At 51.6% G+C, this 60000-nt stretch overlaps 2 protein-coding genes and 1 non-coding gene across 3 annotated transcripts; all 3 read right to left on the reverse strand.

The window, feature by feature from the left end:
• Window positions 1–9850: 9850 nt before the first annotated feature.
• Trnat-agu (transfer RNA threonine (anticodon AGU)) lies at window positions 9851–9922 on the reverse strand. The gene has a single exon. It is a non-coding gene; the product is annotated as a tRNA-Thr (tRNA).
• A 7965-nt stretch (window positions 9923–17887) lies between these two features.
• Window positions 17888–37874, reverse strand: Ceacam16 (CEA cell adhesion molecule 16, tectorial membrane component). Its single transcript, XM_052760299.1, has 6 exons — window positions 37863–37874; window positions 37499–37655; window positions 23441–23788; window positions 22585–22860; window positions 20382–20660; window positions 17888–18229 (listed from the first exon to the last, which is right to left on the reverse strand). Exons 1-6 carry the CDS (start codon window positions 37872–37874, stop codon window positions 17895–17897), a joined length of 1407 nt encoding a protein of 468 aa, XP_052616259.1. The 3' UTR covers window positions 17888–17894.
• A 5123-nt stretch (window positions 37875–42997) lies between these two features.
• Ceacam19 (CEA cell adhesion molecule 19) lies at window positions 42998–50869 on the reverse strand. The gene is given in 9 exon segments (XM_052714262.1): window positions 42998–43051; window positions 43719–43772; window positions 45693–45835; window positions 46139–46186; window positions 46281–46300; window positions 46661–46811; window positions 49626–49881; window positions 49883–49995; window positions 50815–50869. Coding segments are annotated over 9 exon segments (894 nt in total).
• Window positions 50870–60000: the final 9131 nt, after the last annotated feature.

Raw genomic sequence — 60000 nt, forward strand, 5'->3', positions numbered from 1 at the left:
TTTAAACCAGACAAAAGCCCAGCCTTGAGAAGGCGATGTGGACACCAAATCCCACCTCTGTTTGATTCCTGCTGGGAGAGGGAAGATCAGTTTTCTCCAATGGACTGTCACTGGGTATATCAACCATATTTCAGGCGAGCTCCATGCCCAGGAGTAGTTGGTTAATACAAAGGGACTCCATTTTTCTTTGTGGGTTTTTTGTTTTATTTTTCACTTTTTTGTCTCATTGGGTTTTTGTTGTTGTTGTTTTGCGAGAAAGAGAAGATGAAGCTGGGTGGGCAGGGAGGAGGGGTGTCTGAGAGGGGCTGGGAAAGGGAAAATAATGTGACCTAAACATAGTATATGAAAACAAATTTTTAAATAAAAAATATTTTAGTAGCCAGGCAGTGGTGGTGCACACCTTTAATCCCAGCACTCGGGAGGCAGAAGCGGGCAGATCTCTGAGTTTGAGGTCAGCCTGGGCTACAGAGTGAGTTCCAGGACAGCCAGGGCTACACAGAGAAACCCTGTGTCGAAACAACAAAGCCTCCAAATTATTAAAGTAGACAAATATTTTTAATGCAACATAACCACTTCACAAAATACGATAAGGACAATCAGTTTAGAATCGGGGTTGCCTACTTTGGTGAGGCCCCACAGTCCCCCTCCAAGCCCCAAGCTCCCTCCTCACCAGGCAACCTGTCTTCTGCTCCTAACCACTGGGCCACCTCTGCAGCCCCCAGGTTCCTCATTTTCTGTCATTGGTTAATGAATCCTTTTTCACTGCAGGGGAGCATCCTTACACAGACATACTGATATCCATTAGTCATTTTTTTTTTTTTTTTTTGCTGGTAGCTTTATGGTTTGATTCTAGTCCCTGGCGTTTGACCAGGGCGGTGTTTGTTTCCTGGAGTCCACACAGTTTTGAAAGGATATTTTTTCATTTGTGCATACCGGTGTGTCTGTGGGCTAGTGTGGTCTGCGGCCCTCATATGGAGGTCGGAAGACACTGTGTGGGAGCTGGCCTCTTCCCCCACCCTGTGGGTCCTGGAGACTGCACTCGGGTCGTCACTGGTACCGGTGAACGCGCTGAGTGCCACGCTGTCCAGCGGCTGACTGATCTGCCAGTGTTCTCATGGGGTGGAGACAGTCCCTCCTTTGATCTCCAGCATCTGCCGGGACTTCTCATTGCTTCACGTCCTTGCTAGCTCTGGCTCCTTCAGATAGGCCTGTGAGTCATCTTAGTATTGGTGTATGAGTGTGTGTGTCAGAATTTTCCCACAGGTATAAGGAGCGTTTCCTAGATCACTGAGGGCACTGACACCTTTTCCAGTATGTCCAGTTAAACCAAAGCCAACAGGAAGCTGGGCAATAGGAAGTGAATTTAGAGCCTTGGGAATAGTAGGCAGGGGCTCTATCACTGAGCCACACCCCCAGTCCCTCACTAGGGGATTCTAGGCAGGGGCTCTACCACTGAGCCACACCCCCAGCCCCTCACTGGGGGATTCTAGGCAGGGGCTCTACCACTGAGCTACACCCCAGCCCCTCACTGGGGGATTCTAGGCAGGGACTCTACCACTGAGCCACGCCCCAGCCCCTCACTAGGGGATTCTAGGCAGGGGCTCTATCACTGAGCCACACCCCCAGTCCCTCACTGGGGGATTCTAGGCAGGGGCTCTATCACTGAGCCACACCCCCAGTCCCTCACTGGGGGATTCTAGGCAGGGGCTCTACCACTGAGCCACACCCTCAGTCCCTCACTAGGGGATTCTAGGCAGGGGCTCTACCACTGAGCCACATCCCACTCCTTCACTGGGGGATTCTAGGCAGGGGCTCTACCACTGAGCCACACTCCCAGCCCCTCACTGGGGGATTCTAGGCAGGGGCTCTACCACTGAGCCACACCCTCAGTCCCTCACTAGGGGATTCTAGGCAGGGGCTCTACCACTGAGTCACGCCCCCAGTCCCTCACTAGGGGATTCTAGGCAGGGGCTCTACCACTGAGCCACGCCCCCCAGCCCCTCACTGGGGGATTCTAGGCAGGGGCTCTACCACTGAACCACACCCCCAGCCCCTCACTGGGGGATTCTAGGCAGGGGCTCTACCACTGAGCCACACCCCCAGTCCCTCACTAGGGGATTCTAGGCAGGGGCTCTACCACTGAGCCACACCCCCAGCCCCTCACTGGGGGATTCTAGGCAGGGGCTCTACCACTGAGCCACACCCCCAGCCCCTCACTGGGGGATTCTAGACAAGGGCTCTACCACTGAGCCACACTCCAGCCCCTCACTGGGGGATTCTAGGCAGGGGCTCAACCACTGAGCCATGCTTCCCATCTGCACCATGACTCCCCGAGCAATCACAGCTTTCTATGAACCCTACATTCTGGAATCCATTCATTTGTCCTGATCCTGTTTTGTTCTGAGTAGTAAGTGCAGTGGAGAGCAAAACCCTGGCTTGGAGGGAACCATGGTGCAGAGGGTTCTCCATACCACCACTCCTACTCTGAGTCCCTATCTAAGTATCTGAGGCTAGCCCTTAACACCTGAAAGAAAGCAGAGACACAGGATGCTGGAATCCATGTAACCAGAAGTCTGGGAATCTGGAATTCTTTGTCTTAAGAATGTCTTATGCAGGGCTGGAGAAATGGCTCATTGGTTAAGAGTGAGGATGGCTCTTGCATAGAACCAGAGCTGGATTTCCAGCACCGACTTAGGCAGTTCACATCTGTAACTCCAGCTCCAGGGGATGCAATGCCCTCTTCTGGCCTTTTTGACACTCGGCTTACACGTGCCAATCCACACACAGAGATACAAGTACACACACTAAATCTTTTTTTTTTCTGTTTTGTTTTTGTTTTGTTTTTTCGAGACAGGGTTTCTCTGTGTAGCTTTGCGCCTGTCCTGGAACTCACTTGGTAGCCCAGGCTGGCCTCGAACTCACAGAGATCCGCCTGGCTCTGCCTCCCCAGGGCTGGGATTAAAGGCGTGCGCCACCACCGCCCAGCTTTTTCTGTTTTTTTGAGACAGGGTTTCTCTGTGTAGCTTTGGAGCCTGTCCTGGAACTTGCTCTGTAGACCAGACTGGCCTCGAACTCACACACATACTAAATCTTATTTAAAAAAAAAAATATTAGGCTTGGCCAGGTGCAGAGGTACAGGTCTGCTATCCCAGTGACCCCAAAGGCTGAGTATCAAAATGATCAAGGTCTGCCTGGGCTACAGAGTAAGATCCTATTCTAAATTAGAATTAATGAAGAGAGCCCCTGCCTAGAATCCCCCAGTGAGGGGCTGGGGTGTGGCTCAGTGGTAGAGCATCTGTCTAGAATCCCCCAGTGAGGGGTTGGGGGGCGTGGCTCAGTGGTAGAGCCCCTGCCTAGAATCCCCCAGTGAGGGGCTGGGGGTGTGACTCAGTGGTAGAGCCGCTGCCTAGAATCCCCCAGTGAGGGGCCGGGGGTGTGGCTCAGTGGTAGAGCCCCTTCCTAGAATCCCCCAGTGAGGGGCTGGGGGTGTGGCTCAGTGGTAGAACCCCTGCCTAGCATCCCCCAGTGAGGGGCTGGGGTGTGGCTCAGTGGTAGAGCCCCTGCCTAGAATCTCCCAGAGACTGGGGTATGGCTTCATGCTTAGTGTAATGGAGGCCCTGAGTTTCTTCCCTAGCATTGAAAAATGAGAAAAAAAAAAATCCCAAATAGGAAGGAATGATCCAGGTTCCTTGTGTGTGAGCATCAGGCTCACCATGATCTTGAACCTGAGAAGCAAGGAAACTGCGTAGGTCTGGTCTCCTAGGTGGACATGGGGCCTGAGACGTGATGGGGCAGGCTGGACTTCTGGTCTACCTTCCTCCTGTGCTGTAACTACTAGTGCTTCCACTCCCCTTGCAGAGTCCTTCCCATTCCTGGCCTCACCCTCCTGGCCCTTGCCTGCCTCAACTTCCCTGCCCACATGGATAAATTCCATGGTAACTACTCCGGCCTGGACAGGCAGCAGGAGAATGTGGAGGCTTCCATCAGCAGTGAAGCACCGGGCACCTCCTCCCTCTGCGTGGTCCCCATTGCCCACCCACTCACACCCATTCACCTCAGCTTTAAAACCACAGGCGAGTGTGTGGCTCAGTCTGTAGTGTGGGCCTAACATGTACAAAGCCCTGGATCCTGCCCCCAGCACCCCATGAACCAGGTGTGGCAGTGCTAGCCTATAATCCCAGCTCTTGAGGTAACTGGAGGATCAGGAGTTCAAGGTCATCCTTGGCTACATAGGTAGTTTGAAACCAGCCTGGGCTATATTAGACCCTATCTCAAACAAAGCAAACAATGCTGGGTGGTGGCTGCCTTTGATCCCAGCACTAGGGAGGCAGAGGCAGGAGGATATCTGAGTTAGAGGCCAGCCTGGTCTATAGAGTGAGTTCCAGGACAGCCAGGGTTACCCTATCTTGAATCACCTCCCCACCACAAACAAAACAAAACAAAACAAAAACCCAAACAGAAGCCGGGCGGTGGTGGCACATGCCTTTAATCCCAGCACTTGGGAGGCAGAGCCAGGCGGATCTCTGTGAGTTCGAGGCCAGCCTGGTCTCCAAAGCGAGTTCCAGGAAAGGTGCAAAGCTACACAGAGAAACCCTGTCTCGAAAAACAAAAAAAAAAAAAAACAAAAAAAAAAACCCAAACAGAAAAACAAAACAGCAGAGACGTAGACTGTGGCTGTCCGACGATTAAAGAAACCTTTCTAAGTGCCGTTAACTAGGCCTGTGAGGTGGCCCGGTGGGTAAAGACGCTGGCCACCAAGGCTAAGGGTCTGAGTTTGAGAATGGATTCCCTCCAGCTATCTTCTGACCTCTTCCACCCATTAAATAAATGTTTTTAAAAACTTCCCCAAGCAACAGCACACAATAATTCTTTTTTTGTTTGTTTTTTAGAGACAGGGTTTCTCTGTGTAGCCCTGGCCATCCTGGAACTCACTCTGTAGACCAGGCTGGTCTTGAACTCACAGAGATCAGCCTGCCTCTGCCTCCTGAATGCTGGGATTTTTTTTTTTTTTTGAGACAGGGTCTTATCGTGCAGCTCTGACTGGGCTGCCCTGGGACTCACTATACAGCAGGCTGACCTTGAATTCCCAGAGATCCACCTGTCTCTGAACAGTTGCTAGGATTAAAGGCATGTGCCATCGTGTTTGGCTTACAAAGGAGTACTCGTAAGTGTGGCCTGTAGACACCCCGTGTGACCCAGGGATGGCTCTGCTCAATTTCCCCAGGTCACCAAAGGAGTATCGGGTTGAAAGGAAACAGTTGGGGCCTGGTAGTGCCGGGCCGGGTGCAGGCCCCACCCCCTGCAACAGGCATCGTTGGCAGCTACTCTGGGCTTTGTGGCCAGTTCCACCCTAAAAGCTCACAAGGCTCCTCTGTTTGGTTTGGACATATGTCCTGGGCAGATCTGCAGGGACACTCCAGGTGTCAGTATTACCCTCCCTCATTGGCCAAGGTTCAGAGAGCTAAAGATGTATTGAAAGGTCACACAGTCCCGATGGGAGGAGATTTGACATATCAACTCCCTCCGGGGCTGGGGCTCGGTGTAGCGTGGTTGTGTGACGCTCCGGACTCCAGACCCTGTGAATGAAAATGTAATAAAAGTTGATCAGGAGAAATAAATAGAAGTAAACTTGAGCTGGACACAGTGAGGCACGGCAGTGATCCCAGAAGTGGAGAAACTAGCCTTGGCTACAGAGTGAGTTTGAGTTCAGAAAGCCCCACACAGGGCTGGGATGTGGTTCATAGGTAGAGTGCTCACCCTGACATGTAACACGTGGGATTTAATCCCCAGCACCCCAAGAAACAACGTGGTGGTGCACACTTCCAGTGCCAACACTTGAGAAGCAGGAGGGTCATGGGTTCAAGGTTACCCTTGACAATGTAGCAAGTTTGAGGCCAGCATGGACTACATGAGACTCTGTGTCTAAAAATAAAATTAATAATAATAATAATAATAATAATAATAATAATAATAATAATAAACTAAACTAAAACAATAGCAACAAACTGAAATTCAGTGGCACATGCCTTTAATCCCAGCACTTGGGAGGCAGAGGCAAGTGGATCACTATGAAATACCCCCCCCAAAAAAAGAGGAAGATTAAAAAGAGAAGGCTAAAGGGCCATGGGAAGAGAAAGAAAGAAGCCCCTCATGTCCCCTCATGTCTTTGAACTTGGTTCTTATTTCTCTCTAGCATCAGCTGTCCCGGAACTTGCTATGTAGACCAGGCTGACCTGGAACTCACAGAGATTCACTAGCCTGCTCCTCCTGAGTGCTGGGATCAAAGGCTTCTGCCAGCACTCCTGGCTTCCACCTTGTATTTTGAGACTCTTGCTAAATCTGGAGTCGTTTTGGGCAGACTGGCTGGCCAGTCAGCCCCCTGTGTCTACCCCAGCACTATAATATATTTACATGCATACACTGCCATGTCCTGCTTTTCTGTAGGCGCTGGGGATCCAATCTCGAGTCTGACTGTATAGAACGTACTTTACCCACTGACTCATCTCCACAGTGCTCACTGTTTATTTTGTGACTGGCTCCCCAGTTTACCCTGGCTGGCCTTGATATGCCCTCTTCCTGCCTCAGTCTCCTAAAGATCTCGGATATTGGACTAGGGGATGGACGGGAGGGCAGTTCGGTGGTATAGGGCTTTTCTAGAATCCACCAATGAGGGGTTGAATACTAGAGTCCTTGCGGAAGTAAGCTGGAGGCCCTGGAATCAAGCCCTAGTACTGCAACAGAACCTATTCTGAAGGCAGAGGCAGGGGGATCTCTGTGAGTTCCAGTCCCGCCAGGGCTACGCAGTGAGACACTCTCACAGAACAAAACAACAACAAAACAAATAAACACAACAAAGGGGCAATGGGCTAGCTGCTTCTGTATCCCACACAGACTCATACGTCCCTAAGGGTCTTAATCTCCTGCACCCTGGAGTTCGTTGTGGGAGGGAACTGAGGCTGGAGGACAGGGAGGGGTAGAGGGCTAGGTTAAGGCCACAGAACCAGTAACAGGAAAAGAATTCACAGGAGGAGCCGGTGCTGTCTCTCAAGGATGGGTGTGAGCCCTCTGGTAGCAGGGGAGTCCCCGCAGGACATGGGGGCTCGTCTCCCTCCATATCCGCCGGGAGCCCCGGGCTGGGCTCTGGACTTTAACCCCGGGCTGGGGCTGGCGCCGGGAAGGGCAGGCGAGTGGCCCAGAGGCCGGCGGGGCAGAAATTCCCCTGGTCCTCGTGCCAGGGGAGTTACCCAGGGCGTGGGGGTTGGGGGGCAGGTGCAGACTGGGGGCCAAGTGGCCACAGAGGCGCCTGCGGCTTCATCTGCAGCTCCGTGGAGTGGTAGGGCTTCTCTGTCCCGTGCCTCAGTTTCCCTCTCTGTAATAAAACAGGCATGCTCCCTACCCTGGCTGTGAGAAGAGACAGTGCCCGCCCCCGCCCCCATCCTACCCCACACAGACAACCCCAGCCCTGGACAGTTTCATAAGAGTTGTGGGGGAGGTCTGGTGGTGACACCATGGGCTTCCTATGGTCTGGTGGGGGAGAAGGGTGCCCCAGGAAGAAGGGAACGATCAGGAATCAACTCCGGGGTCCTCTAACTGGAGTCAGGGAGCATGGGTTGGCGACAGGGGGACCTCAGTGTCCTGCTCAGGCCCCACCCACCTTTGCTGCTGGAGAGGCTCAGCGGGCGGCTCACCGGCGCCACCTGGAGGCTGCTACGAGCCAACTCTCATCCACAGCCAGGGAACCGAGAAAGGCCCAGAGAGGGACAGGTCTCTGCACTCACTCCCTGGAACCCGGGGGGAAATTCTAACCACCCCTGCTGCTGTGGTTCTGCGGCTTTGCCGTGTTCATCCCCCGGGGGCATCGAGGAGGCTTACTTCCGAAGCACAAGCCCACTCTTTTCTCCTGTGTTCGCTATTCTATGGCTCGCAATGAAAAGTTCCCAATGGGCCACCGGGATGGCCTCTCTGAGCATCCCCAAGCTTCAGAGGAACCAGAGCAGATGGCAAAAACGTGTCACTCTGAGAAACGACCTCCTTTGCATAGGCTGTTCCCTCTGCTTGGAACATCCTTCCTGCTTCTTCCCCTCTGTTCCTTCAGCGAGTCTCCTTGTGCGACCACGGTAGTCCCCGCTGTGTCCAGTGCGACCATGGTAGTCCCCGCTGTGTCCAGTGCGACCATGGTAGTCGCCGGTGTGTCTCCACGCATGTCCACACTCCGGGGAGTGTTTATTGAATGAATGAATGCATATATGTTGTGCTGAACTGTGTACTGAGGCATACTGTTTAGCCCGGAGAGAGCAATGGACCTATTTACAAGGCCTCGGGCTTCCGGTGAGCCCTGCACCTTTGATACTGTTTCTTCTCTAGGGTCTATTTGGGCCGATCCTCCCCATACATTCTCTACTCCTCAGGGAGCTGTTCCACTCCTGCAGGAAGCCCTCCCAGACCCTTCTCAGCTCCTACAGCCTCCTGGACTCTCCTATCTGCTGGGGATGCTGGTTTATCCTCGCCACAGAAGTGAGAGGTTCTGGCCGGCTTCTGCCCATCTGTCTCCTTCGCCTCTAAGCGTACAGTAAAGCCATCCTTCGAAGACTCGGGTTTGAATCCAGACCCCCTCTCTTGCAGAACCCCCCCTCTCCAGACGCGTTCCTCACATGAAATACAGTCTCTTGGGGTGTTGGGCGGGGGACAGTAGGGAGATGAAGTCCCGATGTCCCAAGCTGACCACATGCTGGGTGACTGCGGGTGACCTCCTTCCTCTTTTGGAGACTCATCTGGCTGGATGAATGGGTAACAGAAGGTACCAGCAGTTTCATCCTTCTGGGACATTCTGGGAGGCCGCACGGGGCTTCCCGAGGTGGGAGGGTCGGGCTAGGCAGAGGGAAGAGGTGTCTGCTGGGTTAGGGGAAATCCAGTCTTTCCCATCATAAACGAGTGATGCAGGAACAAACAGGACAGCTTTGTGGGGTGGGAGGGGAAGTCGGAGAGAGGACGAGGCTCCTTCGCAGATGGGTGAAAAACCACAGCCCGCACTTGTCACCCACTTCCCCCCCGGGAGCCCCTGTGTCCCAGGGTCCCGGCAGGGCTGGCCCAAAGGACGGATGTCTCACTGTATTCTCTGCACCCCCCCCTCACCTGTCTTCCTGCTTTGGCTGGCAGCTGCTGGACCCCAAAGCTTGGCATGCCCCTGCCTTTTCTTCCCTTACAGTGAGGCCTGTTTTCATGGGCAGCTGGATGGGTGCTGGTGGCAACCAAGCCAGAGCCTGAGCGTCCTCTGCCCAGAACTCTCCGCAGTTCCGGCCTTCGTCAGGCGATTGGCCAAATGTCCTGACCCCCCCCCCCCCCATCTCACCTCCTTGATATTCCTCTTGTTTTCTCCCCCTGCGTGCCCCCTAGCCTTTGCACATGCCATGGCCTCTGTCGGGAACGCGCTTCCTTGCTATATTACCTCTCTCTGACCTTAGAGGCCCCAGGTCTGAGGATCCCCAGTAGCCTCCCGGAATGGGGTGAGAGGAAGGATCAATCCTCTGGAGTCTCCAGAGGATACCCCTACTAACATGGTAACACCTTCATTTTAGCTTTAGGAGACTTATTTTATTTAAGCCGCCAAGTTTGTGGTTATACGGTACGGCAGAAAACTCATGCACACCTCATTTTATTTGTGTGTGTGTGTTGCTTTGTATGCCAAAACACCCATATGGAGGTCAGAGGAAAACATTCAGGATTCAGTTCTCTTTCAATTCTCACCTTCTACCAGGTAGGTTCCAGGGATTGAACTCAGGTCCTTTGGCTTTTGCTTACCTTTATCAGCTAAGCCATTTTGCTAGTTCTTTTTAAAAATATATTCATGGTATGGAAGTGCTGGAGATTGAACCCAGGTCCTCATGAATACTAGGCAGGGGCTCTACCACTGAGCCACACCCCCAGCCCCTCACTGGGGGATTCTAGGCAGGGGCTCTACCACTGAGCCACACCCCCAGCCCCTCACTGGGGGATTCTAGGCAGGGGGCTCCACCACTGAGCCACACTCCAGCCCCTCACTGGGGGATACTAGGCCTGTGCTCCACCGCTGAGCCACCCCACCAAAATGTATATTTTGAATGTCCCCCTCTGGGAGGCTGCTTCTCGTCTTCTATCTAAATTCCATACCCTTGTGTTTGTTTGTTTGTTTCCGGCTTCCAGGACACCACTTTAATGACTCGTCTGTAGACTTTTCCTATTCTCTGCTTCCTGTCTGGGCTGCTGAAGTGGAGGCCCTGTTGCTTTCAGTACACACCCCTAAACTTTACCTGGCTCCTATGCAGACTGCATGGCCAGCAGAGCAAAGTCCAAGGTCCTCGCTCACTCATTCACTGGCCCATTTATCAAGTGTCTGTTAAGTACCAGTTGTTTGCCCAGCACGGTCCTTGAAGCTGGGAGATATGGTGGGAAAAACATCCACTTCTCACCACCATGTGCCAAAACTCTAACTCCTTAAAGAAACTGTACTTAGAGACAGAGCCTGAAAGGCATCGTCAAGTGGGGTCATAAAAGTGGGGTTCTGTCTGCATTGTGGTGCATGCCTTTAATCCCAGCACTCGGGAGGCAGAGGGAGGTGGATCTCTGAGTTCAAAGTCAACCTGATCTATAGAGTGAGTTCCAGGACAGCCAGGGCTACACAGAGAAACCCTGTCTTGAAGACCCAAAAACAAATAAATAAATAAATACTAGACAAATAATCAAACTGAATAAAAATGGGGCCCTGACTCAGTGGGATTGGTATCTTTTTCAGAGAGTTTGGGCTCTTGTCCATCTTCTTCAGCCTCTCTGTGAGGTTCAGAAAAGAGACCCCTGGGAGGCCAAATCATGATGGCTGCCCACAAGCCCAGACAGGAGTCCTCACCATGTGACCTCCCTCATCGGCCCTTGGTCTTGGACTTCTGGCATCCTGGACCCAGCCATGCAGTTCAGTGCCTTGAAGCGCCCCAAGTCAGCCATCTTTGGCTGTGCACATTCAAATGGTCAAAGACCTGCCTCCAGCCCTCTCGGCCACTCTCTTGAGTCTTGCTTTTTGGAGGTAGGGTCTTTGATAGCCCAGGCTGGCCTCAAACTTGCTTTGTAGGAGACGATGGACTTTGAATTTATGGGTCTCCTGCTTCATCCCTGGAGTGCTGGGATTACAGGTGTGCACCATGACACCCAGCCAGAGAGACTGGTTCTTTTGTTTCAGGGGAGTCACTCTGTAGCCCAGGTTGGCCTGGAACTTACTTGGAACCTCCTGCCTCTGCCTTCCTGCCCGGGACAACAGCTGTGCACCACCCTGTCTGTTTTATGTGGTGCTGGCTTTGTGTGTACGAGGCAGGCATTCTCCGAGCTGAGCTGTACCCGCAGCTCAGTTCTTGAATTTTATTTATTTATTTTGTGTGTGTGTGTGTGTGTGTGTGTGTGTGTGTGTGTGTGCATGCACGTGTATGTCACCACATGTGGAAGACAGAGGACAACTTTGTGAGCCAGTTCTCACCTTCCACCATGTGGACCCCAGGGATGGAAGTCAGGACATCAGCCTTGACAGCTGTGCATTTACCCATGAGCCATCTGGCTGCCCCCGCCCCCAACCCAATTCTAGTATATATGTATTTATTTTACTCCTCTGGGGTTCTGGAACATAGAGGAGGGCGTGGGATGAGAGGAAATGGAGTATGAACAGTGGGGAAGCATTTACGCCTTGGGAAGAATTCTGCAGCTGGGTGCGGCTGGGTGCGGCTGGGTGCCCCTGTCCTGCCAGCATTCAGGAGACGGAGAAGGGAGGACCTCGGCTTCCAGGTCAGCCTGGGCTGTGTAGCCAAACCCTGCCCCCAAAGCCCAAAACAAACCAACTGAAACCCAAAGCCTCAGGCTGTCAATTGAAGAGAGAAGAAACCTTACCTCCAGGGGCTTTGATCTCCTCCTGTGAGGAAAGGGCAGGCGGCCCCTGCTCCTGCCTCTAAAACATGCTGTGTGTGTGTGTGTGTGTGTGTGTGTGTGTGTGTGTGTGTGTGTGTGGTGGGGGGCACTGAGCGTTCCCACCAGTGACTGGCAACTGCTGCTGTGCAACCCCCTAAGGCTAGGACTCCCTCTCTGGGCAAGTGTGTCAGAATGAGATGATTTCTTTGGTTCTGAAAGGTGGAAAGCAGCAGCCTGATGCCAGGCACTGTCTGCCTCCCACCCCAGACCTCCTCCTCACCCTATCTCTCCCCACATTGGCATTCCAACCCATAGAGAAATAATGGGGTCAGGCAGACTTCCTTCCTTTTCTTGGCCAGGCTCCACAGGCCGCTGGGCCATTGTGTGCGTGGCCTCGAGGTCATTCCCTGTCCGGCCCAAGTCCATCTCTGGCAGCTGCTTCAGAAAAGGCATCTGGGATGGGGCTGAAGGAGGTAGAGGTGTCTTGGAGGTGATTTCCACCTCTCCTTCTGGGCTGGTGGAATCTGAGGCCTCCAAGGGCCACCCGGTCTTGGTGGCTTCGGTGGTGGGGGGAACCGCTGACCTCTCTGGGCAGAGGCTTCAGCCTGAGCTGTGTGAGCCCACTCCTCTCTGGGCTAAAATCAGGACAATCTCCTCTCTGTCTCTCTGTCTCTCTCTCTCTGCTTTGGTTTCTTTGTTTTGCTTTCTTGGTTTGGTTTGCCTTAATTTAGGCAGAATCTCATTGTGTAGCCCAGGCTGGCCTGGAACTCATCTGAGTAGACCAGGCTAGCATTGAACTCACAGAGATCCTCTTGCCCCTGCCTTCCAGTTTCTGAGATTAAAGGCCAACAAACACAGATTCTTCTGTCCCTCAGGCTGACTTGGATCTTGTATATAGCTGACGACCTTGAACTTCTGACCCTCTTGCGTTCACCTCCAGAGTGTGTGTCCCTTCGCTGGGTTTATAAGGTGCTGGGGATCGAACCCAGGGCTTCATGCCTGGTAGTCAAGCATTCCACCACCACAGTACACTCCCCTTTTCTTGTTTCTCTGATACAGTTCTTGCTGTGTATCAAATCTGGCTAGCCTCAAACTTAGAGCAATCCCGCTGCCTCAGCATTTTGAGGGTTGGGCTTACCCCATCACGTCTCGCTATGATGTGTGTATTTTTAAAATGTTTTTATTTATTTATTTTTATTCTATGTGCATTGGTGTTTTGCCTGCATGCATGTCTGTGTGAGGCTGTCGGGTCTTAGAGTTACAGACAGTTGTGAGCCGCCATGTGGGTGTTGGGAATTGAACCCGGGTCCTCTGAATGAGCAGCCAGTGCTCTTCATCAAGACCACAGGTCCTAGAAGCTGTTGGGGCTAACATTGTGCTTCCAAGAGCTCACGGTAATTCAGGGTTGTTATTGTCTGGGGAGGCAGAATGAGTGGTTTTCACAAGTCTATTAAGTACTACACAAAATGGGGCAGACTTACATATGTGGGAAGCTGCGTGGCAGAAACACATATTATTATTGTTGTTTTCTCCCCCTCTACTGGGGATGGAACCCATGGACTCATACTGGGCAAGGTGCTCTACCACTGAGCCACACCACAGCCCCTCACTGGGGGATTCCAGGCAGGGGCTCTACCACTGACCCACACCCCAGCCCCTCACTGGGGGATTCTAGGCAGGGGCTCTACCACTGAGTCATACCCCCAGCCCCTCACTGGGGGATTCTAGGCAGGGGCTCTACCACTGAGCCACACCCCCGGTCCCTCACTGGGGGATTCTAGGCAGGGGCTCTACCACTGAGCCACACCCCCAGTCCCTCACTGGGGGATTCTAGGCAGGGCTCTACCACTAGCAGCTATACCCTCAGCCTTAGACAAATGTGTTTGCTTGTGGCTAACACATTTATTCTGGGTCATGAACGTTATTGACAGTACTCTGGGAAGGTTTCTTTTTGTACATTTATAGCTTCTTCGGTCTTAGGAGGTAAGTGCTATTTTATGGATGCAAAAAGCCTATTTCCTCAGCAGAGCTGAGTTTCGGTGTTTATCTGTCTACTTCATTGCCCTGCACTGCCTCAGGAGGGACTGGAAACACTGACCTGCGCCCCTGCTGGGAGCTGTGGGAACTACAAAAGCTGGCGCAAGTTTACCATACTTCCAGCCCTGGGTTTCCTCACTGTGAGACAGAATTGACAGCAACCACGCATAAGGGATGTTATAGGAGCTGGTGAGGTAAAAGGACACCCTGGCCAGGTGGCACAAAAAAGCCAGAATCCCAGAACTTGGGAGATTAAGGTGGCAGGGTCAAAAGTCCTATACCATCTTGGTCTATATGGTAAGAACCTGCCTCAAGAAAAACAAATGAAATGGTGGGCTGGGGGTATGGCTCAGTGGTAGAACCCTGGCCTAGAATCCCCCAGTGAGGGGCTGGGGTGTGGCTCAGTGGTAGAGCCCCTGCCTAGAATCCCCCAGTGAGGGGCTGGGGGTATGGCTCAGTGGTAGAGCCCCTGCCTAGAATCCCCCAGTGAGGGGCTGGGGGTATGGCTCAGTGGTAGAGCCCCTGCCTAGAATCCCCCAGTGAGGGGCTGGGGTGTGGCTCAGGGGTAGAGCCTCTGCCTAGAATCCCCCAGTGAGGGACTGGGGTTATGGCTCAGTGGTAGAACCCCTGCCTAGAATCCCCAGTGAGGGGCTGGGGTGTGGTTCAGTGGTAGAGCCCCTGCCTAGAATCCTCCAATGAGGGGCTGGGGGCGTGACTCAGTGTTAGAGCATCTGCCTAGAATCCTCCAGTGAGGGGCTGGGGGTGTGACTCAGTGGTAGAGCCCCTGCCTAGAACCCCCCAGTGAGGGGCTGGGGTGTGGCTCAGTGGTAGAGCCCCTGCCTAGAATCCCCCAGTGAGGGGCTGGGGGTGTGGATCAGTGGTAGAGAGCTTGTCTAGTCTTCACAAGGTCTTAGGTTCATTCCTCAACAATGAAAAATAAAACTAACCACATTATTCTCATTATTATTCTTTTGCGGGTTTGGAATCCAGAGCGAAGTACCCTTCACCACAAAACCTATCTCATGGTGATTGTCGTTTATTTCGTGGACTGTAAATGAAGGACTCTGTACTGATTTGAGATGGCGCCTAGAGATGCCTAGAGGGATGTGTGACTTGGTCATGGGGACACCTGAGCCTCCTTGTACCAGGGATACAGAATCTAGCTTGACCTAGAAACTTTAGAGGTCTCCCTCTCCCTCTCTCCTTCCCTCCCTCTACCCCTCCTGCTGGCCTAATTAGGCATCCACCCCTCACACAATGCCCAGTCCACCCAGCCTCAGCAGGCATCCCTGGTTCCCCAGGCTTTCTGGGTCCTGGTAATTGGCTGAGCTTCTTACCCTCTTGGCTGTAGGTGAAAGAGGCCGTTTTGTCCAGCTGGGGAGGCAGAATTTTCAACCCAGCAAAGCAGAGGCTGCCAGCTTCCCACCTGACCAGTGATGACATCATTTGGAGGCATCAACACACCCAAGGGAAAGACTACACTTCCCAGAATCCCTTGCAACCAAGAAGCCTACAGCCATTTGGGCCCTTGAGATGACTGAGAAATTGGAAGTCTTAAGCTAAGGAAGATGAAGCAGGAAGGTAGAAAGTTCTGTCGCTGATGACTGTGTGGAGATTCCACTCAACAGTGTACTTCTGAGAATTTTTAAAAATACGTGAGACAAGTAATTCTATATCCATGTAACGTACTCCTAAAATATCGGCCCTCTTTTTTTTTTTTTTTTTTTTTTTTTTAATCTCTCTGTCCTTTTTTAAAAATTTTGAGATTATAGTCTCGTGTAAGCCAGGCATAGATATGGTCTCGTTGCATAGACTGGCCTGTTCCTTGAACTCCTGATCCTCCTGCCTCCAGCTCTGCTGGCATTACGGGCATGCACCACCACGATCATTGCGTTCTTGATGTAATGGCTGAGGTCTAGAAAGTGCAGGACAGCCGCTTGAGACATACTGTTCTCTAAGGGGAAGCAGGCCTGCCTTAGGGCAAGGGTGAGGGTAGGATTTAGTTACCCAGGGAAGAGGGTCTTCCCCTACTCCACACTTTTTGACTTTTTTTGTACCCAGAGAGGTCTGGCCCTTGTCCCCCCTGGGGAGCAGGACACCCCTCCATGTGACCTGCAGACTGTGCAAAAGCCCCAGGCCCTGCCCTGGAACAGAGAGGGCATGGGCCTAAGGTGCACATGCTCCCATCCTGGGCATGCTCTGGGGGTGGGAACCAAAGCAAGGGGCGGGAGCTGCACTTGACCCGGCTAGCGGCGGTGGAAGGAGAGGCCGACAACCATGTGCGATCATCCAGACGTTTATGGACTGGGCAGCTCTCCCACAGCTCGGCGCTAAATCTAGATGGAGGCAGGATGGCGGGACCGCGGCCTGCATCCGCGCTGCAGGTGAGCGCTCCTGGGCTCAGGGGTGGATGCGGGAAGATGCTGCCAGAGCGCGTTCCTCCCCAGGTCTCAGCGGCCTGCGCTGTGGCGGCTGCTGCGGCGGCGGTGGCTTACTCCAGGGCTGTGCAGAAGGACCGGGGCGGGGACACGGAGGTTGTCAGTCAGCAGGAGGACCCTCCCGCGGCCCCGCCCACCGCGCCTCCCGCGGACCCCACCCGTCCCGCTCAGCCTGTGCCATGGTCTGGGGTCTGGTGGTGCAGGAAGGTAGACTGGTCCTTCAGCTGGACTGTGACAAAGGAGGCTGCAAAGGAATTCCCGGGCTCGGGAGTGCGCCTGCGCGAACCCAGACAGCCACTGGCTGGGTCCCCGACTGGTCCTGGCTCAGGAACTTGATGTCTGAGTGTCTAGTCTGATGCGACCGGCAAGACTATAGACTGTTATTCTCCATCTGGGAGTACCTGTCCGGAGCACCTGCCCTAGTAACGCGGCCTTGGAGATCTCTGGGAATTCCTAGTATGATGGAGGAGACATGGCCCTGATTCTGGGAGCTCCCAGTCTGATGGAGGAGACATGGTCCCTGACTCTGGGAGCTCCCATTCTAAAGGAAGAGACATGGTTCTTGACTCCGGGAGCTCCCAGTTGGAAGAGACATGGTCTCTAACTCTGGGAGTTCACAATCTGATGGAGGAGACACCGTCCCTGACTCTGATGGAGGAAATATGGCCTTTGATTCTGGACGCTCCCAGTCTGATGGAGGACGCATGGTCCCTGACTCTGGGAGATCCCAGTCTGATAGAGGAGACATGGTCCCTGACTCTGGGAGTCCCAGGTCTGATGGAGGAGACATGGTCCCTGACTCTGGGAGATCCCAGTCTGATGGAGGAGATGCTGTCCCTGACTCTGGGAGATCCCAGTCTGATGGAGGAGATGCTGTCCCTGACTCTGGGAGATCCCAGTCTGATGGAGGAGGCATGGTCTCTGACTCTGGGAGTTCCCGGTCTGATGGAGGAGACATCTTTGAGTCCGATGAAAGAGGCGTGGTTCTCTACTGTGGGAGCCCCCAGCCTGATGTGGGAGAGGTCATTCCCAACAGAGAGCCCTGTCTGATGGAGGAGACACACCTAGCAACCTGCATCCTAGTGCATGTCATGCATTTCAGGTTGGGGGCGACGTGGTGTCTGAAGATGGAAACTTCTTGCCCTCATGCCATGTCTCATGGGGGAGGAAAATACCTGCATTCACCCCAACTCCCCAGTGTGGTGGGAGAGGCTGGATCCCCGTGGTTTAGTTTCCACTCACCTGAGGAGAAAAGATGCCCACCCTCACACCACACTCCTATGTATAGCCTTCCATCTGGTGTATACCTTATTTGAACAAGGAGGCCTCGGTCTGCTGGAGGCCCCTCTACCCTTGGTGGACGTCATCGTTTGAGAGGCAAAGCAAGTGCCACATGGGGACCCTCTGGTCAGATGGGAGAGGCACATGCCATGTCCCTCAGGTTTGTGAGGGAGGAGGAGGCCACCTTTGGGACTGTGTCTCCACCGCCCCCCATGCCGCTCACTCACGGGCCACCTGTAGCTCCACCTCCAATGTGTCGGTCTTGCCCTGCAGTGTGACCGTCTTGAGAGTGTAGCGTCCGGCGTCCGTGAGGTTCAGCTTTTGCACCAGCAGTGAGCAGTTGGCGAAGCCCACCTCCCGGCCCGTGTGCGCTGGGCCAGCGATCCAGTTCCCCGACGGCAGCTGGCTGAGCAGTCGGTTGGGCTCTGAGGCCGGTCCACGGTACCAGGCGTAGACTAGCAGGTCCTTGGGGTAGCCCTGGACGGTCAGGGTCACGTCCTGGCCCTCCGTTGGTTTAGTCGGTACAGGCACAATCATCATGGCCACAACTGCGGCTGGAGAGAGAACCACCACCACTATCAGCCAGGTCTGCCCTGGGCATAGAGTGGAGTCCTCCCCCTCCCTTGGCCAGCTCCTCCAGGGACAGTGCTCCCCATGAGGTGCTGTGGAGACAGAGGATGGAGGTGACTTCTTGGGTGATCACGCAGACTTTCTTTCTCAGTGGTGCTTGGCAGGGGCACATCTCCCCTATCTAGAGTTCAGCCTTGGGCGATGGTGCATGTTGTCCCTCCTTTGAAATTGGGAGACCCTAGAGAATCTGGCCATGTCTCCTCCATCAGAATGGAAGCTTCTAAACTCTAGGGGCCATGCCTCCCCTATCAGGTTGGAAATCCCAGAAAATGTGGCTGTGTCTCCCCCATCAGATGTCTGGGACTATTCCCACAGCATGTTATTTTCTGTGAGAGCAGCAGACCCAAGAGTGTGGGGGTGCAACTCCTCCATCAGATCAGAAGACTCTAGAGGGAAGAAGCTGAGCAACCTGTATCACATTAAAAATTCTCACAAGGTGTGACTTCTGTCTCCTCCATCAGATTGGGAAATTCTAGATTTTTTTTTTCAGGCAAGTTCAGGACTCTAGAGTCTGGGAAGATGATTCCATTGGTTTAAGAATCCCTCCAAGGTAGGAGCCTCTGTCTCCTCCATCAGACTAAGACATTGTGGGTTATTAGAGTGGAACATTCTGATCAAGTTAGAGACCCCCAGAGTTGGGAATAACCATCTCAGAATTGTATTGTATCAGAAAATTTCCATAGAAAGTGGGAAGGGGCTCATACTCCCCCACCAGATTTGGAGTTTTCCCAAAGTGGCACCTGTGTCTCCCCCATCAGACTAGGAATTTTAAAGTAAAGTAGTGTCATGTCTCCCAAAGACCTGGAAATTCTTCCAGGCTGTGCCTCCTCCCTTTGACTAGTGGGTTTTATGTCTCCTCCACCAGTGCCTGGGAGCCCTAGGAAGGTGAGGCATTCATTGCCTCTTCTCTTTGACTGGCAGCTCCCTCTGAGATCAGAGAAAGACCACACTTCCTCCATCAGATCAGCTTGTTTTCCCGGGTGGGGTAATACCCATCTCTCTGTCCTCTATCTCTCTCCCAGCACCTGCCACAGGATTTCTGGCAGCTTGGGAGGGAGCAATCTTGGGGGTGTTGCATCAGGTACACCCTGCACATACCTGCAGGCCTTGGGCACCCCCCATGTTGGCCCCGAGGTCATCTGGTCCACCCTGTCTCCAGCCAAGGCCCCTCACAGGTAAGACAGGAGGCACACTTACCTTTGGGGCTGCCATCTTTGCTCTGCGTGAAAGAGGGGTCCATCCCCACCCTTTGCATGAGACCCAGCCTGTTAGTGGAGGAAGAAGGGAGGGAGGAGCGGGAGGACGATTCCCAGTGTCCCCAGGGGACAATGGACACTTGAGAAGAAACCCAGGTAGAATTATTAATGCTTTTTTCTTTTTTTTGAGACAAGGTCTCATGTAGCCCAGACTGACTTCGAATGATGGCCTCAAACTCCTGATCCTCCTGCCTCTCAAACGCTGTGGGTATAGATGAATACTTGCATATCTGCTGTGAAATGAGGACTTGATGTTCAAAGTCACCATCCTTGGGGCATGAGCAGTGTTCCCTGGGGTCCCTCAATGCCCAGCCCCCCCCCCCACATACACATAGAACAGAGGCGTGAAGACAGTGCCTCTGGCTGGGTTCCTTCATTAGCCAACAACTGCCCATGGTTTCCCAGCTGTGGTGCGTGCGTGCGTGAGTGTGCGGTTCAGGTCTGAGTGTCTTGGGTTGGGCAGGACTCTCAGTCTCCAGTGCCTTTTCTACCAACTGCGGTAATTACATGGAAGGACATGGACCCTGGTGTCCCACTCCGCCACCCCACAAGAAGGGGACATGGAGCTCACTTATCACCCAGTCTAACCTCAAGGCAGAGGATATGAGTCGCCATTTATTTTCTACCTGACAGGCTTTGCCTGCCTCTTTTTGCACCTAGACAAGAGAGGGGCAATTCGATATGTCTGCCACCTTGTCATAACCCGGCCAATGAATGTGCTAGGAATCCAGTTATCTTCCAGGAAAACGGTGGCCCAGGCAGCAGAGGCCTGCGGGGCCTCTATAGAGAGCAGCTGGTCCTCAGGCTGGGGCTGACTCACCAGACAGCTTGACCACCACGGAGGCAGAGCCGGACAGCAGGGTCTTGGAGTTCTTAGCAATACACGTGTATGTGCCCTCATGGGCCACAGTCATGCTGCTGATGTTTAGGTGATCCTGACCATTCTTCAAGGCCTTCCCGTTGAAGGCCCACACGTACTCTGGCTCAGGGCAGGATCGGGACACACACCACAGGGTAAGGGACGTGTTGAAGTCCACTTTAATGGTGCAGCCCGTCCGGGTGGTGGAATCTTGGAGGATAGCCACACGTTCAGGGCCGACTGTAGGGCAGGAGGGAGAGACACAGGATGGACAGGGGTGGGCTGGGAGGGGACAGAGGCATGCAACCTGGGTCTTCTTGTCTACCAGATTGGGTCCCTGGGGCTGGTGGGGCTGAGTACAGGGGAGAAAGAACTGGAGACTTTCCTGACCACATCTTGATCTCTAACGCACTCTGTGATCTTGAGACTCACTTCCCCTCCCACAAGAGCCCAAAACTCAGGGTTTTTTTCATCTGTGAAAAAGAATGTGTGGAGCTGGGCGTTGGCTTTTAATCCCAGCACTCAGGAGGCAGAGGCAGGTGGATCTCTGAGTTCAAGGCCAGCCTAGTCTACAGAGTGAGTTCCAGGATAGCCGGGGCTACACGGAGAAACCCTGTCTCAAAACAAAACAAACAAAACAATCTATGTTCTATGTTTTAGGATTCTCAGGCCCTAGAGATCTGTGTGTCTAAGATTCTAGAGCAGTGATTCTCAACCTTCCTAATGCTGTGACACTTTAATAAAGTTCCTCATGTTGTGACGACCCTCAACCATAAAATTATTTTCTTTGCTACTTCATAACTGTAATTTTGCTACTGTTATGAATCGTAACGAATATCTGTGTTTTCTGATGGTCTTAGGCAGCCCCTGTGAAAGGGTTGTTGGACCCTAATGGGGTTGTGACCCACAAATTGAGAACCACTGATCTAGACTCTGTGGCGCTATAAATTGGTTCTAGGATGCTATTTCAGCTGGTGGTATTTCTAGGCTTTTCTGTCTAGACCCTGGATCCTTGCCTCTGCATCTAGAGTTTCTGGTATCTGGAATCCTCTGGTTGTAGGATTTTTTTTTTTTTTTTTTGGTTTTTCGAGACAGGGTTTCTCTGTGTAGCTTTGCGCCTTTCCTGGGACTCACTTGGTAGCCCAGGCTGGCCTCGAACTCACAGAGATCTGCCTGGCTCTGCCTCCCGAGTGCTGGGATTAAAGGCGTGCGCCACCACCGCCCGGCCGGTTGTAGGATTTTATACAGTTCAGTTTTTATACACCAGTTTGATTTTTTTTTTAATTAATTTTTTTTTTTTTTTTTTTTTTTGAGACAGAGCCTCATTATGTAGCCCTGGCTGGTCTCGAACTCACAGTGATTCTCCCGCCTGTGCCTCTTGGATTAAAAGGGTGGTCCACCACGCCCCAGGCATCTCAGTGATTCGTTTTCTCAGGATTCCACGTCACACGACTGCCACCCCAGGAACTATTACTATGAGCTTCTGTGATGAGCTTTGGTGATGTCCCCTCTGAGCCCTGAGTCCTGGTGACGTTCTCCCCCACCCTTTCGAATCCAAGCACCCCTGTGTCCGTTTGGTCATTTTATTCAGGGATCTTTTTCTTTTTTCTTTTCTGACAGGGCCTCATGTAGCCCAGGCTGGCCTTGAACTCAGTATGCACCTTATAAGGACCAGAACTGTCTCCACTTCCCTAACACTAGGATTATAGATTTACATTAACATGATCAGTTTGTAGTTCAGACAGAACCCAGGGCTTGGTGCATGCCAGACAAGTGTCCTAACAGCTCAGCTATATCCCAGCCTTCCTGGCCACATACACCCCCGACACACACCTTTTTTTTTTTTTTTTTTTTTTTTTTTTTTTTTTTTTTTTTTTTTTTTTTTTGAGACAAATCTTGTTACCTAACCCAGCTGCCTTGATGGCGATCTTCTTCTCACTACCTGTGGATTCCTTGATATGGCAGGTGCATGGTCCTCACTCATCTACATCGACCTGACGTTATCAGCCACAATCTGTACTTCATGAAGTGACCGGTCAAGTGTGTTTTAAGAGGGACCCTTGCTTCTTCCCCAGCCTGCTTGCTGTGGGACTGTGGACTCCTTCTCTTGGCCTCAGTTTCCCCATTTGTGAGATGCGGATCCCGGGTGCCTCGGAAGACTCACAGTAGACGGTCAGGTTCAGGGGCTCGCTGCGGCTGACGCTGACCGGGTTCCACACCTCGCACTGGTAGGCGCCCGCCTCCTCCCTGCGGATGCCATGACGGGTCAGCACCCTGCCATCGGGGGACAGGCCCAGGCGGACAGCAACGGGCAGAGCGTCACCGTTGAAGAACCAGCGGACCTCAGCCGGGCTGGGGCTGCTGCACACGAGGCGAAGGGTGTCCCTGCGCTCCACCAGCGCAGTGTCGTTGGCCATGACCGTGGGAGGGGCCAGGATCTCTATGAGGGGGAGCGAGAGACAGAGGGGGAGGGGAGGGGCACCTCCTGTCCCCGGGGCAAGAAGCACCGCCACGCTGTGCTTCTGTACCCCCAGCCATAGTGACAAAGAATGGCTTTAGAAGACAGATATCACCCTGGAAGCCAGAATGGAGAAGGTGAGCATTTTCGTGTTATTTTAGGCATTCCCCCCCCCCCCTACACACACACACCCTGTTTTAAGAGGCTGGCAAGATGGCTCGTGGGTAAAAGCACTTGCCACCCAACCTGACGACCCGAGTTGGACCCCTGGGTCCCACATGGTGGGAGGAAAGAACTGACTCTCCAAAGTTGTCCTCTGACCTCCACATGTGTGTTTGTGACACACAAACAATGCTCGGGTACACACACACACACACACACACACACACACACTCAATAAATGCAATTTTAAAGATATATATATATATATATATATATATATATATATATATATATATATATATATATATATATATATATATTGCTTCTGTTCATCAAAGGAGGCGAAGGAGGGGTGAGGAGAAGGGTGGAAAGTCCCGGATGGGTTGCAGGGGTGGCTCACCATAGACCTGCACGTGTCCGTAGCCCACCTCCGTCTGAAACTGCCTGTTAAGGGTCTGTATGATATAGGTGCCTGTGTGTCCCGGCAGGGCACCATGGATAGCAAGGCTGCCATCCGGACGCACAGCTTCCCGCCCTGTGTGGGCCGGTCCAGGGGTCTCGTCACCAGTGCTGACAATGTAACTGGCCACCAGGAAGGTCAGGCTGAGCGTGGGCCCTGCGTACCAATTGTAGGCAAGCAGTTCCCCGGAGAGCCCGCGGACCACCAGCGTGACATTGTCTCCCTCTGCGGGCTGGGCAGGCTCAGGGGTGATGGAGATCTCAGCCCGGGTGACGTTCAGCATCCAGGCTGCGAAAGAACAGAAGGGGCAGGTTGGATGGGTAGGATTGACTTGTCACCTCGTTTGACAGGAGTTGACTGGCTCGGAGGTGACATCCCCAGTGTCTACAAGGTCAGACACAAGCAAGATTTGTGCCTCCCATGCCCACACTTCCCCCTGGGATAGAACCTAGGGCCTCATCCATGTTCCTCACTGGAGGATTTTAGGCAGGGGCTCTACCACTGAGCCACACCCCAGGCCCTCACTGGGGGATTCTAGGCAGGGGCTCTACCACTGAGTGACATCCCAGCCCCTCACTGGGGGATTCTAGGCAGGGGGTCTACCACTGATCCACACCCCAGCCCCTCACTGGGGGATTCTAGGCAGGGGCTCTACCACTGATCCACACACCCCAGCCCCTCACTGGGGGATTCTAGGCAGGGGCTCTACCACTGAGCCACACCCCCAGCCCCTCACTGGGGGATTCTAGGCAGGGGCTCTACCACTGATCCACACACCCCAGCCCCTCACTGGGGGATTCTAGGCAGGGGCTCTACCACTGAGCCACACCCCCAGCCCCTCACTGGGGGATTCTAGGCAGGGGCTCTACCACTGAGCCACACCCCAGCCCCTCACTGGGGGATTCTAGGCAGGGGCTCTACCACTGATCCACACCCCAGCCCCTCACTGGGGGATTCTAGGCAGGGGCTCTACCACTGAGCCACACCCCAGCCCCTCACTGTGGGATTCTCGGCAGGGGCTCTACCACTGAGCCACACTCACAGCCCCTCACTGGGGGATTCTAGGCAGGGGCTCTACCACTGAGCCACACCCCAGCCCATCACTGGGGGATTCCAGGCAAATATCCTGCTACTGACCCCAGCTCCCACCTGGTAACCCTCTGGCCCTCAACATCTCAGTCACCTAATTTTGAATAGGGAGTGGAGTCTGAACTTTCCTATGAGATGGAGAAGACTTGTCTGGAAGTCCTGATCTTCCTGCCTCAGTCTCTCAGTGCTGGGGTTCAGGGATGTTCCAACAGGCCAGGCTCTGAACACCCGAGCATTCGTGGAGTCTGTCTGCAAAGCTCTATGTAGCAGCCTCTTTCTGCACATACCTCCATTTTCTCAAGGTTGGTGATACAAAGGAGAATTCTACACCCTATGCCACCCGGCCTGGCATCTTGCACCCAGCAAGTGCATGGCCAGTGCTCTGCAGAGTGAAATGGGATGAGGAGGCTTCCCAGGAGAGGCACCGGGGTGAGACTCGAACAGGCCCCTGGGCTCATGTGGTCAGCTGAGTCTGTGACCTCGTGTTAACATCAGGGGCTCCCTAAGTCTTTCACGCAATCCGGGGGTACTTCCTCTGTGTGCACAAGGGCCTCCACGTAGAGAGCAGAGATCTGTGGAATCCCTCCCTTCCTTTCTCTTTCCTTCTTCCTTTCTATAGTCTGTCCTCCATCCCCCAGGTATCCCATGCTGGCCTCGACATATAGCAGAGGATGACCTTGAACTTCTGATCTCTCTGCCTTTACCTCCTGAGTGCTGGGTGTCTGGGCTTGTATCACCACACCCAGTTTATGCTGTGCTGGGGATCAAACCCAGTGCTTCCCCCCCCCCCGAGCCACACCCCCAGCCTCCTCCACCTCTCCTCCGCAAACAGACAAGTTCCAACCAGTAGGGCTGGTCCTGGCTGCTTCCTTCTTATCTGTACTTGGCTCGCTCACATGGCGGCCCTGGTGTTTCTCACATGACACACACTTGCAGGCCTGGCCTGGTTTCCAGTCCTTTCCTGGTTGGGAGAAAGTGGGTGGTAGTGACAGGTTCTGGGCTTAGGGCAAATGCCACTATGTGTTGTGAGACCCTGGCCAGCAAGTCACCTCTTCGAGGCCTGGTTTTCCTCTCTAGGAAGTCGGGCCACGAGTGACCATCCCTCTCGGGGTGGATGCTAACAAGTGAAAAAGATTCGAAGTAGGTAAACAGCAGGCATTAGTTGGTCTTCCTTCTAAGGGCACTAGGTAGAACGATCCTGTCAGCGAGGCCCATTTTCAGCTAAGTAAACTGAGGCTGAGGGTAGAGCAGCAAAAACCAGGCATGGTGGTCACACTCAGGAAGCTGAGGCACGAGGATTGTCTCAAGTTTGAGGCTAGCCTGGGCTATATAATGAGAAGACCCTGTCTCAACAACAACAATCAAAGATTTCACTAGTCCTGGGCCTGGTGACACACACTTTTAATCTCAGCACCCAGGAGGCAGAGGAAGGTAGCTCTCTGAGGGTTCAAAGCCAGCCTGGTCTACAGAGCAAGTTCCAGGTTAGCCAGGGCAACAGTGAGACCCTGTCTCCAAAACAAAAGACAACATAAAGTTGCTGGGGGTGGAGTTCAGATTGTAAAGTGTTTGTTTAGCAAGCAGGGAGCCCTGGGTTCAATCCCCAGCACATCAACCTGGCATGATGGCACATACCTGTAATCCCAACGCTAGGGACATGGAGGCAGAAGGACTGGAAGTTCAAGGTCATCCTCAACTACAAAGTAAGTTTAAGGCCAACTTGGGCTATAGGAGACCTTACCTCAAAAGCATCTAAACCAAGCCCAAGCAAGGGGAGTTTGGAATCCCTGCCACTGGTCAACTTGCTTTGCTCAGGCTGTGGGACCCTCTAAAGCCCCCCTTGCTAACATCTCTCCGTGGCAATCTCCAGGCCTCCCCTCAAGAGCAAACTGCCCCAGAGTGAAGCAAAGTTGCATGCTGGACATCTGGCTCCCACCTTCCCTCCCCCAGCAGGGGTTCCTCTCTCTGTCTTTAGCCCTTGGAGGTACAGGGAGTGGGCTGAGGATCTGGGGAGTGGGGGACCCTTCTCGCTCACCACTGAGGAAGAGCCAGCTGCACCGGGCCAATGCCATCTTTCACCCCAGGTTGATGTCGCAGATGGTTGGTGGTGATGGCGTTCCAGTCTCAGAGGCCCTTCCTGGTTGAGGCTTGGCTCGGTCTGCCACTGGACCTGGGATCGGTCGGCAATTTGGAACCGGGGCGGATCACCGGAATTTGGAGGGATCGAGTCACAGAGGATCTGGGGCCCTGTTTGGGCACCGGGATGGGTGTGGCAAGCACCGGCCAAGGGCCATGACCTGGCCAGGCCTCCTGGGGCAGCTGCCTAATCCACTTTGTGCCAAAGGCCCAGATTTGGTACCGAAGAGGAGAACCAGGTCACCGGCGGGGAGGGAGGAGGGATACCAGAAGATTCTGGGCCAGTTCTTGACCATCATGCCTACGGCCTCCTGATGCACAGTGGGGTCACCAAAGGGCACAGGACAGAGACGTCTGCTCCTCTAGCCTCAAGACTTCAGGGAGCGACCAGTGTCACCACAGTGGATGGCACAACTCTGTGGGGTGGGAGTCTTTAAGACTCTCGCTTGCTTGGGAGGTAGAGGCAGGAGAAATTCCTGAGTTCAAAGTCATCCTCAGCTGTAGTGATGAAGAGGCCAGCCTGGGCTACAGTGAGACCCCGTCCCAAAAAAAGTCAAGAGGGAAAAACTACTTGTTTGTTTGTTTGTTTGAAGCAGGGCTCCGTGTAGCTCGGGCTAGATTTGAATTTATTATGTCGCCAAGGATGGCCTTGATGGCCTGATCGTCCCACATCTACCTGAGTGTTGGCATTGTAGGTGTTCACCACCAAGCATGGTTGATGTGGGGCTGGGAGTGGAACCCAGGGCCACGTGGATACCCGGCGAGTGCTCTCCCATCAAGCTCCAACCTTCCTTTTTCTTTTCTCTCCTCTCACTCTGGGTCCCCTGCCTTCCCCTCTTTGTTTTTATTATTATGATGGAAGACAGGTGGCATGTGCCATCAACATTCATGGGGACACCAGAGCACAACTTCTGTTTCTATCGCGTGGCTTCCGGGAATCAAACTCAGGTTGTCAGTCTTGGCCGCAGTGGCTTTACCCACCTATCCACCTTGCTGGTATTTCCCCACTCCCCACCCCTCCCACCCCTGCCCCTCCGGGTTTCTCTGTGTAGCCCTGGCCGTCCTGGAACTCACTCTGTAGACCAGGCTGGCTTTGAACTCAGAGATCCGCCTGCCTCTGCCTCTGAGTGCTGGGATTAAAGGTGTGTACTTCCCCCCACCTTGGGCTTTATTTCTTAATTACATGCATGTGTTGTGTATGTCTGTGTGTGGCTCTCTGCATGCGAGTGCAGGTGCCCGTGAAGGTGAAGGCCAGAGGCGTTGGAGTCCCTAGAGTTACCTGTTGTGAGGCTTCCGATGTGGGTGCTGGGAACTGAACTGGGGTCCTCTGCGAGAGCAGTCCACCCACTTAAGAGCTGAGCCCCTCTTTTATGACACAAGGTCTCACTGTATAGTTCAGGATGGTCCAGAGCTCATTCAGTAGCTCAGACAAGCTTTGAACTCTCGAGCTTCCTGCTTCAGGCCCCTGAGGGCTGGGATTACAGATGTGAACCACCACATCTGGCTCTAATTTTACTTTCTTGCCTTTTTTTTCTTTTCTTTCCTTTCTTTCTTTCTTTTCTGTTGTTTTTGATTTTTCGAGACAGGGTTTCTCTGTGTAGCCTTGGCTATCCTGTCCTGGAACTCGCTCCGTAGACCAGGCTGGCCTCGAACTCACAGAGATCCACCTGCCTCTGCCTCCCGAGTGCCGGGATTAAAGGCGTGTGCCACCACCGCCCGGCATCACATTTTATTTATATTTATTTTATTTATTTATTGTTGAGGGGAGGGTGTGAGATGCTCCTGATAACTTGTAGAAGGAATCAGTTCTCTCCTTCCATCCTGTGGGCTCCAGGAACTGAACTCGGGCCATCCATTCTTCTCTCTTTCTTTAAAATTAAAAGTTTACTGTACGTGCCCAGCTCTTTTGCCCACGTGTATGTCTGTCCAGCGCCCGTGGAGGCCAGAAGAGGGCGGCAGATCCCCTGGGACAGGAGTTAGAGATAAGTCAGTTGCCTTGTGGGTGCTGGGAATTGAACCCCGGTTCTTTGGAAAAGCAGCCTGTGCTCCTAACCAGTGAGCCATAGCTCCAGCCCACCATTTGCATAACAATCATCTAGAGGTGATGAGAGACACACACAGATTGAGGATGTTTTAAACCCTCTGCCTTGAGCAACTGAATTTTAGTGTCTCGAGGGGCTCTTGGAGTCAGTTTTCCTTCCAAATAATGAGGGGCAGCTGTCCTGGCCCCATGTGGGTCCTGTAACACAAGCATGCAAATGTGTGGTGCTTACAGTCCTGCCTGGCATCCAGCAAGGGCTCCATAAAACATGAGCTCCTTCTTTCCACAGATATTGAATGAGCGCCTACTGTATGCCAACCATACAAAGCTGCTGGGAGAGGCTAGTGAGAAATGCCCAGATAAGTCCCCGTGCTTGGCATGGATCCGTGAGGCAAATGTAGAACCAGTTGGGGAATGTGGCTGGGTTGGTAAAGTGTAAGTGATAAGCCTTGGGTTCAATCCCCAGCCCTGAATAAACCAGGAGTGGCAGCACATGCCTGTCATCCCAGCACTCAGGAGATGGAGGCAGGAGGCTCAGAAGTGTGAGGTTATCCTCAGCTATCTAGTGAGTTCCAGGCCAGCCTGAGCTATTTGAGACCCCATCTCAGAACAACAGAAACGCTTAGAGTTTAATAGTGTACTCCAGTCACCTCAGCCCTCCAGAGTCTGATACAGGAGGATCATTGTGAGTTCCAGGCCAGCCTAAGGTACATAGTGAGACCCTATCAAAACAAAACAAAACAAAACAGCATAAACAAAAAAAAAAAACAAACCCTCACTTCACTGGAAAAGCAAAGCCCCAAAGAGGGTCTGCCCCTTGCAGAGGGGTGGCGGGAGGAAGGCCAGGCAGAGACCTTGGAGGTTTGGGCAGCATGTTACAAACAGTCTACGTTGATGGCTGTGGGTGCTGGCTCCTCTGAGACCCTGCAGCCTGCTTCTGGCCAGGGGGCCATACCTGCAGCTGTCCTGGTTCCCTCCTGAGAATCACTCTGTCCTGGGCTGCCCTCAACAAGGCGGGGCCGTATAGAGGGGGAGGAGGCCTGGGGAGGGCTGGGGGGGAGCCGAGGCTGGGCTGCTGACTCTCTGTCCCCACCACCCCCTCAACTGTGACCTTATCTCACCCCGCTCTCTCTGTCTGGCCCTGCTTCCACCCTGCCGCCTGAGTACTGGGACTGAGTCCCAATTGTTATTCAGAATGGCTCCCCAATGTCCCAGGCGCCTCTCACTCACCTTGTCCCAAATTGACTTTAGTATCTTCCCAGACCTGCCCCTGTCCCTGCTCTTGTCCAGGAAGATGCCACTGCCCCCCCTGAGACTGGAAGAAGAAGAACCTAGGTCCTCATGTCTCCCCTGCTCCGTCAGCACAGAGGCTGCCATGGCTCCGAGCGCCCTCTGCAGAACACAGAAACCTCAGGGTGGCTGGTGAGACCCCGTGCGCCCACTGAACCAGCCTCATGGAACACTCCCCCAGCCCCGTCGGTCAGCGTCCTGCGTCCCGCTCCCCCACACCACTTTCCTTTCTTCCTTGGACCCCCTGGCCCAGGTTTCCTCTCTTCCTTCCACTCTACACATGGCATCCAAGCTTCCCGCCCCATCCTGCTGACTGTCCCCTTCCCGCAGGCCCTCCCCCGGGGACCGCAGCGTGCCCTCATCACACTGTTCAGAGCTTCTTCCCTCTCCTCCCTGGGCTGTGTCCCCACAGTGTCCCCAGCGCTGGGCAGGGGTTCAGAGTGCTTCTGGAAGTTGACACCAGGTGTGGATGACACGGAGCTGGGAGTCTCCAGGGAGGCCTAGGTTTCTGGGTAGAGCTACCTTTTGTGCCTAAGCTGTGTCATGGCTTCTAGTTCCCAAAGCATCACATGACTCTTCTCTGTCTGCTGTCCTTCTGCTCCCTCCTGGTGTTCCTCTAATATCAACCTTTTTTTTTTTTTTTTTTGAGATGTTGTCTATGTAGCCCAGGTTGGGCTTGAACTCACTATGTATGGAGGATGACCTTGAATTCCTGCAGGATGTGCTGGAATGGTAGGTGGTTTTATACAGGGCTGGGAATCCTCCCCAGGGCTTCTCGCATGTTGGCCAAGCACTCTCCGAGCAGAGTGATCCCCAGCCGCTGTGGGAGCCCTTTGGCGTCTAAGCAAAAGCTGCAGTTGATATGTGTTGCTGTGTGCTTGCCCAGGGCTAGGTCCAGGCCTCAGGCTGCTCTGTGACCAGAGCTGTGGGTGGCCGTGACCTGGACTCCCTCTGACCCTGCTGAGGTTAGAGCTGGCGCATCTGGGCTGCTTCAGGCTGAGCAGTTAGGTGCAGGGCGTAGAGGGGCACTTGGGGTCCCAGCCTCAAACAGAGCAGACAACTTCCGGCTGAGGAGTCAACAGAAACAGACGGACTAGAATGTTACATTAGAAGGAGAATTTTTTTTTTTTTAATTTTGTTCTTGTTTTTGAAATAAAGCCTCCCGGAACCCAGGTGGCCTGGAACTCACTGTGTACCGCAGGGCGACCTTGAACTGCCTCTAGCATCCACCTCTTGAATGATGAGATGGCAGGCGCACATCACCCCACACCTGCTTTCCCTGGAGCTGAGGCTCAAACTCAGGCTCTGTGCTGGGCAACACTGTATCAAACTGATCGAAGCTCCTGGCCCTTATTTTTCAGTTTTATTTTTCTCTTCTTTAGACAGGGTTTCTGTTGTTCTAATCTAAGATGGTCTTATAATAGAAAACCCAGAGCCAGATATCAGGGTGAAAGCTGAAAGATCAGGGAAGCAGAAGAGCTCCACAAAATCCTCAGCCTAAAGAGAGCGAGTTCCTGTTTCCTCACGCCTTATATACCTTCCTGGGATTAAAGGCGTGTGTGCTTCCGAACCAAAGGCATGAGATCTCAAGTGCTGGGATTAAAGGTGTGTGCCACCACTGCCTGACCTCTGTGTCTAATCTAGTGGCTGGCTCTGTCCTCGGATCTCCAGGTAAGTTTATTCGAGTACACGATACATCACCACAGGGTCTCACCGTGCAGCCAGGCTCTGCAGAGATCCACCTGCCTCTGCCTCTGGAGGGCTGGGATCAAAGACAAAAGATTTGTGCCACCACAAAGGGCCTGGCCCTTTCTCTTTTTGAGGCAGGATCTTGCTACATAGCCCAGGCTAGCCTTGATATGGGGCCAACTTCCTGCCTCAGTTTCCAAAGGAGCTGGAATGACAGACAGGTACAGCGGGGGCCAATGATGGTGGCAGTTTTACTGCCCTTTTATCCAGCCCACTGGTCCCACCTCCTAAATCCCGTGAGGCAAACAAGACCTAGGACCGCTGCCTTAAGCTGCTGGAGCAGAGCAGCCTGGTGCAGAAGCACACACCCGTAATCTCAACACCAGGGAGGCTGAAGCAGGAGGATAGCTGCCAGTTCGAAGTCAGCCTGAGCTACACCGCAAGTCTCTGATTTTTTTTAAAAAGAGAACAACCAAAAAAACAACAACCCAGAAACAGGGCCAGTGAGCTGGCTTGTCGGGTAAAGGCACTGGCTGCCAACCCCGATGACCTCAGCTCTGCCGTTGGCCCCACACAGCGAAAGGAGAGAACTGGCTCCTGCGATCTGCCCTTTGACCTCCACACCCATGCCAAGACATGGGCACGTGCCCTCCCCTAAGAGATAAAGATGTAACAGAAGTTTAAAAACAAAATCATCAACAACAAAACCAACAAAAAAATAATTCTTCAAACCCAAATAAAAACAGCAAGCACACACACACACACACACACACACACACACACACACACACACACACACGCACGGAGCAATCTTTTGCCTTTGGGGCCATTTGAGGACACAGTTCTGTGACCTTGTTTTGTGGGGCTCCCCTCCCCAGGCCTGTCTCATCTGCCACCTCGCCAGTTCCCTGGGGAGTTCAAGGCTGGAAGTGACCAGCCTTCTCCCTCCTAGTCAAGACACCACCTAAACCTGGAGTGTGTTGGGGAGGTTCTAGGTGGGGACCCCACAGAAGCAGGTTAAGAATCTCTTCCCCCTTTCCCCTTGTCATGTAGGGGAGCTGAGGACACAGGGCAGAATTTTGTAAACCTGACCTGGGGGTGTGTCTCCCCAAGAAGGGCTGGAAGGTAAGATCCCACAGGTCCCAGCTGGGCCAGGGAGGCTTTTAGACTGCTCAAAGGACCCCAAGTCCCTTCATTCCTCACCCCGCAAACAGCATCCAGCAGTCAGCCCTGATGGCACAGCCCTGTCATCCCAGTTATTTGGGAGACTGGGGTAGAAAGACTGTATATTCCAGGCCAGCCTGGACAATGAAATGAAACCCTTTCTCAAAATAAAAAGTAAAAAGAGGTATGGGAAAATAACTCAGTGGTAGATCCTCTGCCTAGAATCCCCCAGTGAGGGGTTGGGGGTATGGCTCAGTGGTAGAGCCCCTGCCTAGAATCCCCCAGTGAGGGGCTAGGGGCGTGGCTCAGTGGTAGAACCCCTGCCTAGAATCCCCCAGTGAGGGGCTGGGGTGTGGCTCAGTGGTAGAGCCTCTGCCTAGAATCCCCCAGTGAGGGGCTGGGGGCGTGGCTCAGTGGTAGAGTCCCTGCCAAAATCCCCCTGTGAAGGGCTGGGGGTGTGGCTCAGTGGTAGAGCCCCTGCCTAGAATCCCCCAGTGAGGGGCTGAGACAGTGGCACGCCACTTGTTTAGCAGATACAAAACTTTAAATTTGGTCTACATTAAAGCACACACACATACAGGCACACACAGGCATGCACACACACACAGGCACACACACATGCACCCCTGTTCTCAGCCAGACAGGCAGGTGGGTTGGAGAAAGGGGCCTCTCATTCCCACCCCTTGGCACCTCTCTACTGCTCTCCTTGCTCGGGGGTTTCCAAGTCATTTAATAACCTAGCAAATATTTACTGTGTGCTGACTCCGTGCCGAACCGCCAGGGACGTGGACAGCGGACAGAGCTGTTCTCTTATGTGGCTAAATCTTATTGGAGGGACATGAGCAACAGTTTTTTAAGTCCTCTATTATGTCTATATTATCAGAGAAAGATTAGTCAAAGTACCATAAGACGGAAGATTAAAATGGGTCCGGAGGAGAGGGAGGACACAGGTCATTCTTCTAGCCAGGGAGGTCAGCAGATGCCCGAGGAAGTAAGCTGAGACCTAACTGAGGGGACAGGGAGCCTGCGGGTATAAGGGGAAGCGTGTTTTCCAATGTGCGGTACAGTATATGCAAAGGGCCTGAGGCAGGCTAGTGTTTGTAGGGATTTTTGTTTGTTTTTCAGAGTCTTGCTGTATAACCCAGGCTAGTTTCAAATTCAAACTCCTTCCTCAGCCCTGCTTCCTCCATCGTTGGGGTTACAGCTACGCACCACCACCTGAACTTAAGAAGCCTTCATTCCGGGGCTGGAGACACGGCTCAGCCGTCAAGAGCACTTGCTGCTCTTCCAGAGGCCCTGAGTTCAGTTCCCAGCACCCACCTCAGGCAGCTCATAGCCACCTGTAACTCCGGCTCCAAGGGATCCGATGCCCTCTTCTGGCCTCCAAGGGCATCCAAACACATGTGGCATACACACACGTAAGTAAAATAAATCTTAAAAAGTACCTTATTGTGGAAATCGAATGTGTTTAACCAAAATAGAAGATGGTGTCATAGTACAAGGTATCATCCCTCCTACTCCTGTGCCCATCACAGCTCACAGCCAATCACATTTCTCGGCCCCATCCACTACTCTGCTAGCAGAGGGCCCTGAGTGTCCCTCTGCGATTGGATATGGAATCAACTGCATGGTTACCCAAAGCCTGAGGTGCTACTGATGTGGATAAATGGTAGTGTTGGCCCAAGACCTGCCGCAGCCTCCTGGGTGCTTTCAACTGTTCGAACAACTCACCCAGCATACCGAAGGGTGTCATGTGGGTACAGCTGTCATGTGACCCTGCTGCTGCTGTAGGGGAACCACAGCAAGAAAAAGAAAAAAAAACCACAGTCAAAAATGTACATATTCATCAGAGACACAGCATTCCGTGTGTGTGTGTGTGTGTGTGTGTGTCTGCACAGGAGTACACGCACACCTGAAGCCAGAGGTGAATATCAGGTATCCCCCACAAATGAGCAGCACATTATTATTGTTATTAACCATTATTGGTATTGTTCGTGCATGGTGGTTAGCTTGTGTGTATGTGTGTGCACCACACGTGGGTAGTGCTTGAAAGAGTCAACACTAGATCCCCTAGGACAGGAGTTAACAGATGGTTGTGAGTCGCCCTGGCCGTGGGTGATGGAAACGGAGCCTGAGCCGTCTCCCCAGCCTCCCATGGCTGCTGTTAATTTTGTGACAGGAGAGGTTGAACCTTTGAACCCGGGGACTCCTGAACACTCGGTAAAGCTCTCTGCCATCCCTCTCCATCTCCACCTTTTTCTTTTCTCTTCCTCCTTTTTTTGAGACAGGGTCTCACTATGCATCCCTGGCTGTCCTGGAACTCTCTATGTAGATCAGGCTGGCCCCAAACTCACAGAGATCACCCTGCCTCTGTTTCTGGAGGGCTGGGGTCAAAGGTATGCACCACTACACCCGGCCCACTTCATTTATTTTCTTTGAGACAGGGTCTTTCACTGACCCTGAAGCCTACCGCGTCCATGAGGCTGGCTGGCCTGTGAGCTCCAGGGATCCCCTTGTCTGCCTCAGTGCTGGGGTTACAGGTACATGCTGCCACACTTGGTTTTTCTTACCTTGATACCAGACATCTGAACTCCTGTCCTCATGCCTCAGAAAGGAAGCAGTCTCTCCACTGAGCTATTTCCTACATTTATTTTATTTTATTTTTATTCTGCGTGTTGTACAGGTGCACGTGTCTGCTTCAACCCCTCCCTCAGGGGGAGACATAGGGTGTCACATTCCCTTGAGACAGGGTCTCTCACTGAATCTAGAGCCAGGATAGCAGCCAGTGAGTCCCAGCAATCCTCCTGTCCCCGCCTCCCGCTGCCCTGGGGTTACAGGTGCAGAGGGCCAAGCCCAGCTTTTAACTGGGCATGGAGATTCGAACTTATCAGCCGTCTCCCAGCCCCTCTTGCATATATTGGCAATAGTTGGTGGAACCCATGGCTTGGGACCTGGGAACGGGGGGTGGGGGTGTTTGAAGGCAAATCCTAACCACGGTATCATTTTAGTGTCTCTACATGTTAGGGACTCACTTCAAACGAGGAAGGCTGGCCTCAGAGGAAAGAAAGCAGACCCTAGCCTTTGAGGCAGAGGCAGGAGGATCTCTGTGAGTTCAAGGGCAGCATGGTCTACAGCCAGGGCTGCGTAGTGAGATGCTGTGTGTGTGTGTGTGTGTGTGTGTGTGTGTGTGTGTGTGTGTGTGTGTGTGTGTGTGTGAGAGAGAGAGAGAGAGAGAGAGAGAGAGAGAGAGAGAGAGAGCGAGCCCCTGAGCATTAGCGGTGCATTTATTTCTCCCTCCCTGCTGCAATGTGATGCGATCAGCTGTTTTCAGTTCCTGCCTTTATTTCCCCGCCACGGCAGCCTGTACCCTAGACTTTCGAGCCTAGCCGTGAGCCGATAAGCACTTTCTCCCCAAACTTGCTTTTTCTCAGGGTGTTTTTTTCTCAGAGCAACTAGGAAGGAAACTAGAACATCCCAGTAAAAAGGCAAGGGTGGCCCAGCCGTAGAGCCCGCAGTGGGGGCGTCTACGCAGGCCAGGTGCTCTATGGCGGAGCTGCTTCCTCCAGCCCAGGGCCACCTGCACCTCAGCTCGTCGCCTTCCACAGGGGCAGGATGAAGTCCCCCCGGGGTCCTCAGTGAAGCCTGGACACAGACCCTGGCGCCCTCGGGAGTTCATGGAGGTCTGCTGATTCGGGGCGTCTACACTGGGTGATCCCGTGACCCTGCTGAGCGGGCACTGGCCCTTTCTCCCACAGAGGAGGTGGCCTTGGAACAGGTTTTCCCCATGAATCATAACGACTCTGGGTCAGAGCCCAGCCCACTTCCTTCCCCCGGGCCGCTTCCTCATTTGTCCAACAAGGAGCCCCTATCTCTCAGAAGCTGGGGGTGTCCCCGGAGTGGCGAGGCGGGCGACAGGGACCCCTGGTGGAAGATCCTGATGCTTGGCGGACACTGCCCAGTTCCAGCCAAAGCTACTGGGCTGAGTGAGCTTCACGGCCTGGAATCCCATCCTCACTGACACTTGCTTTGGGCCAAGAACTGTCGCATTTTGTGTCCTTTTCCTTTTTATTCGTTTGCATTCTTCCAGGCAGAGGGAGAGGAGAACCCCAGGTTGCGTTTTGGGGTGCAGGAAGATCACAAAGTGGGGTTAAGAAGTAAAGAGTAACTAAAAGAGGAGACCAAAGATCCCCCAGGATTCAAGCTTGAAGGCTGTGGGAAGTTTATAGTCACTTACTTTTACTTTTATTTTGGGTTTTTTGTTTGTTTTTTTCTTTTTGTTCTTTGCTTGTTTGTTTTGAGACAGGGTCTCTCTAAGTATTCTTTGCCGGCCTGGAACTCCCTCTGTAGACCAGGCTGGCCTTGGACTCATAGAGATCCACCTGCTTCTGCCTCCTGAGTGCTGGGGTTAAAGGGCTGTCCTCTGATGCCTGGCCTGAGAAGTTTGTATTTAAAGGCACTGGGGGCGAGGGCTGGTCCTCGGCAGGGAGGGGAAGACAGACCAGGAGAGGCGGAGGTGGAGAGGAGCGGAGCTGCCCGGTCCAGGCTGGGCTGTAGGAACACGGAAGCTGAAGTTTAGGAGGCGACAGGCATACCTGCTGCAGGCAGGGGCCGACCAAGGTCGGGCGTTTTGGCCCGAGGCAGCGGAGTGGGCTCTGAGTGTCCAGACGGGGACGAATCCGGGGCGGGGGTGGGGCTGGAGGGGCTCGTGCCTGGAGGCTGTTTGTTGGCCTCTGCTGCCCCCTGCTGGAGCTGCGTGGGAGCTGCGAGGCTCCGGGCTCCAAGACCGGCTGCTTTTCACACTCCTCCCTTTCTTTACAGGGGTTTTTTAAAAATTACGCATATTTATTATTGTGTGTATGTCGAAGCTCAGAGGGTGGCTGGTGGGAGTCAGTCCCCTCCTTCCAATGTGTGGGTACCGGGGATCGAACCTCACTTGGTTGGCAACAAGGCCCTTACCCACTGAGCCATCTTGCCGGCCTACGAATATTTAAGCACAAATATCTTAGTGGTCAGAATATTTGTTTCGGCCGGGCGGCGGTGGCGCACGCCTTTAATCCCAGCACTCGGGAGGCAGAGCCAGGCGGATCTCTGTGAGTTCAAGGCCAGTCTGGTCTACAGAGTGAGATCCAGGAAAGGCACCAAAGCTACACAGAGAAACCCTGTCTCGAAAAACCAAAAAAAAAAAAAAAAAAAAAAAAAAAAGAAGAAGAATATTTGCTTCACTGCTTCCCCTCCCAACATTGTCGCCTCTGTGGTATTGTACCCACGGCCCGATTGTCCAGGAGTCTCTGGGAGGTCGGCTCCTCAAGGAATAGGTCTCTGTTTTGATTATAGACATCTCCTGGGACCTAAAACAGTGATGTATCCAGTAGGTGCTTAATAAATACTTGTGGAATTCATGCACGGATGCTTCCCCCTCCTTCTCTCTAGCCCTCCTTATTCAATCCACAACCAGGCCTGTCGAATCTCGTGGCTGGCCCCTAGCCGCCTCCTCGCTCTGGTCCAGTGGCTGCTCAAATGAATAAAGTCTGGGAAAAAATAAATCAAGCATAAATAAATAAATAAATAAATAAATAGATAGATAGATAGATAGATAGATAGATAGATAGATAGATAAATAAATAAATACTTAGACGTTTCCGTCAGAAGGTCTGGATCAGGGTTCGATTCCCAAGATGATCTCTTTATACAGCGCTCCCAGGCTTCCTCTTCTTTTGCCCAGTCTGCACCCAGAACTGGACTCTGTACCACGTGACTTGCTTCAGCCAATGAAAAGCGAGTGGAAGCCACACTTCCAGCTCAGAGTTTCTAAGTCACTGTGGGCGCGTGCACGCTCCTTGCTTTTTCCTGTTTCAATGGCTAACTCTGTCAGCCTGGTTTCTGAAGAGGTCCACAAGAAGCCAAGTTCTCCTGACCCTTGTCACACCTGTCTACCTGAGACAAATTTGTGGGAAGGGAAAATAATAAACCTTACAAGTTTCTCAAGCCGGGGACAGCAGCGGGCCAATTGTTACCGCAGCAAAATCCAGCTCATCCTGTCTGCAACATCACCCTTCCCTTTTCTATCAACCGCACGCTGTCTTGAGACAGTCACATCACCTCTCAAGCCTCAGTGTCTCCGGTCACAATGTGGCAATGGTAATAGACCCAGCCTCCTAAGACTTCTGAAAATCTGAGGTCAGAGGTCACACCTCACTCCCCAAAATATAGATGCAGGATTTTGTCACTGGTTCTGTTGATTTTTAAATTGATTTTAAAGATTTATTTTTATGTGTAGGTGTGTTCCTCTGTGAGGGTTTGTACATATGGGTGTAGGACCTGAGGAGGCCAGAAGAGGGCGCTGTATCCCCTGGAGCTGGAGTTGTGAGCTGCCCAGTGTAGGTGCTGAGAATTGAACTCTGTTCCTCTGCGAGAGCAGCACACATACTTAACTACCGAACCATCCCTCCAGTCCTGGAGAGCTTCAAATTTTGTCACATTTGGTATGGGACTTTTGCATATGAATAGGGAGATTACAATTCTGTCAGTAATGAGGCCAGAGAAGTGTGTGTTGGTACAAGTCTGTTATATTAGCATTGGGGAAGTGGGGAGTGTAAGGTCATTCTCAGGTATGTATCGGGTATATTTAAGGCCAGCCTGGGCGACATAAAACCCTGTCTCAAATCAGGGGAGGGGACTATGAGATGACCAGGTGTAGTGTACATTATATTGGTAAATCATCACGTGCTTTTTGAGCTCGCTGAGGAACTACCGCTGGAGGCTGGTGGTCCTGCCTCACATTTCAGACCCAAGCATGTTGTCTCCAAGTGTCTCCCCAAGGCTACTTGTCTGGGGGAAGGGCTACCCCTCACAACTCTGTGACAGAGAGGAAAAAGAACAGCAAAAATAGCCTAAGAGTAAAAATATCATGTCCTTGAGAACAGCTAGAAGGCAAACTGTTTCCAAGGCGTTAACATTGTTATTTATTTATTTTTTTTATTGTGTGAATGTGCCTGTGACTTTATAAGTTACAGGCAGGTCTGAGTTGCCTGACATAGATGCTGGGAATCGAACTCAGGTCCTCTGGAAAAGAAGTGTGTGCTCTTCAGTTCTGAGCCATCTCTCCAGCCCCAGGGCACTATGCTTTATCTCCTGATATAAAAGTGCCTGCAGTGGGAAGAGAAGCCAGGAACCCAGCCGTGGCGAGAAGGTGAGTCCGAGCTGCCTGATGCCTGATGTCCCCTGTGGGACAGTGTGAGCATCTGAGTTGATGATGTTCTACTAGCTACAGCTAGCTTGCTATTTATTCAATTACTTTGCCTTGGTGTATACTTAATAAATTTACTCATTCAAAGAGGAACCTATGGCTACTGTAGTTCATTTTCCAGACGGCTCCCTGGAAGTGGAATGTTTAGACTCAAGACCTTACCTAGAAAAGTGCTGCTTGGAGGTGGGGTTGGACGCGTATTTAAAAGAGCTGGGATGCTAGGCGGTGGCAGCCCATGCCTTTAATCCTAGCACTCGAGAGACAGAGGCAGGTGGATCTCTGTGAGTTTGAGGCCAGCCTGGTCTACAGAGTGAGTTCCAGGACAGCCAGGGCTACACAGAGAAACCCTGTCTCAGGGGGAAAAAAAAAAAAAGCAAGCAGGCAAGCTGGGAATAATGGACTCCTTAGAGAAATGGCTTAAGCAAGGGAGTTTTTTTCTTGTTTGTTTAGATTACTATCTAACTGGCGTGGTGACGCTGTCTACAGCACCCCAGAAGCCCACTTTCTCTGCTTCTTGTCAAGGAAGAAGACCTCTCTGTGAACTGTTTATAAAACTTCTGGCTGGGCGGTGGTGGCGCACGCCTTTAATCCCAGCACTCGGGAGGCAGAGGCAGGCGGATCTCTGTGAGTTCGAGGCTAGCCTGGGCTACCAAGTGAGTTCCAGGAAAGGCGCAAAGCTACACAGAGAAACCCTGTCTCGGAAAAAAAAAAAAAACAAAAAACAAAAAACAAAAAACTTCTGTCCACATTTGATTGTCCTTGAACTTAACCACATGACCAGATCTAGTTGCAAGGGCATCTGGGAAATGTAGTTTTTATGTTGAGAAGACCGAGTCTCCTCATCTGAGGTCGGGGTGATCTGGGTGATGCTACAGTGATAAGGTGCCCGGTTTTACCCACAGGCTCATTAAGGGTTTATTTCTTGAGCCTGCCACACACCAGACAGGTGTGACAATGGTCAAAATTATGTGTGCTCACTCAGGAACCACTGACAGGACCAGTCACTGGGACAGGAATAGGGAGGGAAAGTCATAGCACGCCCGGAAGTACTGCTTCCGCCCGCATTTCATCAATCAAAGCATCATTGTTGCATCCTAATTAGGGGCTGAGGAAGTGCAATTCCACCTGTGGCCAGAGAGCAAGAGCACGGTTCGAACATCATTTGCTGGAAATCCCTCCCCTCCAAATCTTTTATTTAATTATAAATTTGGCCGGGTGTGGTGGCATACACCTTTCGCCCAGCACTCCAGAGGCAGAGGCAGGTGGATCTCTGTGAGTTCCAGGTCAGCCAGGGCTACACAGAGAGACTTTGTCTCAAAAAAATAAGATTTTTTTTTTTTTTTTTTTTTTTTTGGTTTTTCGAGACAGGGTTTCTCTGTGTAGCTTTGCGCCTCTCCTGGAACTCACTTGGTAGCCCAGGCTGGCCTCGAACTCACAGAGATCCGCCTGGCTCTGACTCCCGAGTGCTGGGATTAAAGGCGTGCGCCACCACCGCCCGGCAGATTTTTTTTTAAAAGAAATAATTAAGCCCTGATTCATGTGCTCATTCGCTGACTCCTCTAGCCCCGAAGCCACTTGGTTGATCTGGGTGGCTATCTTAACCAGGCACCGGTTGTGTGAGATCTAGGCCTGGGGAAGTCCCCCGAGGAGCTCATTTGCATACTGCCAATCAGCGGGGGGGGGGGGGGGGGGGGGGGGCTGTAACTTCCCCTCCCTGGGATCCTCCAGCACCCTCTTTTCCTGTTCCCTGGAGGAAACGGCTACCAAACAGTGGCTTAAAACAACACGAGTTTAAGCCGGGCGGTGGTGGCGCATGCCTTTAATCCCAGCACTTGGGAGGCAGAGGCAGGCGGATCTCTGTGAGTTCGAGGCCAGCCTGATCTACAGAGCGAGTTCCAGGACAGGCACCAAGCTACACAGAGAAACCCTGTCTTGAAAACAAAACAAAACAAAACACGAGTTTATTAGCTTACAATCGTGGATATCAAGAGTACAAAGTGGATGTCACTGAGCTGTGGTCCCGGAGTCCACAGGGCCGGGTGCTTCTGGAGTCAGGGCGTGTGTGTGTGTGTGTGTGTGTGTGTGTGTGTGTAGGTGTGTGGAGGGGAAGAAGGGCAGGGCAGTTTCCTGAGCTTTCAAGCATCTAGAGATTCCTCCCGTTTCATCTCTTCCCAGTGGTTGATGATTTCTGATTTTTTTTTTTTTTTTAACCTGTGGTTCAGAGGATTGAACCCGGGCCTCTACCCGCTGAGCCAGGCCCACACCCTTCGCTGGTGGATTCTAGGCAGGGGCTCTTATATTAAGCCAAGCCCCCAGCCCTCACGGGTGGGTTCTAGGCAGTCCCAGGCCTATGGGTGGCTGATTCTGAGGTCAGCTTGCCCAGGGCTGTCTTCTTAGGTCAGCTGCTTTTGCTCTGGTGACCCCCTCGCGACCCACAGGTTGAGAACCATTGCTTCGGCGCGTCTTCCTGGTAATGCTTTCTCCCCAAGGAAGGGGTTTCCGGATCACTGGTTGAGCCACGCACGATGGGATTTCATGGCGGGGTACCTTTGATGCAGACAGACCTAAGGCTTTCTCCCATGGATGGGGACCCTGGCCCTCGGGAAGCAGGAGCCTGCTTTCTTAGGCAGGTGTGCACGAGGCACAGGCTGAAGGCTGTTGGGGTCAGTCTCCCGCGCCGTGGGGCACCTGCCCCCTGCGATGCTGTGGCGAGCCCCATCTTGCCAGCTCCCACGGCGTTGGCCTGTGGGCGTCACGTGTCTTTTCTGCAGGTGGGAGGCCCTGAGGGTTAGGGTCAGGGGAAGGCAGAGGTTCTGTCTTCTGGGCAGGCCGGGCCCCGAGCCCGTCAGGATGTTGGCACCAGCTGGCAGTACGGGGCCGGGTCGGGGTTTAGTAGGTCCTAAAAGCGGGGCGGGGAGAGGAACTGTGAGGGGCAGGAAAGGTGGAGATGGGGTGGGAGTGGGGGGGCAGGCAGACTATGACAGGCAGAGAACGGAACCAGGAGACTGAAAGGGAGTGAGCCCCAGGGTTAGGGGTGCTAATAGGAGAGGAGAGATGGACACAAAATAAGAGGCAGGGTCAGGGCCGGACAGGAAAAGGGAGATGCGCTGACACAGAGGAGGAGGGAGGGAGGGAGGGAGAGAGAGGAAGCCCCGAAGAGTGGAGAACACCGGTGGATGCAGACAGACTCTGAGGAGACAGACAGGGCACCTTTAGGGGTACCCAGGAGGGATCTGGAGAGACTTGAGAGCCAAACCAGAACCGCTCCCTTCATGCAGTGGGGTTCCACTGAGGCCTGCTGTGTTCTGCTGTGTGACCCTGAGCAGCCTCCTTTCCCACTCTGGGCCTTGTTCCTCCCGTACAGATTTGAAGCCTTGGATCATTTTTGCAGAGGAAGAGGCCCGGGCCCAGGAAGGCAAAGGGCTTGTTCAGGGGGTCAGTCTCAAGGAAGCTGAAACAGGTTCCTCAGGGGAGCTTTCTTGGGGGAGGGAGGAGCCCCTATCCCTGGCCGTCTGACCCTCCCTGCTCCAGGCTCCGTGGGGTTCTTGCCGCTCCCCAGTCCATACCTGGTAGTGCTGGTTCTCGGGCTGTGCTTGCTGGGATGGGAGTGGAGGCCGGCTCTGCAAGGGAGGGGTACAGGTGAGGGGGTGCCCCATGCCCTCCAACCTATGACCCGGACGTTATGATGTGCATGCCTGGCCCTCTGATTATGAAGTCCCTAAGAGTAGTGAACTTACCCCTTGTAGGTCAACACGCCTTAGGTAGTGGGCCTCATATGAGGGCTTTTGGGGTGCCCAGGTGCTGGCCAGTTTCACCATTAGTGCTTAGCTCAGTTTAAATCATTAGCTTTTTACATTCTCTCTGTCTCTGTCTCTGTCTGCCTTTTAAAAAGATTATTGCCAGGCGGTGGTGGTGCACCCCTTTAATCCCAGCACTCAGGAGGCAGAGGCAGGGAATCTCTGTGAGTTCCAGGCCAGCCTGGTCTACAGAGTGAGATCCAGGACAGTCAGGGCTACACAGAGAAACCCTGTCTGGAAAAAAAGAAAAAGAGAAAGAATATATATTATGTATGTAGGCGTGTGTGTCAGGGCGCACATAGAGAGGTCTGAGAATCAGTTTCCTCTGGCTTTTATGTGACTTTCAGGCCATCAGGTTAGTGGGGAGGAGCCTTTCGCTGCTCAGCCATTTGCCCGGCTCCTTGTTCTCCTGATTGTTTTAAAGATTTCAGTTTTTACTGGTGTCTGTGTGTGTCTGTCTGTGGGTGTGCATGTGTCTGTGTGTCTGTGTGATTTTGTCATATGTTTGTCTGTCTCTGTGTGTATTTGTGTGTCTGTGTATTTATGTGTGTGTGTGGTGTATGTATGTGTCTCTGTGCATGTGGTATGTGTATGTGTATGTGTCTGTCTATGTACATGTCAGTGTCTCTGCGTGTGTGCCTGTGTGTGTGTGTGATTTTGTCATATGTTTGTCTGTCTCTGTGTGTATTTGTGTGTCTGTGTATTTATGTGTGTGTGTGGTGTATGTATGTGTCTCTGTGCATGTGGTATGTGTATGTGTATGTGTCTATGTACATGTCAGTGTCTCTGCGTGTGTGCCTGTGTGTGTGTGTGTGTCCGTGTGTGTGTGTGTGGTGTTTGTATGTGTGTGTATATGTAGTGTGTGTGTGTCCATGTGTGTGTGTGTGTGTGTGTGTGTGTGTGTGTGTGTGTATATGTCCGTGTGTGTGTGTGTGTGTCCGTGTGTGTGTGTGTGTGTGTGCACCATGTGCATGTGGTTGCCCACTGAAGGCCAGTACAGGGCATCAGGTCCAATGGAGCTGCGGTCATAGCTGGTTGTGAGCTGCTGGATGTAGGTGCTGGGAACCGAACTTGGGCCCTCAAAAGTAGCAAGCAAGTGCTGAGCCGTCTCTCCAGCCAACTCGCCCCACTTCTGTTGGGTTTTGAGACCGGGTCTCAGTCTAGCCCAGGCTGACCTCCAGCTCGGAGGCTGACTTTGAACTCTCGCTTCTCCTGCCTCCAGCACCCAAGTGCTGGGACGACAGTTGCTAAGGAAACATGGTTCTTCCGTGGCTCTGCCTGCAAGTTGTAGGGCTGTCTTGAGCCGTCGCCTGCGCTCGTGTGTGCCTTCCAGAGTCACCCACACCCTGTAAGTAACCGCAGAAGCTGTTCCACTAGCTGGATTTGGAGGGAATCCTTGCCCTGGCTGTCCTTGGGCCCCATCTGGGTTGAAGAGACACACAAGAATTTGAAAGAGGGGCCGGCAAGAGGGCTCAGTGGGGCAAGGTGCTTGCCGCTAATCCTGATGATCTGAGTTCGATTCCCAGCACCCTCATGGTGGATGGAGAGAACTGACTCCCACAAGTTGTCCTTGAACTTCCATGTGTTTGTCATGTACGTGTGCCCCCCACACCGCTCCCCGACACAGGAAGGAAGGGAAGAAAGAACGAATTGACTGGAGAGAGAAAAGCAGAGCTGTGGTTTCTAGGTGCCCAGGCGCTCAGGGAAGGGGCCTTGTGAGAAGCAAGCTCTAAGGGGACTCACCGTGGCTGTGGTCACTGGCTCTGTGTCACTGATGGGGGACACCAGGAAGACTGGAGATGGCATCACTTCGTAGATGTTGCTGTCACCTGAAGGAGAGGAGGTAGGGACCTCAGTGACAGAAGGCTCCTGTCGGCCCGTTCTGCCTGTATGTCCACTTCACTCAGTCACTCAACAAACATTTCATGCCAACCGCTCCTCCTGCCAACTGTGTGCTGGGCACACAGTGGTGGCCCAGACAATCCAGGCAGTGCCCTCCTAGTACTCGAAGTCCCCTGGGGGAAGAGAGATCCATCTCCAGAGAGTGCCAACCCAGAGCGTCTAAGGCTGGGAGCAGGGGGTGGGGGGTGGGGGAGCCTTAGGAACATAGAAGCAGGTGCCGGACCAGCCTGGACATCAGGGAGGACTGCCCGGAGGAGGGGTCATCTGAGACAGTGAGAAGTGAAAACTGCACAGAGGCCGGAGGGATGCTTGCAGGAGCCTGGAAAGAGAGCCCACTGTCTGCAGATCGGGAGGGACCTGGGAGCCATACTGGGGAGACAAAGTTTGTCCCAGGCACTGGGGGAGCTATGGAAGGTTTTTGAGCAGGACACCTGTTAGGAGCAGGGACCCTGGAGGTTCAGGAGGGCCTTAACCCTCTCCAATCCCCTCAGTGAGTCCAAGGGTCCCAGGGGGCTCTGACTGTGTGGGACTGGAGAGGGAGAAGACACACAAAGGCTGGGTGGAAAGACACTTGCTCCTGGCTTACCAGATTCAGGACTAGTGTTCAGTTCTGGCTGCTCTGTAGCTGGAATCCTGGGGGCACATAAAAGGACTCTGAGATGCTTGGGTAGGAGAAGGGGACCCCGAGAACCTGGAGACTTCCTGACTCCCACCTGATGACCTGACCCTCGCTACGCCTGGGGAAAACGAGGCGTCTAGAGGGGAAGGAGAAGGGATGGAGGACATAGAGGGAGATCTGGGGCCTGTACCTGGGGCTCCGGCCCTTCCGCCTCCGAGTGACCAGGAGGTAGGCAATGCCACCTACAAGCAGTGACCCCACAGCAAGACTCCCAGTGATGACAGCAGCCATGATCCCAGCATTGACAGGCAGAGGTGCCCCGACTGAGTATTCGCGCATGCCTGGGAGTGAGGATTGTATCAGTGAGGACTTTTGTCTGTCCTCACCTGATCATTTACTTTATAGTGCCATGTTATGCACTCTAGGCAACCCACTCTATACTGAACCACACCCCAGCCCCTCACTGGGGGATTCTAGGCAGGGGCTCTACCACTGAGCTACGCCCCCAGCCCCTCACTGGGGGATTCTAGGCAGGGGCTCTACCACTGAGCCACACCCCCAGCCCCTCACTGGGGGATTCTAGGCAGGGGCTCTACCACTGAGCCACACCCCCAGCCCCTCACTGGGGGATTCTAGGCAGGGGCTCTACCACTGAGCCACACCCCAGCCCCTCACTGGGGATTCTAGGCAGGGGCTCTACCACTGAGCCACACCCCCAGCCCCTCACTGGGGGATTCTAGGCAGGGGCTCTACCACTGAGCCACACCCCAGCCCCTCACTGGGGGATTCTAGGTAGGGGCTCTACCACTGAGCCACACCTCCAGACCCTCACTGGGGGATTCTAGGCAGGGGCTCTACAGTTCAGCTTCTCAGACCTGCTGAACCTCTAGGTAACTAACCCCCCACCCCCCACACCCCAGCCTAGGAAACAAACAGGCTGTAGATGCACAGCTTTGCTTCTTGTGCAAATCAAGCTCAGACCATCCCTAGCCTTCAGGCCTAGTGGCTTTCCAGAGCAATTGACTGAGAACAAAGGAGGTCTTTGCATAACCAGGTGCAGTAAGGACTGGAGTGGAATTCCAGTGGCAGTCACAGAACTGTGGCAGGTCACAGTGGCAGTCAGAGAAGAGAGGAAGTCAGAGGGTAAGGCAGATCTCTGGTAGAGTCTATCAGGGCCAGGGGTAAGGAGCCAGGAAGGATAGATGGAGGACGAAGGAACAGAGGACGAAGATGATACCAAAAGCATAAAGTGTCCTTGGTTATTACCAGGGCTTTGAGGGGACAGAAAAAGTAGGCACAGAGAGGAGCTGAGACTCGGGACGGAACTGAAGCTGTAGAGACAGAGTTTTGTCATAAAGGAATAAAGTAAACGGACAAAAGATCATAGTGTACGTAGATTCCTTTCCCTCAGATACCCCACGCCTGACGTGGCGCCTTCCCCAGGACTCTGGGAGGAATTTTCTCAGGGCTGGAACTTGAGAAAATTCCGTAAGTGTATGAGTGTCTTGCCTGCATGTATGTCTGCATACCATGTGCGTGCCACGTGCCTGTAGAGGCAAGAGGGGGACACTGGATGCCCTGGAACTGGAACTCTAGCTGATTGGGAGGTGCCATGTGGGTGCTGGGAACCAAACCCAGATCCTCTGGAAGAGCAGTCAGTGCTCTTGTCTGTGAGCCTTCTCTCCGAGATGCCTGGTAAATCATTTTTTTTTTTTAAATCAATCACTTTGATGGGCGTGGTGGCACCTGCCTTTAATCCCAGCACTCAGGAGGCAGAGGCAGGAGAATGTCTGAGTTCAAGGCCAGCCTGGTCTACAAAGTGAGTTCCAGGACAGCCAGGGCTATACAGAGAAATCCTGTCTTGAAAAAACAAAAATAATCCATCATTATTTCTTTCTTCCCTACTTTCTCTTCCTTTCCTTCCCATTTTCTGCAAATTTGAGGCAGGATTTCAATAAATTGCCCAGACTGGCTTTGGACTTTCCATCCTCCTGCCTCAGTCATCAGGCTGCCCTTACATCTCAACCCAGGCAGGGCTTGAGGCTGGGGGCTGCTGTCTAAGGTGCTCTGAGTCCCTGTCTCTTCCTCATCACTCTCCATCAGATGGGAGCCCGTCTCCTCCTCAAGGTGAACTGTCTCCCTCCGGCAACAGGCTGCTTTTCTTGACCACAGTGACTTTATCAACTGAGCCTGTGAAACATTTTAATTTCTAAAGCCCAGATGGAAACAGTGTCTCCCACTCCCTGCTTTTCTAGCTATGACTAGCTATTCTGACAAGCTGCAGGGTCTAAGCCCTCTTTGTTTATTTCTGAGACAGGGTTTCTCTGTGTAGCCCTGGGCTGTCCTGGAACTTGCTCTGTAGACCAGGCTGGCCTCGAACTCAAAGATCCACCTGGCTCTGCCTCCAGAGTGCTGGGATTAAAGTGAGCCACCACTGCCTGGTTTAACGCTCTTCTTTGAATGTGGAATACTGACTGGCTTGTAATCAAAAGAATGTCACATCAGTGACACTGCATGTATACAAGGATAGAGTTAGCAGCATCTGAGGGAGCTGGAGGCGTGGCTCAGTGGTAGAGCCCCTGCCTAGAATCCCCCAGTGAAGGGGGCTGGGGTGTGGCTCAGTGGTAGAGACCCTGCCTAGAATTCCCCCAGTGAGGGGGCTGGGAGTGTGGCTCAGTGGTAGAGCCCCTGCCTAGAATTCCCCAGTGAGGGGCTGGGAGTGTGGCTCAGTGGTAGAGCCCCTGTCTAGAATCCCCCAGTGAGGGGCTGAGGGTGTGGCCCAGTGGTAGAGCCCCTGCCTAGAATCCCCCAGTGAGGGGCTGGGGTGAGCCATCAGACCCAAGCATGAGGCAGGTGAACCTCTGTGAGTTCGAGGCCAGCCTGGTCTACAGAGTGAGATCCAGGACAGGCTCCAATGTTACACAGAGAAACCTTGCCTTGAAAAAAAAAAAAAGGTGCTCATATAAATATGGGAATAATTAATATATGGGAAGAACTAATGAAATGGGGTGTTCCTTAGGGTCGGGGAAATCCACAGTCTGGTACACAGTAGGTGCTCACTCAATGCACATTGTGCATATGAATGAGGAGGCCAAATGAAATGTGTTTGTACATGGCATTCCTCTCATCCTTAGCTGCTCCCGCCCCCAACTCACCAGCCACCTGGACCTCAGTCTTGGCCTTCATTGTCCAGGCAGGGTTGATGGTGACGGCCACTTGGTAGGTGCCGCTGTCTGAAGGTTGGGCACCTCGGAGCAGCATGGAACCATTGGGGAAGCCAACGATGTCTCGATGTCCCATGGCACTGCCATCCCTCTGGGGCCGAGGTAGCCCAGGGATGTAGGAGAACAGCCTTGTCCCTCCATTAGTCTCCTCCCCCAGGTACCAGATGAAGTCCTGGACGGTGCTGGGGAACACCATGAAGGGACAGGAGAAGGTCCTGGCTCTTTTGAGGCTGCTCTGGGATCTTCTGGATGTGGAGGGCTGCCTGGGAACCTTGGGGCAGCCAGAGAGCCAGGATCAAGGCTGTGGGGAAGGTATGGAGAAGGCCTGAGTCCGGAGGGAGAAAAGAAAACCCTCCTCTCTACAGACTCTCAACTGGAAGCAAGGACTCTGAAGACTGAACATCGGAATCAATGATGAGATTGATTAGTGATGTCTGCCCTGGGTACAGGAATAGGAATACAGGCACAAATGTCACAGAACTGCCACCCCCCCCCCCCGCCCCAGATGCTTTGTGGTCTGTTCGTAAACACTAAGACCCTCTGAATTCACTCATTCAACCAATATTTAAAGGCATATCTATTTTATTAGTTATCATGCTAGTTACATCATAAGCCTAAAATTCCGTAGGGTGTGCGTGCGTGTGTGTGTGTGTGTGGTGTGTGTGTGTGTGTGTGTGTGTTTATATTTTGGGGTCAAGATTGCACTATATAGCCTAGGTTAGCCTGGAACTCACTGTGTAGTTCTAGCTCCAACTTGTGATCCTCCGGTCTCAGCCTCCAAAGTGCTGCCGTTCCAGATATACACCATCATGCCTGGCTCTTCCATAGATTTTTATTGGAGACAAGGTCTCAAGTAGACCAGGCTAGCCTTGAACTGACATTGTATTTCAGGATGTCCTTCTACCTTCCAAACGCTGGGATTCTAGGCGTGACTGACTCACCAGTTGGGTCAGGCTCTGTCTCTAGTCCCGTACCTCCCTTCCCAGAACACAGCAAGGAAAGCAAACATAAATTCCTACCCTCATAGTGCTGACATTCTAGATGAAATATGGATGGAGATGTGATTCTGCTGTCCTGTCCCTTCTTGCCCCTCGGCCCTCCGAGTTTTTTTCCTCCTTACCTGAGAACAGGAGACCCTTTGAGAAGCAGCCCTGCGTCTGGGTAGGAATCTCCATCTTGTTTCCTGTACAGATGTCAAAGTCATGGAGAACCACAGGGTGGGGTCTGGCTCTCTGGAGAGTGAAGTTCAGTGAGGCATCCAGGTGGGTGCCTCAGGACACACCAGGCTGTGAGGCCCTGGAGCCCCAGACTCCCCTCTCAGAGTCTGCCAGCCTCCTTGAGCTGAGATGACTCCTTCCATGAGTCTCCGCCCATGCCCTGAGCTGAAGGGCTCACTCTGGTTGGACCAGTCTTCCAGGGGTAACCTCCTCCCTGGCCCCCATTCTCTTCCCACTCAGCCTGGCTGGCGACCGGAAACAGCAAGGCGGCCTCTGGTTGAGCAATCCTACCTCTACTACCTCTCCCAGAAGCCAGGATGGGGGAGACTGAAGTTCGGGAACCCAGGGGAGTCAGGGAGTAGCAGAGATGTTTTATCCGTGGTGGGTTCACTCTATTTACTTTTTCTTTTAGCATTTATTTATTGTGTGTGGGGGGGGGAGGTGGGTTCCTCCCTCCACCCTGTTGGGTCTCAGGGATCGAACTCAGGTCATCAGGCTGGCCGGAAGCCCCTTCATCATTTGAGCCATCTTGTCAGCCTGTGCATAGTTTTATTTTGTTTTCCCCAAAAGTATTCATCCTCTCAATCCAGACCTAATGTGGCCTAAGAAGGGTGCCCCCTGCCTTCAGTCTTCCATGCGTCACCACCCCACCACCGCAGAACCCATCCCCAGATAAGGATGTAATCAGGAGAGATGAAAACCCCGGGGGGAGGGGCTAGGAGAGCCCCGGGGATGACTCCGCCTAGCCTGAAGGAGGTGATCTGGAATCAGGAGAGAAAATGTTGGGCGGGCGAGGTGCCCCACGCTGCCCAGCTCACGCAAAGGGACTGAGGCTGAGCTGGCCAGCCAGGTGCATCATGGGAACTGTGAAATCTGGGTCAGCGAGGCACTGGGAAGGGCTGCATGAGGCAGGGAGGCCAGCAGGTGGCGAGGCCGGTTCTCTAGTTCTGCTTGGTTTTGAGTCTGTCTGGACTGAGCTTGGGGTGGAGGCTTGGGGCTGTCTCAATACTGAAATAGTAAGCCGAATGGCTGTTTATAGAAAAATAGAAGGAAAAAAAAAGAAACAAATAGAATTAACTAAAATGTTTAAATGGTAGCAGAAAGAGGGCAGGAGGGATGGAGGGTCAATGTGATCAAAATGAATGCTGGGGCCAGTGAGATGGTTCTGCAGGTGAAGACGCTTGCCACCACGCCTGAGGACCTGAGTGCTGTCCTCAGGACGCACACGGTGGAAGAAGAGGATCAAGTCACACAAATTGTCCCCTGACTTCCATGCCCATGCTGTTGGGTGGAGACAGACAAGAGGATCTCTGAGTTTGAGGCCAGCCTGATCTAGCAGAGTGAGTTCCGGGACAGTCTATTTTTCTATACAGAGAAACCCTGTCTTGAAACCCTCCCCACCAAAAAAAGAGGGTAAATGCACACCCAATTCCTAACATAGTAAAATTCAACTCTGAATATTTCTTCAGATGTATAAAGCCATTCTATGATCAGTTTTGAGCTTGAAATATTTAAAGCAGATGTTAACAGTCTGTTGATTTCTATTTGTCTTATCTTTGTTCTCATAAAAGAACATGTAAAAGCCGTTTCCTTCAAGTTGTTCCTATTCTTTTATTTATGTGTCCCTGCGATATGGGGAGAAATAACCAGCCATACTCACCTCCTGTTACCTGTAACAGAGTGGGCTGGGTCATTAGACCACAGGCTTCCTTTCCGGGAGATGCCAAACCTGTCAAAAGGCCACTGGAGTGGAAAAAGACATCCAACTGGCAAGCCATCTACAAACAGCCTGTGAGTAACTTCACCTACCTGCAAGAAAAGACAGAACCTAAAGGACAGGTTTGAATAACATGAAGACTCCCTGGATCAGTGTTCATTAGCCAGAAAGGTTTCCTTGAGACCAAAGAGCTATGGATAAGAAAGGCCAGAATCTCAGCATGCATCCTTCAATCTGAAGGAACCTCCACTCTTTAAAAACCTCAGGGATACACACACACACACACACACACACACACACACACACACACTCACAAGAACAGAGCTGAGGGTGAGGAGAATGAGCTGTGATAGATGTGGTAGATAAAGCCTCCCAGGCAACAACAGCCCTTCAAGACTTGTTCCCTGGCCCTGCTGGCTTTTACAGCACCATTGCTTCTGACTTTTGCCTGTTCCTGCAACCCTAGCTTTTGCCAGTCCCTGTACTTGGGGAAAAGAGAAGCTGAGTTAGAATTCCTTGAGGATAGCCTGCTATACCCCACAAAGAATTATGGTTCACAAAAGAATAAAGACCACAACTGTTAGTTCTAACAAGTATGGAGTGCAAGTGGAGTCTATTTTTCAGACTCAAGCAAGATCAAAGTTTTCTCCCTAGGGGCACAGCAAGGCTTGGATCTCAGTCCCTTACGGAATGAATTTGGTGTTCTGTTCATTTTGTCTTGAAGGTAGTAAGTGTGCATAGTAAAGTGTGTACTCATGTCTAGGTGGTTTGTTTTTTGAATGGAACTTACTACCTCTCCTCTCTTTTCCCTTCAGGCTGAGCTGGATTTTGTAACTTGCTCCTAATGAATGAAGCAAAGTAGAAACAACAGCATAGCCCATTCAGTTTGACTTCCTCCTTGTTTTGTTATGCTGTAAAGATACTCAAGTAGCCATATGGGTAGATCCAGGGAGGACAGAACAGATGTGAGTGAACCCTTCTGAGAGAGGGTCCTTCAGCTGCAGATAAGGCTTCAAATGACTTTGGCACTGGCTAACATCTTGACTGCAGTGTCCTGAAAGACAGAGGCAATCTCACCTGGCTAAGTCATTCCAGGATTCCCAGCCCACAGAAACTATGCAAAGTGATAAACACTTGCAATTTTAAAGCACTGTTTGCAGTAATTTGTTTCATAGTAATAGTTGTCTGATGCAAAGTCCAATTATTAATTCAATGTTCCTGTTAATATTCTGATCTGCCCCTTGAAATCCCATCCCTTGACGCTGCCCTGCATCCTGATGTAAAAGCCTCATTCTAAGGAAAAACACCTCCCTTTCCTCTCTCTCTTCCACTTTTCCTCCCACAAGGTATGCACCCTCGACCTCTCTTTCTCTCTCTCTTCTCCTCTCTCTTTCTCTGTCCCTCTCTTTCCTATCATCTCTCTATTATAATAAATTCTCCATATAGATGCAGCATCTGGGTTGTGAATTACTGGCCACCACCGCTGCTTCCGTTGCCATGCCCAGCATGTTTCCCTGCACGTGAGGGATACCCTTGGGGGTCTCCCACCCACACACAATAATTCATAATTGGCGCCCAACATGGGGCTGTTAAACTGATACCCTAGTCATCAAACATCATCAGATCTGAGAAGGATAAATTGAAGAAGTGAGACAGCTTTTCAGTTACCTAGGTAGCAATCCCAAGTCTCTACATGGCAACTTGACACAAGCCTAGACATATCAGGGAAGAGGGAATCTCAGCCAAGGAACTGCTTCTATCAGATTGCCTATAGGCAAGTCTGTAGTGCATTTTTCTCTATTAATGATTGATATGGGAGTACCCAGCCCTCTGTGGGTGGTACCACCCATGGACTGTTGTTCCTAGATTATCTAAGAAAACAGGCTAATCAAGCCATAGGGAGCAAGCCAGTCAGCAGCATTCCTCCATGGTCTCTGCTTAGTTTCTGCTTCCAGATTCCTGCCTTGAATTCCTACCTTGACCTCCAACTTCCAGATAGACTCTGAACTGAAGCTGAAATAAGCCCTTTCCTCCCCAAGTTGCTTTTAGTCATGGTCTCTTTCACAGCAGTAGAAACTTAACTAATACAGCCTTTACATTTGTAAATAACCTACATTAGTATTGTGTGGTGGGGCATTAATACACACTAGCTAAGGCTTTCAGTTATATAAAAAAACAACTATGGGTTAGGAAGGGCTAGGATAACATCTGTTTAAAAGGGAAGAGGTGGAGAGTCTGATAGATAAAACACCTTCTGAGAGACACACATTTAGCTATCTGCAAAGCCACAGGTACCACACAGACTCCAGAAACCGAAGCACAACCTTTGTTGGCAGCTCCCTTCCTGTGGCTGTTCATAACCCTACCCTAATGATTTACTCTAGACTAACCTTTTCCCTAGGGCTTAAGAAATTTGAGTAATGTGAATCCACTCTAATGTATTGTTTTAAACTAGTTATCTAATAGAAATGTAAATTCTAGCAACATATACATTTAAAATTTTTCTACTATATTAAAAAATAATGAAATAAAAGTTGAAATAATTTTATTCAACCTCATGGTATATATAACATGTAAGAAACATAGCAATTATTCATATGACTTTTTCTTTTCTGTCTTTTTATTTTTTTACTTACCATGAAATCAAGGGACATATTCAAAATTGTAGTACATTGCCATTCCAATTAGGCCACCCTGGGCTTTCATTGCCTCAATGGGTAATGGCAGCTTTATTGGACAGTGTGTTTCTATTTACATCTTGTGTAAAGTCATTTACTTTGTTTCAATGTAAAGTGGTTAGGGCCACACTTTACGTTGATTTACAACTGATTTGGGTATGTTGGTGAACACTGGACCCAGGGAACTGGCCTCTAACATTCTTTTCTTCTCCACAATGCCTTGTCCTGGAGAACAAAGCTAAATGGGAAAAGATGATGGTGAGAAGGTCCTGTGTGCAGAGTCCTGGGATGGTCTGTGTCTTTCTCAGTAGAGTGATAAAAATAGGTATGAAAACCTCACAGGAAGCTACCAGGACTGTCTCAGAAAACTCCTGCAGTCATTAATTACAGTTTTAAAAAGAGCACCTGCTAAGCTGATTTTTGAAAGCCTGCGACTATTCAATAAAATGTCTAAGCATCAGTTCACTGCATATTCTACAGCTGTCAAAATTATGAAATTGGAGCTGTTAGATGAATCCTGTATCTAATTAATTCACTGGAGTCTTTCCCATAAGAATCATCTATCATGAAATAAAAGCAATTCATAGCTGTAGAGCAAATTGATCATTGGCAACTTCACTTCATACTGGCATGTGAGAAAGTGTATGCATGTGCAGGAGTGTCTGTTTTTATCCTTGTGACAACACACATCTTTCCTCCCCCATTATTCAGAATTCCTACAATACCCTCTGTAAAGCCAGAGGTAAGATCAGACTCATAACACAAACACGAGAAGGATTAACCCATTTAGCAATGTTACAACAAAGACCAGAGAAGGTAAATGACAGTGTTTACTGCTCAGTCCAAGATAAGAGAAACCTTTAAGATAAAGCAAGCTGGCTAGCAGGCAACATTAGGGAGTCTGGAATGTCAGCTGCTGCAGAGGTGTGGGCAGAAGTGGAAAGAAGCAGATCACAGACTTGCTTCAGTGTTTTTGCAATTTAATGAAGCATTAGAGCTCTTCCCTTTCAAGGGAAACGATGTATTCTACCTGGTGAGTGTGTAAGTTCCTGAAAAGTAAAGAACAGCTCCAGCCTTTTAATTCACATTAAATTATCAGTGAGTCAGAGGAAAAATGCTACCATCAAAATTAAAGTCAAGTGAGTCACTGCCTCTGGCTCTGAGTTGAAGCACTCTGTTCTGTGCACACGCTGCTCTGTGCACACTTACTCTGACCTGTGCACACTCATTTTCTGTGAACACTCTCTGCTCTGGGCCAACTCCACTGTGTACCCATTGACTCTGCTCTGTGCATTGCCTGTGCACACTTATACTGCTCTGTGCACACTCATTCTGCTCTGTGCACACTCATACCACTGTGCACATTTGCTCATCTCTGTGCATTGCCTGTGCACACTCATTCTGCTCTGTGCATACTCATTCTGCTCTGTGCACACTCATACTGCTCTGTGCACACTCATACTATTGTTCATATTTACTCTTCTCTGTGCATTGCCTTGCACACTCATTCTGCTCTGGGCACACTCATACTGCTCTGTGCACATTCATTCTGCTCTGTGCACACTCATACCACTGTGTATATTTGCTTATCTCTGGGCAGTCTCAGTTTTCTCTGCACATTTATTCTCCTGTCCACACATTCTGGTCTGTGCACACCCTGATTTGTGCACACTTGCCATCTGCTGTACACACACACACACACACATACACACACACACACACACACAAACACACACACACACACTGTGGCCTGTGTAGAGTACTCTGCTGTGCACAAGCTCACTTTGGTCTATGCACACACTTATTCCATGAAGTTAAATGGCTGTCAGTGCACCTCATAGGAGCAGCTGCTCTCCCCAACATTGTTGAGGTCTTTTTGCATGGATGGCAGGAAAGTAATTTCTCCTTGATATAAGCATTTTCAGGAGGAAACTCAGTGGAACTATTTCTTCTCACAAACTCAGTCCCATAACCATGGAAAAAGAAAAAGCTGATAGGATCTTGTTCATTGTTCAAGCTGGCTATTCGGAGGAGACCTTCAGCACACCCTTAGTCTGTGATGATGTGGAAAACCCTCCCCTCCCTGTGTTCAGCAAGTTGGCTTCTCTAGCTCCTTATCTCCACATAAGGACTGGCATGGGGGTGGGGAAAAGAAAGAGAAAGGGGAGGGAGGGGGAGGGGGGAGAATGTGAGATTCTGAAACAGAAAACACAAACAGGAAAATTCACAACACAGTCTTCCCTAGGAATCTGGTCAGAAATGGGAACATGATTCCAAAGAAGATTTCTATGCCAGCTAAACAGATATCCCCCTTCATGGGAAGCCTTGTTTGCACAGATTTCCAGAGCACTGCATTGGTCCATAGATGCCATCGAAAAAGGTTATAATTTTGTCACCACTGGAATTAAAATATTACTTGGTGATTTTTCTAGGAGCATTGCATAATAACTGGACCAGCCTCTGGCCCCTGCCCTGCAGATTGCCTTCATTCATTTTCTAGGATTAATAACAGTGTTACCCTTGCAGTATCTGACCCTTGATAGCTCTGGTATGGGAACCCTCTGATAAGCATGCCTTCTGCCGTGCTGTGAGAATGGACCCAAATGTGTTTGTAAGGTCATCCAGCAATATCCTCTGCTCTGTCATGCCACGGTCTTAAAAAGGACCTTTGTGAACCTGCAAGTGTACCAATGATTGGGTGGTACAGAGGTACAAAGACCACCCTTCCATCATCTTGGCTCCAGTCTGACCGTATCTTATTAAAGTGCTTGAGAAGCATGAAGGGTACTCTTAACAGAGAGCAAGAGAGTATAGGAGTTCACTCATGATCTGATATGGCAGCCAACTAATAACATATTTCTGCAAAATGTCATACCCGAAGTTTGTGTATCTATCAGTCAAGAGTATATTTTCTTTTTGGGTAGCTGTTTCTGGCAAGAGGAATTTAGACCTCTTATCCTTCCTTCCTTCCTTCCTTCCTTCCTTTTTTCTTTCTTTCTTTCTTTCTTTCCTGAGGATTGCAGCTAAGACTAATGAAAAATCAAAAGTAGAACCAGCTGTGACTAACCCTAAAGCATTTGTAGGGGAAAAGATAAGCCAGAGGAAGTAACAAGGAGACACAGAGTCATATCAGTGGATGCATTCATGAGGCAAACAAGGCTGGATAACCAAACAAATAGTAAACCGAGATGCTCTGTGTCTATGATCTAACTGATGAGAAACACGATACAATCTGGTGCATGGGTTTCTTATGCATTAGAATGGTGCATATATTCTTCCTCCAAGAATCTTCATTCCAGTGTAATCCAAATGAGGAGACATCAGCACCATCATTACAGTTAATTGGGGAGAATCCTAATAATTAAACTACATCCATGTTTTCAAAGCGCTGACCAGCAGTTTAAACCTTAATGTTAACTTCTTCTTTGGATAACTCTTTGTTTGCATCTTAAATTTCACTGTGTTTCACTGCAGTTCTCTATTTATTGAGAACTGTTCTTTATTTGCAGTTTAACTTTTGAAGAGGAAAGTTTAACTTTATTTGAAGAGGAAACTCTTTAAAGTAACTTCTGAGACCTTCTCTTACACAGAAAACAGGATGCCACCAGCATCACAAAGGCGGTCTCCTACACTGTGATGCCATTTAGAATGGGGTCCACTCTGGGAATTTGCATTCATCACGAATATGTAAATATGCATGTAATATATTTGAAGTATATATGCATATGTATTTATATTTACACCATAAAAGTTGCTAAGTTTATACGATCCTTCCATTTTCTACTGTCCAGCCTGATGAAATTAGGGACATGTTGGCTGATGGGAGTTTTCACCCAAGACTGTTATTTCTATTTTCATTTATTGCTCCCCTATGGTTCACTGTTCTTCGCTGCCCAGCTCATTCCAGGCCCCTCAGTGCATAGGCATGATCACTTTTCATACTGATGTGTGCCTTAGAGAACTGCAGGCTTATTGGAGAAATCAAGAGATTGGATAATTCTTCAGTCAGATGGTGAGGTTTCTCTATCAGAGACTAGTTTGTCAAAGTTCTCTGTACTGGCCAGATGGCCTTCAAATGAATCTAATTGCCAAGCCAGTTTGGGATGAACCAACCTCAGTCCTCCTTCCTTGATCCTCGTGCCAGGAAATCCTGCCTGTAAACGAATCAGGAAAGTGGTTAAAGTTTTCCATGGATTTGATTGCATTCCAGCCCAGGGAACCCCACAAAGAGAGGAGCCAGAGCAGCAGCGGCATGTCAGAGGGTAGAGGAGGAAAGAAGATCTCAGCGTGGAGCCCGTCAGCTGCCAACTGTGTGCGCAGTGTGAGTGAACTTGTGAACACAAGTCCAACTTGGCTGATCTATAAAGATCCGGATTTTACAACATGCTCCTGGAGCATGTTACAGAAATCAGAAAATGACTTTGATTTAAAATTAGGCCCTCACGATGGTTTTAGAAAAGATTTTCAATACTATCTACCAGAAGAAAGCTTGGTGTAGCTTCCTGGAGACACCGCACTCCACACCCAGACCCTGTGCTTCTGAACATTGCCTCAGAAAGGAATCTTTCCTTTACTTTGAAACAATCGGAGCTTGGAACTGTAACTCAATGTTATTAGTGATTTAAAACACACCCTTGGAAACCAAGTTAGCTTCCAGGTGGGAAGTGAGTTCCAGCAAATGGGAACACCAGTTA

Source organism: Peromyscus californicus, unplaced genomic scaffold (assembly GCF_007827085.1).
Source record: "Peromyscus californicus insignis strain IS unplaced genomic scaffold, ASM782708v3 Scaffold_4__1_contigs__length_199733344, whole genome shotgun sequence".
Classification (NCBI taxonomy): Eukaryota; Metazoa; Chordata; class Mammalia; order Rodentia; family Cricetidae; genus Peromyscus; species Peromyscus californicus.

Excerpts from the sequence above, each read along its gene's own strand:
- Ceacam16 (XM_052760299.1), bottom strand. Across the intron at positions 22,861-23,440 it reads CGGACACGTGCAGGTCTATG|AGATCCTGGCCCCTCCCACG; the intron begins GTGAGCCACCCC and ends TCCCCCTCATAG. Across the intron at positions 18,230-20,381 it reads CGTGGTGGTCAAGCTGTCTG|CCGCAGTTGTGGCCATGATG; the intron begins GTGAGTCAGCCC and ends TTCTCTCTCCAG.